We start from the raw sequence: 72,089 nt of genomic DNA, 5'->3' as shown, positions 1-72,089 counted from the left end.
GAAAGCCACGTAACTTTCTCAGACACTAATGTAAGGCCTAGGAAATTGTAAGCTAGTTGATATTATCCTTCTGCTGGGTATCCTTTTGATGACAGTATTAACTGAATGATACATGAGAAGAACAAATTGGCTTTGGTTCCAGCCTCTATTAGTTGGGTTAATGAACACAATTTCTCATGAAAAAATTAATGTAGGCATGGCATTAAAATGTTGTTGAGATGCAAATCTCAATGAGTAGAGATTACTTCTACACATCAGTGAATCACCATCTTCTAGACTACAATTTCAAAGAATTTTATACAATAGCTATTCTTTATTAACCACAAAAATTTGTATTTTTCTTTGTTCTTGTGATATAACTTACTACATCTAAAAGTGTTAACCGACCCTTTTCATATTTAAAGTAAAACTTGTGAAAGCAACAAAAATACTCTAACTGCAGCTAACTCTGTAAATATTAAACTGTACTACTTTGACCTAATAGTCTCCTGATTCTGCCAGCAACTATTACATCACAAAGCTATTTTCCTCAACTTGACACCAAGATAAAAATTTTACATCCCTTGTTCTTCCCTGTTCTGATAAAGGATTTGTATTAAGTGTGCACGAAACAGTTTCAGTACTCAAACTCAAGAAAGTAAATAACTCACTGAATTGACAAATGCAATAGATGGTTGACCAAAATAAGGTTTACAGGTGGCAAATAAACATATAGAGTGAATTTTAGGGTCACTGGTCAGTAGGGAAACATCACTTAAAAACAAATAATCTGAAATTCTAAACTTAAAATTATTGACCATTCTGAAACTCATGTATTGTTGCTTGGTAAAATAATATAAACCGTTTGTAGAAGACAATATCCTTGAAAAGGTAAAGTATTATGATTTTATTTTCAATCCTTCCTCCCCCATCAATTCTCAGAAACAAGTGAAATGTGTACATAAAGAATTGTAGAAAAATGTTCATAAGACTTTTACTTTTAATCGCTCCCAAATAAAATGTCTGCTAACCTTAAAAAATTGTGGCATATGTATACATGATATACTTCAGAGTAATAATAAAGGAAACAACTATTAATAAACAAAAATTGTTCATGAATCCCAAAACAATGCTGAGATTCAGATACAAAGGAATACACTATGAGGATTTGGGGCATATACCTAGAAACACAGCTCAAAACCTAAAAACTTGTCAAAAATAGGACATATATGTAGAGAAACATTAAATTATACATTTTAAATATGTATAGTTTACTTACATCGATTATATTTTAAGAAAGCTGTTTAAAATTTATACTTTCATTCTCCCTTATTTCCCCAAGAAAGTTATTATTTCCTCTGTATCAGATATTTTCATAGCTTAACTAAAGGTCATTTTTAAAAATACATGATCTATGTTCCTTGTGAGACTGTATTGTATCATAGGATGCTCTTGTAATACAGCTTTGTCTTCATCCACCATCTCCACCTTACCCTGATTGATGTGACATGACCTATACCACTTAATTTTCCAATTTAATCACTGAGAAATTAAACATTTTTTAAAAACTATGTTGCTCAATGAAATCATCATAATAAAGTTAACATTATCTCCGCATGGCCGCTGATAATTTAGGCTTTGGTGATGTTCCCATAAATACTCTGCTTTGAGTGAAGGACTATATCTCCTTCAATTGTTCATCTTTAAAAACCATACATTTAGTAGTGAAGACCATATGTAGTACTTTTCCTTGGATAAATAACAAAAGTGTTCTTCTTATTTTGCCATAATCATCAGCTTTCCTGTTGTTGGGTCAAAACACCTGACACAACATGAAGGAGGAGAGATTTATTTTGCCTTAACTTTTCATAGGTTTCAGTGTAAGGCTCCCAGGCAGAATCAACATGGCCACAAAGAGCCTAGAAAAAGAAAACAGCTTAACTCTTGGTGTCTGGAAGTAGAAAGAGGAGGGAAAAGTCAGAGCTACAGTTACAACCTCCAAAGTCATGCTGCCGGTAACATACCTTCTTCAACAGGACTGTGCCTCCTAACACCACATACAATGATGAACTCTTCAGTGAATTAATCCACTGATATGCCTAACATGCAAATGATCTAGTCATTTTTAAAAATTAATTTTATTGCTACAGTTTTGATATAATGATCATATTTATCATAGGAAATTTGTACTTGCACATTAAATATTTTGATTTGTCTTTTTTCCCCATTATTACTTTCACTTCGCTTAAACTGCTCTTCCCCTCTTTATTTACAGAAGCTTTGAATAAAACCTGATCTGTAAACACATGAGAGTTTCAAAATCATAAAATTCTTCCCACAGGAATTTTGTTCTGCAAATCTCATGTGCACCTTATTATGCAGAATTCATTCAGTCCCTCCCCAGGTGTCGCCAATCTAAATTATTTCAGCATTACTCAAAAGTCCAAGTACAAAATTTCTGAAATTCAAGACAAACTCTTAGCTGTGAGTTTCTACATACATAAAGTTTAAAAAGAAAGCTAAATACTTGCAACACAGAATGGAACAGGGTAAACCTTCTTATTCTAAAAGGAAAGAAGATGGGATTAGAAATGAGTAGAACAAAAGCAAAATAGAAACCCAGCATAGCAAACAGTAAATCCATTGCTCCGTATTCAGAATCTGGAGGACCTGTTGACAAGATGTGATGTTCTAAGATTGGCTAGTCTTGCCTCTTTGGTCTTCCCAGTTGCAGTTCTTGTGGCCTTTCTCTCTCCTCTTGCTGCTCTTGGCTTGCTTTAGCTGACATGCTGTGTTACTGATATATACAACATGCTGGGGTCTCCATGCACAGTTCCATGGATCAGCATCAGTTACACATGGCAGGGATGTGACCCTGCACACCATATCAGTTGTCCTCCTAGTCCTTTCCCAGAAATCTGGATGGAAGCCTCCAAGACAGTATGCCACTTAAATCTGTTCATGATCTCAGTTTTATATATATTTTCAATTTTATTCAAGTAAATATTGCAGTATTAGATTAAAAGGATAGTATAACTCTTCCATTCTACATGCCTGAAAAATCAGTGCCCTATAAATTATGCCAAGGACCAAAGCTAACATAGTAATATTCATGTCCCCTTGGGCTGCAGAGTCCTGTGGGTACCTGGATGGCTGAAGTTAGAGAAAGTCTGACCTAAATCCCCCTGAATGAGCAGAGTGCCCCGGAAGTCTTTTACAAAATCAATTTATTTGCAATACTCTTGTGCCTGCATGACTTGGGTTTGGCCTATTCTTGAGATTCACTCAAGGCATCGTTCCTATTGCTCTGGTGCAAATTACTTGGCTTCTTTTAATGTCTTTTTTTCTGTTCAGATACTATATATTCCATTATAGTACCTATTTTATATATATATTATTGTATATATGCAGAATATATATATACTATAGTATATATGTAGATATATATGTATGTGTGTATATTTCGCTCTCTCTAATATACACACACACACACACACACACACACACACACACACATACATATTATACTGTATATTCTGTGACCCCAATTTTGCATGTGTTTCCTTTCTTTTCTTTTCTTTTTTTCATGTGTTTCCTTTCTAGGGAAATTGAATATTTTCCAAATCTTTGAGCTTTGGATTTTGCTTTCAAATCTCATAAATTCATCTTAAAGAAGCCACAGCCTTAATATTGGCTTAAATTTCCTGTATCAGATTAATTCTCTTTTGAATTCAGCTTTATGAAAAGTATTATGTAATGAAGGACATGTAGACAGATTATTGTCAGTATGTTGGACAGGTGGCCTCTAGTCTGGTTCCCAATAGAGTCACCATTCTTATTCCAAACTTCATGCACCTGGCCTTTACTGTCACATTCCTATCAGCATTTGGACCATGCAACTCTGCTTACACTGTTTTCAGGTTTCTCTAGGCCATATGTCTAATTTTCCACTCCCCACCCATGCTGTGATCCAGTCTGAAAGGCTTCTGAATTATACGATCAGATAATGTTATAGTAACAACCACTTCTGTGGTAGTAATTCTCAAACACTTGAGCCTTTATGGGAACATTTCTATCCAAACCAAAACAGCTTATACAAAAATGCTTAATCTGATGATATATATGCTAGTTTTCCTAAAAATACATTGCACTTTTTTCAAAATGGACATCTAGCTGTTGTCAGTTTTCTGGAATAGCTTTATTTCTTGGAAAGTAAAGTATTTTTCTTCTTCACATATTGTCCTTTAGAAGGCCATCTGGGATTATGCTCACTAAGAAAGTACAGTTTTCAAAAACTCCAAGGCTTATCTTTGTTCATCAGGCCAGTGTTTATTTCACTATTCTATGTGTTGTTTTCTGAAGAAGCAATTATTATCTCATTAGCATTGTACACCAAATTACTCTTCATTGGTAAGCTTGCCCTTAATGGCAGAAAATTGTGTGCCTTGATCATAATGGCTTCATTGTAATTTCAAATTCTCTGCGGAAGTTCCAGAAAATCACTCAGGGCCACCCCAGTTAAGTCAATGATGTTTGACACAACTAGTTTCCATTGTAGATATGGGGAAGAAAGTGTGGGCTAACTCTATTGCAACACATCATTACCTTTGCTATTTTGTAATTCTCGTATATTTTAGTCGGATTTTTTTACCACTGAGAACATCAGAGAAACTGCCTTGTCTAAACACTAGCAGTCTACAATCAGTCAATTCAAACCTGCATTGTGCACTGGGCAGAAGGGGATGTAAAATATGGAATTGGTGGATGTCATTATCCCTCATCCATTCATTCTCATTATATAAAGAATATGGCATTTTAATGTGCCATTTTGGGCTTTTCTAAGTTTTACCAATGAATGCAATAGATGAATCCATTTCCACCAAAGGACGTTAAACAAATCGGGCAACAGATACGAATACTATTGTGATGAATAAGAATAGAGTCTGTGAGAGGGGAACGTTATTGGTATAAGGAGAGCAAGATAATCTTTTTTAAACAAATATTTTAGCAGGACAAAGATAATGGGGGAAAAGCCCAAACAGAACACCAGCATTTCAAGAGAGGGCATGAGCTTTTACAAATATCCTAGATCTGAATAAACAAAACAAAACAAAGTTCTGGATCTAGAAAGTGTGTAACCTAGTTAAAATCAACAAGATGGAGGAAAATAAAAGAAGGAAGCATGTTGGACAGGATGTTGGTGAGTTTGACTGGATTCAATTCATATAGTGCCTTGTATTTCACACTAAAATAGTTTTCTGACATGTCTGTGGAAAGACAAATTGAAAGATTGGAATTAGTTAAGTAGGCCTGGAGTGCCAGATGCTAGAGAGAGGCCTATTAGCTATGTGGCCAAAATAGAAGAGTTGGGATGAAGTGAGGAGACAGGCTGGAGTTAGGAATTTATTGCAGTAATTTTCTATTGGAGATAGGTTAAACTGAGGTGATGATATCGGTGGCATATAAAGATCATGACTAAGTTTTGGATGCTTGTAACTAAAATCAACAAAATTTGGTAATGAACTAGGATACAAAAGATATGAAAATTGGTGTCAAAGATATTTTGAAAAATCCTGCCATGTATATGGAGTAAGTATAATAGATGAGGAGAAGATGAAGATTGGTAGGAAGGATATGAGTAGAATTTTGAAAATATATCATTTATGGTTTCATTTAAAACTCACTAAGCAGAGGTCAAGTTGGCAGAATTATGTGAGTGTTTGACTTTACAAGTGATACCTACTTTGGATTTCAACTTATGAGTAATGATAGTGAAAATTATGTGCTTCAAAATGATGTAAAATATCTTATGAAACTTGTGAAATGAAATTATTCACTTCAGCAATCATATCCAACTGGAGGAAAGAGAGCCCGATAAACTAAAAGGAAAACTGGGTAAAAAGAAACACACAAAAACTTGTCAAAAATGTTATTGGTCTCAACTGAAGTATTGATGGAAATATTGTGTGTCAAATGATGGGAACTAACCCAAATTTATAGGCATTAAAAATATATGTCAGTTGGGGGTGGGTTGGTGCTCCAGCAAGATGATTTATAGTGTTCTACTTAAAAAGTGATATCTTTAACCAAAAACTGGGAGGAATTTACTAAATCATGTTTACCTGTGAGAATACTATACTAGAAAAAGAAAACTTGTTAATGTAGGAAATTGAGCAAAAAAGAAATGAGATGATTAAATCTGTGGCAGAACAAAAGATTTAGTGTGTGAAAATTAGAACAAGAAATTGTGAGAATTAAGCTGTGTTATAAATGTTAGTGGCTTAAGAGGTACCTGGGAAGTATAATGCACACATTTTGTTGCGTCTAGGTACATCATGGAGATGTGACTTTGCTGACTATAACTTGTCCCTGGCCCTTTCCTCTCTGCTGCTCATTCCTTGCTTTCTGCCATTCTGTCACCACGTAGTGGTCACTCATGCTCCATCGCCCTCTTCATGACGTTTCTGCTTCAGAATTTGAAAACCACAGACTAAACCTCTAAAAGTGGGAGTCCAGTAAACATCTTCTCCTTTAAGTTGTGGCTGTCCAGTATTATGTCCCTAGGAAAGCAAAGCTGAATAATACAAAGCTAAATACTCCTTTGCTCACAAATGGGAAAAGCATTCTCATGTGCTGACAGAAGTGGTAAAAATCTTTTTCATCTAATACAGTTTTCCTAAAATGGTGACATAGCAGAAAATTGCATATAATTTAGGATTTTAAGTAGTGTAGTTCATGTAGAACTTAGGAATCAGGGACAGAAACACAATAAAGTTTTCAAAAGATTAATATTTTTATGAAATTATACTTTGTATGCCTTATGCTATAGTTTCTGATATCTAATATAAATTTTATTAAGTTAAATAATAATTAAAATATATAAAAATAAAAGGCAAGAATTTAGAACATACATTTTGAACAGATATACAGGTAAACAGACCTTTCAAAATGCAAACAACATTTAGTAGTTTGAAAGTAACATTTATAAATATCAAATTTTCTAACACTTTCTAATAAACCTTTGATGTGAAAGTTCTATTTACTAAATGCTGAGCAATAAGTTAATTGACTAATATCTTTTCAAAGACAGATTAAACATTGGAAACATTCTGTCCTGTTAAATATATTTTAAAATTTTCAAAAATCCTTATCCATTAACACTTTCCGGAATTTAGCAGAGAAAATAAACAGGTATAATTTATGAAAGATTAAAGAAGGTTATAAAATATGCTTTAGTTTAAATAATTTATAATACATTACTAAGATGCACATAAAAATACATGTGTGTGTATTTGTGTGTGCAGATAAAAATAAACATATACTCAGACTTTGACAATAACTTGATAATTTGCATATTTGTTTACTTTTGTATATCTGCGTCTGTCAAAATATGGAATATTTTCCAAATATTTTCATAAAATTTTCAACATGGTTCCAAAGGAGGACATTGATACCTTTAAATAATATAAATATTTAATTTTCTTTAGACTAATTATATCATATTTCATTCTAGAACCAGTTTTCTTGCTCACTGGTAAACTTGTGACTAACAGAATCATGCAATGGTTAAAGATGACCATATATTTACTCAAGTTAAATCAATATCTTTAACATAAATTATAGACGGAGGTCTACATTTTTTGTAACCAGTAAATAGCTTAGCTCCTATTCAATTTTGGGTAGGAAATTAACAAAAAATCAAAAGGAGCAACAGAGCTAAAAAGTAATAATATAAGCTTTTAAATTCAATAATTTTAAGGTAAAATATTATTTTGTATAGAAATATTGTTTTTCAATGAATAAACAAACAATTTAAGAGGACCATGTAACAGATTGCTAGGTTTATGCTCTATATTTTTCTAGATAGAGAAAAGTTATGCCAAATCTTAAAAACAAAGCAAAACAATGACATAAAGTCAGCTGTGTTATCATCACTTTTATGACAAAGGTTTATATTTCAACTATGCTAACTGCGACAAATAAGATAAGGGCTTACAGTTTCATCCTTTTATTAAGAACTGTCTTTAATAATCACTGTAGAAGGGAGGGTAAACCTAGAAATACTCTCTCTCTCATAGTAAATTCGATGCTTTACCCTGGAAATTGATTTTGCACATGGCTGTTTGGCCAGAATTGTGGTGTAGTCCATCTAAGTGCAAGTGAACTGAGAAATACAGTATCCTACAGGAGTATAAGAAATCTTTTACACACAACTCATATACATGCCTAAACCATGCAGATACAGATATTTTGTGTATTCTTTCACTTTCCCTTCCCTTACCATGTTATAACAACTAGCCCATTTTTGCTTGTTTTGCTCAATGTGTTCACAGAAAAACAACACTGTGAGAATGATTAATATTATAATGTGAGTGGCTCATTATTATTCTAACACACATATTGCTTAATTGATTTAATGCTTTTATTTTGGAGTGAAATTAAATATATATTAATAACCTAGTATATATTATGATGTATTATTTTAATATATAATGTAGCTCAGGTTGGTCTCAAACTCACAGTGATCCTCCTGCTTCAGCCTCCTGAGTGCTGGGATTACAGGTGTGTGCCACCACACCTGGCTTTATATTTGCAAGAATATATTATAAATAGTTTGGTGGTGGTCATCTTTATAGCTAATTGATTGCTGATAATATTTATTTTTAAACATTATGGTATTAGTTTTCTTCAACATGTTTCTTTTTCAGTTAAATATCCAAATAAAACTCATTTAAGCCATCACTTTATATTATAGAAAGTTTATGCTCCTTGCAAAAGTATCGGTCATTTCAGACCCAAAGATTAGCTGCCTGTTATTTCACTGAAAGAATCTTCTTAACTATTCTTCTACAGGGTCCAACATAATTAGAAATCGAAGCCTGGTGTGTCTAAAAGAATAGTAAAAGTTTGTAATCATGACATGAAAAGTTTCTTTCCATTGCCTGCAGTCAAAGTTGAAATTGCATTCTTCCCATCTCTACCATTAGAAATCTTTTTGGGTACACGGACACACCATTCAGTGTTTCCTCACCAAGCACCTCGTCCCTCCAGAGCCTCACTCATTCATAGTAATTCTAGAATTTCCTTAACCATTTTCCTCTCTGTGTATCCTTCATTTTTCTTCCATTTTTTTTCTTTTTAACTCTCCTTTAGGAAGTTATATAGGAAAAACCATGGCTGTTTAAGTTGAATTACATATTGCTCAGAAATAGAGGTATTTTTTTCTTCCCTTTAAAAATTATTTGCCCTCCTTTATAAGTCAACTCTGGTAAAAACATAATTATGATTAGAAGTGATATCAGAGGATATCTTGCAGAGTTAAGATGTTTAAATTTGATCGTAAGTGAAAGGTTCTTAAAACAAAACTCTTCCATAAAACAATTTGATTCATGCTTATTACTATTATCAACATGACTATCTCCTTCACCCCTTCATGTAAACTTTTACTGTTATCCAGCCCTTTGTCACTTAAAAAAAGTTGTCAAAATAAAATAGAACTTCTTCTCAGAATGGGTTGAAATATTTATCTTTTAACTTTTTTAAATACTCAAGTTTCTTAATAATAAAGTCTGCACTACTTAATTAGTTTCTATAAATTTTACTTTAATCATTTATATTCTATGCTAATTTAAAACATATTTTCCACCACTCTTGCTGATTAATACCCTGTGGTTTCTATTATTTTGTACAAAAGAGATTATAGAAATGTCATACTTTCTGGCTCCTTGCGTGTCAATGACTGCCCTTCTCTGTCTTCTCTTGTGAAAAACAGTATGACAAATTTGTCACAAAGGACACAACCTTTTTTTCCACATAATGCAGATAATGAGCCCTTGTCTTATGATATTTAGCATTGCAGAACAGCCTAAAGCCAATCTCATTATTTCTTTCTATTGACTCTAAAGTTACTTTTTTATTCTTGATCTTTTAAAAACACAAACATACATTTACATAAATGTTTCGATTCATCAGAGTTGCCTGCAATTAATAACATTTGATTTCTGAAATAAAATATATTTCTCAAAGATATTTTTTCTTAATTTGTCCATCTGTCTTTATTTATGTGGATTATTAATTTATTTCTTCAAGTAACCTCCTTAATTTTTTTATTAATTACTCTTATTGGTACATTTAAGGTGTACAATATAATAGCATTCATCATTGGAAATTTGCGCCTTTACAAAATCCATCTTAGTTCTTATTTCTTCCCCATTCCTCTGCCCTCCCTTCAACCCCTCCACCCTTCCCTATCCACAAAGACTTTGTTTCCATTTTTTTCCTTGTCTCATGTTAATTCCACTCCCATCTTTCTTTTCCTATACCCCTCCTATTTCCCCTTACCCTTTGCACTTTTTCTTCCTGTTTCACATTATCTACTATGCCTTTTAGTCCTTATTTCACTTTCAGTTTCAGTTTCACTTTCAGAAACTATTAGGTATTTACACATATGTGCCCTATCTATACCTTAAAGAATTAAGATGGGAGTTCCTATTTGACCCTGCTATCCCCCTGCTGGGTATCTTTCCCAAATAATTAAAAAAATCATATCACAATGATATATGTGCACCCATGTTCATAGCAGCACAATCCGTGATACTTAAAACTTGGAAGCAGCCCGATTGCCTATCAACTAGACAATGGATAGAGAAAATGTGTTTTTTGTTTGCTTTTTTTTTTTTTTTTACTTTTCACATCAGGCTTTTGGCTTGTTCCACAAACACTGAAACCATACTCTTCCTTTAGAGTTTCCACATTTAAATTTCAGCTTTGTTTAGAGCACTTCTTTAGCTGATACACACTTGCCCACTCTTACTTATTGCTACCTATAAAATTATGAATTTTATTTTTGTCTGTTTTATTCAGATCACAACTAACAATAGACCAAGTTTCTTATTCTAAAGACTGGATATTTTTTACTTTCCCAGAATTTATCACTCTATCTTTAAATCTGAGTGAAGTGTCTGGAGTTATGTAAACATTCCTACATTCTAAGTATTTCATAAATTAGTACATGAATGTACAAATGATGGATTAGTAAATTACAAGAATATAAATGAATGCACGAATTATGAATTAATGAATTAACTCCTCTCTTTACACTTGATGGAAATTTTAGTACACCATTATAAGATCTCCTATTTCTTTTCTTCAAGTGTGCCAACTTTATTGTCCTATAAAAAATCACTTTTCTGGTTTTGGGGAGATACCCCCACTGTTTTTCTCATTAGTTCTGTAGTTAATAATTTGTAGTGATTAACCTTGAAGCATTTTTGTTTGGTTGTATGTTTTTATCTACAGGACCTTTTCTCTATCTAATGTTATTGATGTGTGTATCCTTTTAACCTAATAATGCAATATTTACTGGAGTAAAATTGAAAATATAAATAAACCTGAGATTACTAACAGATTTAAGTGGCAAAGTGAACTTATAAAAATGTTGAACACTTGCTTTATGGTTTTTTTTTAGTGTTTTGGAGACAACTATACTTAATTAATTAAATATCCCTTCACTTATCTTACAAGAACATTATGATTAGTAAATATTATTTACTTAGTGTATCATCAATATAGTGTTTAAAATTCACAGAGATAATAATGAAATTTCTAACTGTCTTAAACTGTAGTATCAGAAATACATTTTAAAAATGTGGAGATATCAAAAATTTCACTGCTTTATAGTAAGCAGTAATTTCCAAACTGAATTTTCTAATTATGATATAATTTTATCAAGGACTGAAAGCAGATTTGTTTTTTAGTTTGAGAAGATATATTATTAGCTTGAAATTTTCTTACTGTGATTATATCAGTTTTGTCAACTTAAACATATGCCCAAATTTAAAGTTGTGTAACAATGTAAAGTATTATACTTATGAGAAAAAATATATCATTTCGATATATCTATAATATAATAGGTCAGCTTTTAAAGTAGTGGGCAAGGATAAAATAGTAATAATTGCAATACTTATTACAGTTTTTATTATTTGTCCTTAAGTTGTGATCTATGTAATAAGAACATTACATTTACTTTCTCATTAAATTCTTATAACATTTAAGTGCAGTAGATTTTATTATCTTTATTTACAAAAGGTAATTAAGATCATGAAATATAATGGGCACCAAGTAATATTGTTAAAACTTGCAGTACCATCTGTAAATTTAGCTTTATCTCAATCTAGAGGTCATGCTTTTTTTTTACTTATTTTCCTAATTTTATCCACTATACTGGTGCATATAATCAGTCATTTCTTTTGCATAAATTGCAATTGCTTTCGTATAGAATGCATCAAATTTGTTAATTTGCTTACTAGTTTGTTTAAGAGAGAATTAAAGTTCTATAAAATAAAATTTAGGTTTGCAAACACTATGAAAGCTTATTCAATAGATAAAGACCTGGATAAGTTTTTCCTTTGACTTTCATATATAAATAATAACAAGAACAGCAACATTAATAAAACTGTTGCGTTTTTGACACTGTTATGTATCTCAATTATTCTATATGTATTATATAAAGTTCCATAAATATTTAATATACTCTTACAAGGAATATATTTGAATGGTTACATTATAGGTTAAGCAATTCACTCATAAAATAATTATGCTCGTTTGTTTACATATATATCATTGTATTTTCTGACTCAAAGAAAGGATTGAGTGGTTTTTCTATAAAATGGAATACTACTCAGCCATAAAGAATGAGAAATTGGAGTCATTCATGGAAAAATGGACACATATTGAGGATATACTCCTAAGTGAAATAAATAAGTCACACATGTGTAAATACTGAATAGTTTCTCTGGTGTGAAAAACTATAATAGTACACAAGATCCTAATGGGATAATTAAGAGTGTGAAATAGGAAGAAATAGGCTAAAGGTATAGGGAAAGGGGGAAGTGTAGGGGCAAGGAAATAAGGGAAAAGAAAAAATATGAGAAAATGAAAAAATGGAAATAGTTTGTTAATGGGAAGGGGAGGAGGGGGATGAAGGGAGGGCAGGGACAAAGGGAAAAAATGAGAACCAAGACCTGTGATGTGAAGGTACAGGATCCCACTAATGAATGTAACTGTATTGTAGACCTAGATTGTACAAATAAACTCCATTTAAAAAAATAAAATGAACATAATCGCCAAAAAATTAAAACTTATAAAATAGATGATTTCAATGACATAATTAGTGACAATATTTAGAAATATAAAACATTAAATTATTTGGTATTATAATAGGATAAAATAACTAAGAATTGTGCATACCATGTAATATGAGTAGTTTAAGATGGCTTGAAAGTTTGGAATTGGATTCAAAGAGATCTTGGCTTATTTGGAAGCTATTACCTCTTTTAATGCTCATATGAAAGCACTTAATGAGTTAGGAAAAATTTTCAACCACATTAATTATGATATAATTCAGGTAAAAAATCTTATTAACAAATATTACATGAGTTATTCATATATGTATTTCTTCTCTGTTGCTCTTACACAAATATTCACAACCTTAGTACTATAAAACAATTTGGCTTATTATTTTAATATTGTGGTAGTCAAAAGTCCAAAATACTTTTCATTGGGCTGAACTCACACTATTGGCAGGGCCACTTTTATTTTCTAGAGTTGAAGTGTGGAAGCTAATTTTTAATCTTTTCCATCTTCAAGAGATTACCTGCATTTTTTCTTTATATGGTACATTTTTATCTTCCAAGCCAGCAATAGCTGACCAACTCATTCTCACATTACATTCCTATGACAATGGCATAGATTTCCTGGCTTACCTGGCATTTATCAGGACTCTTGCGATTACTCTGGGCCTTGCAGATAATCATGGGTAAGCTCTTATAACAAAGTCAGCTGATTAAGAACCTTAATTCCATTTTCAGTTTCAGCATTTTTTTTTTATATGTGTTATAACATTTAAAAGTGAGCAGAGTCAGAGGTGCATGGACATCTTTGGGACGGCAAGTCATGTATTTCACTGAAAACAGTGAGTTTTAAAATGTTCATCCATTAGTCCTTTTCTTCCTCACATCTTAGATTAATTCTCACGATTGATTTTATTCCATAACATAGTTTAAAGAGAAAACAAAATGGCATTGTTTCTAAGTAGATTCTCATAAATAGAGCTTATTTCTACAATTTTCCACAAAGAGAATTTGAAACAACAATATTCAATGTACAGCTCATTATTTTTCTCTTGGCATGTTAAAATTTATAACATACATAAAACTATGTATATATTTTCAAAATTTTCATGAGAAAACTTTTATAATAGATTTTAATTTATGCTTAATTAAAATGTGAATGCTCGTTGTTAGGAAAGTGTCAAAATGTCACAACTTTTAAAAAATGTGATGTTTAATAATAGTGAGTTTTACAAATAAATAAATATACATATCAGGCTTGGAAATTGTGAAATTAACTATTTTACTTTTGTTTAAGAGGCATGGACTGAGGTAATAATAAATCTTCCTATATATATTGAATACACACTCAGATATATATTTTCAGGCAATATTCAACACATTTTCTATCTTAATATAGGCATCATCTGAGTTCGGAATTGTTAACATCATTGATTTTAGAAGGCCATTCCAAATTTTAGTTAAACAAAAATATGTTAAACTTTGATCTCTTCTACTCCTTGATTTAGATTTTAAACTTAGTATGTAGTTGCATGTATTTTATTTCTGCTGGAGTTATATTAGTGGCTAAGCAGATTATAATTTATTATAATAAATATAAACAAAGTTATTTAGTAATTCACAATTGCATGCTTTTATTAATTGTAATGTTAAATGACAATTTGATATTTTAAAGCTCAATATTTGAATTTTATCATAAATTCAAAAATAAAAATTATATTTATATTCATAATTTTATATATTTTCTTAAAATACATTAAAATATTTTATAATATATTTTAAATCTGTCAAAGAATAGCAAATCTGCTTTCAAGAACAATTTTTTTCATATTTCTCTGAAAGCAGCAACATATATTAAAACATAAAATGATAAATAGCTACAAACTTCAAATTATATTTATTCTTAGTAACAAAATTTTTGAATGTGATCTTATTAAGGTACTGGAAGTTATATATTGACATGTTTCTTGTTTATTTGCTTCCTTATACAGATAAAATTATGATTGTGCTTATATTTATACTGAAAAAATAATGTGTAATATGACTCAGTTTGAAATGATTTCATTTGGAAATACATTATATGCAATTATCACAAAATCTTTATAATTGTTGTTTCAGACTTATAATTATCTCTATATTACTTTCTATGTTAGCACAACTTCAAAATAACACTTTATTAATACAAATGTTAGTTTTAGGAATACCAAAGAATTGCAAACAATATTAAATGAATGATTCAATCATTAAAGGCGATTAACAGATATTAGTATTATTTCTTTGTTTGGACAATATAATTTTAAGATTAATCCCCAAGTTAAAAGCCAAAAATAAACAAACAAATATATGTACCACAAAGGTATCAAGCAAATGGACTATAAAACTTCAATTAGACAGTAATGAAAATGAATCTTAAACTAATTAAAATGACAATTCATTAAAAATTGTGTTTCAAATTTTGTAACTTTGAGAGCAGCGTGCAATTGAATAAGACAGTAATATAATAATTTAAACATATATAACACTAGAAGTTCTTGCTTTGTTAAAAATATTTCAAATCTTTTCTTGCTGGGTATATTGACTTTTAATGTGCTTATAGACCTGCTCAGTGTCCTTCGTAATAATTGCAAAAAAGTAGACAAAATTAACAATGTCAGAATTAGCTCAATATTTTAAGTGTGGATTTCCAATTTTTTTCTTTCCTTTTAAAAATTAATGTAATACCCATGCTGACAGTTTGAGAGTACATTAAAATATCAATGACAATTGTTCTCCTATATAATATTTAGGGTTACTGACAGTGATGTTAATTAAGAGGAATAAATCTCAAATTTATTAATATTGAAGTCCTTATAGAATACAGTAAATGTATTGTTAACTGCAGTCTTGGGTTCTTCAACTTTTTGAACTTACTGTTAGTATAATTCACTCCTTTGAAATATTTTGTTTAGCACTGCGCTAAATTCTAGGTATTTACCATGGAAACAAGGCAGTTTTACTAATTGGATTTGTGAGATTAAAGTATATGGAATAAGCTACATTTTCATGTCTTTTTATTGCTTACAAGGTTGTTAAAATTAAGGTCATTTAATTTTTCAATACTAAAAAATCCTCTAAACCAAACTTCTCATGAATTGCATTCAATTTAATTAATTTATAGAGTGCAGTCTTAACAAATAATTATCTTCTAAATTGAAAGATTGAGATGTATAGTCACTATATACAATAAATATACTACTGATATAAAAGGAGGTCCCATAAATAAACATAAAGAGTATAACACGGTAATGTCTTTATAATTTAGAGGAACCTGATTGTAGTAAATTGGTCATTTTCAGAATATCAAGTATTGCCCACTTTAGAGAATTGCATTTTAAAGAATCTACAGCACTTAAAATAATATAATAGAAATATCCTGAATTATTTCTACAGGATTGTTCTATCTACATGATATCTTTAGAAGGACATAAGACTGTGGACTATAATCTGCTATTTTAAGTAAACTTGAATTTTTTTCTACTACTTGTAATCCCACATGCTTTGCCTTTCATGCTGTGAAGGGACGTTTAGAGTTACAGTACTTAGGTGTGAGTCTTGGATTTCTGTGTGGATATTTTCAGTAAATAAGAGAAAAGTAAGAGATTCCTTAACATTTAAATGCATAAATACCACCAACACCAACAGTGTGAAAGATAGCAGGAAAGGGTTGGTATAGTCATTTGCAAAGGATGGTAATGATAAAATACCACATGCTGAGTGCTCCAACAACAGGAATTTATTTCCTTACAGTTCTGGAAGCTGGATCAAAGACTAAAGAGTGTCATCAAGCTTAGTGTCTGGTAAACTTTATTTCCTGGGTCATAGCCTGCTGCCTTCTTGCTGTGTCTTCACATATTTCATGTGTATGCTCATGGACAGAAAGAAGTCTCTGAGACTTCATCTTCATATAGAACAACAGGCCTGATTAAAACCCCCTTATGATCTCATTTACTTTTAACTGCTTTATTATAGACATATGCCCCAAATACAGTCAACTGGGGGTTTTGACCTCAGTATATGGATTTTGACAGGAAAACTGGAAAGTTGCAAAAAATGGACAGAACTCATCCATATAAGATATTGGGCCGGGGATTTAGCTCAGTGGTTCTGGCGCCTGCCTTGCAAGCGCAAGGACCCGAGTTCAATCCTTGGTACCAAAACAAACAAACAAACAAACAAAAAATAGATATTTTCATTGGTCAAACATAAATGTTCTGTAATTTCATGACAATTCCTACCACTGTATGCTAGACAAAACTGCATGGACTTTCTGGATGTCCTTACCTCTTTGGTGATTTCAGGTTGTAACTACAAAGTACTGAGGTTTTCCAGGCTGCTACAGCTCCCTAAAATACAAAGGTTCTTTCAATATGTGGAGATACCATAACTGAACAAGCATGCATTCATAACTTATAACTAGCTAGGAATCAGTTATGAATGCATTTGCTACATTCAGTGCCTATATTATGAACTGCAATGCTATTACTTAGAAGAAATGGAATAGGCTCTTAGATTTCAAGGTAGTAGATTAAAAAAGGCAATAAATAATTAAGAAGTAGGGTTGGGGATTTAGCTCAGTGGTTCTGCTGCCTGCCTCACAAGCACAAGGACCCGAGTTTGATCCTCGGTACCCCCCCACAATTAAGAAATAATCATAACTTTCACTCATTTTATATAGTAGATCTATGAAAACTTAGTTTCAGAATTATAGGAATTATACCTCAGCAAGGTTCAACATAAAGAAGGATGTCCAAGTATTTGATTCCATCTGTCCTCAACACCATTTATCAATACAGAAAAGCATTTTTAGACTATAGCAAAGCAGAAATATAAACACCAGGAGGATAGCAATTTGCACAGATTGACAATAATTGTCAACAGGATGTAAAAGAATTGGAACTTGTATGATATGTAAAGGTGTGAAGACAGAATAAATACTTTGAAATTCTCTCGGAGGCCTTTTATAAGTTGAAAATAAACATCTTACAGTCAACATTTTTGTTTGTTTTGTCCTTTTCTTGAAATTAAGGAAATTATGTAATGCCATATAATAATAAACTAGCAGCTCTATCCATAACAGCCAAAAACTAGGGATAACTGCATCTACTAACAAGCAGATAAGTGAACACATCACACAACAGGATATTATTCAATAATCAATACAATGACTGCTGACGCTGCATAATAGTAACAAGAAACCAGATACACATAATAAGTTGTATTAATATAAAGTTGAAATATAGGTATAAATAATCAATCACAGCTGAACTCATCTGCAATATTTGTTTCCGGGGTTTTAGCAAGGAATGACTGAAAATGTGGGGCACAATAGAACTTCCAGAGCTGATATACATGTGTTTGTGAAGAAGTTAGTAGTTATATAGCTGATGTGTCAAAATGCATCATACTGTTTGTACATTTGGATATATGCACTGTAAACTACACATATGTAGAATAATAAAATTTAGATGAAAACGTGCTTTTTACTGGTGGTTATTTTAAAATAAATGTAAAAATTGCCAGGGTATGCCTATAATAAGCAGCATAGCCCTTGATTGACTTTATAATTTATAAAATATTTAGAATCAATGTATTTCCTGTTTCCCGCTCCTTAGGTGGATCTTACCCTGGCCACTGTACTGGCCGCACTACTGTTGACTCTCCACTTTATTAAATGCTCGATAAAGATCTTGGTTGAAAAGAGTAGCCTTCACCGGCTCCTTAGGATAACGTGTTTAGTAGACATGAGGCCTAGAACTACCTTGCCATTGTGTTGCTATTAGTCAAAAGAACCACAGAGAAAAGGACCCACACCTCAGTCCATTTGTGAGTAATAATCACAGATCTCTGGATTTTCAACTGAGATCATAACAGCTGAACTAGGTTTTATTTTCTGTTATTACAGTAAAAAATTGTAAGTTCTATAAAGAGAAACAACTCTGCCTTAATTAACTTTATATTTTCAACATTTTTATATAATGTGAATTTTATTTTTTATTTACAAACAAAGTAGTTGAATATAGATATGGGGGATGTGCTTTCAAATGAATGAAGTTAATCCAGGAGTGTCCATATGTAATATGTTGAGAATTTACAATAAAAACAATGAGTTTTATTTGAATTCTGTACACCTTACTGAACTATTTTAAAGCTCTGTGTTTTTTCATCTAAAGTGTTAAACATGGTGCCAAAGTCTCAAACACAGTTATAATAGTCTGTAACTGTGCTACTTTCTGTTTTCATCCATCTAATTAAGGCTATTTTGTTGTTCTCCCCCCCGCCAAGTTTTGTTGTTTTATCATTCATAACCAACTCACTGAAGCTTTTCCTTGACCTGTGAATAACCTAGTTTGACAATGATATCTAGATTTTTATAATTCTATGATTTCTAGGTCTATGGCTAGGTCACAAGTAATAATGAACAGCTTGACCCTCATTCTTCTAGTATTCTTATCTCTGGATGATAAGACACGTTTACAAATTCAACTAAGAGTTGAAATTTCATCTCCAGTGATAACATTTCATATGTTGAGATCAACTATTAGCTTTCTGGAATTTTCACAAAAAAAGGAAAAAAAAACAAAAAACAAAAAACAGAAAAACAAACTCTCAGATCAAATGAAGACAGAGAGACTCATCAACAACATTTTTTCACTTTGAGTCCATGTATCTCATCTGTTGTTTTGCCTATGCATTGTGCATGCACTTTTCCACACTCTGAGATTCTTTACAAAGCATTACACATATCTCTTGTGGTCAAATGCTTATAAAGATGAATTAAAATACATGTATTCAATAATGTTTCATATTTTAAACATATTACTTTTTTAAAAAAAGGTTTTCTGTATTTATCCATATTTTAAGAGAACTATAAGTTCAGAATGCCTATTTTTTATTTCATGTAAAACTAAATATCATCTTTATGAACCTAATTCTATATAGCTATAAAGATTACTTAGATAATTTTAGGGAATTATTAGTTCAGCGTAATTTGTCTGAATATATTTTATATTTAAAAGTATTTGAAGTATGCATACTTATGTGTCAGTTTCATTTTTGAAATGTTCAGAAATAAATGAGATAAAATTTTTAACTATAGATGTCATGTTTCCTTCTCATTAATATCTACTACCATCTATAAGGCCTTATTATTTACTTCTGTCTCCATAGCATGATAATCTTATCAGTTGGGTTATTATATGGAAACTCAAACATTGATCATTTATTTTTGTGCCTTTTCCAATTGATGCTTGTATTTCCAGAAGCAATTCATTCTTTATAAATGACCACCTACTGCTGGACACGTAAAGCAATAATAGTATACTACTCTAGACAATTATCTCATTTATTCTTAATTAAAGTCTTCCACACTTTTTCAAGCATCTACTAAGCAATGTTCAATGCCATTCATAAGCTATTTTACTATTCACATCTACAAAATGATCATGACATGTTTTACTGAAGCTCAACATGTCTTTAAAGCAGCTATGTGCCAGCATTTTGTCATGTTCTCTAAAGGCTCTATGAAGAATAAATTGATCCAATTGTGTTTTGTTTGAAATTCCTCCAAACCATATCAGCTTCCTCACCTGATGAGTGCTCCACGCTATATTTAGCGTATAATAAAATATGTTACATTTTGTTCTTACAACATTTTCAACTTATGCACATCTTTTTGTACTTAAAAAACAACATTATCTTCCTTTCTAAAAGATAAATACTGAGAAAAAAATCACATTTAACCAACTCATAAAAATTCACTCCACTAGAACTCCTCTGTTCCTCAGAGCAAATCTTGCACAGATCAACAACTTTCTTGTCCCTAAAACAAAACAAAACAAAGTCTTAGGCCTACTGCTACTTAAACATCTTGACAAATTTTACCAAAATGATGCCTTTGAACAGGCTCTTCCATTACATGCATAAAGTAAAATAGCTTTGTACTATTTTGTTAAAGATCATTGGGGTCGGGGATTTAGCTCAGCGATTCCACCGCCAGTCTTGCCACCCCCAAAGTTCTCAAGTGCCTGATAAATTTTAATAACTCAAGATATATTTGGTAATAATATTTTTTGCTTTTGAGGTTTTGTTGGATCACAGTATTGTTAGACTGGTAATTACTTTTCGATAAGCGCAACAGAGTTGAGAAATTTGAGTGTTTACTTCAAGATATTTAGAGTTAATATACACATAGGACAAAAAATATATTAATAGAAATTACAAAGTTTGCTGGTTCTACCTAGTGGCAAGACAAAGGAATAAAAAAACACTTTATACTGAAATGATACTAAAATAATTAAGATTGTCAAAAGTTTACTTTTATAATCTTTGCCTAAAGTTATATATTAAAAAGGACATTCTGGATAATCTCATTAAATGAATTTTGAGTTTTTATGAAAACTATTTTCTGCTAAAATGAATTATTTTATTATTTCAGACAAGCTGAGAAATACAGATCTAACAAATGGCATCTTCTGGTAACACTAAACATTTATTGTCTTGTTTTTACAAGACAAATATATGTGTTCACTGTGCAGATATTAATGGTATTCTCTAAATAGCCGTAACATATTAATAAATTCTCTTAAAATGAATAAGGTAAAAAAAATGAAACTATTAGTAGAAATATATTCTTAATAGGAATTAATAGAATACTTTAAGAAAATGTTTCAGATACTCAACAATCCTAAATGCTTTCTGGACTAAATATTGTATTAATATATCCTATATTTTTTAAAAAATGTAGGTATTTGAAATGTGGTTGCAATGTTAAAGGTAGAACTATATTTTTTTACATTTAATAACTAATAATGGTCTTTCAGTTTAACCATGCTTATCATCAAAAAGATGACAGAATGATACATGAATAATTTGTTTTTCTAGTATCAATATCAGTGGAACACCTATTATTGAAAATTATTTTTGGTGCCCACGGCTGCTTAATAAGTGCAAGGTGCTCAGTTTGATCCCCAGCACCAAAAACAAAACCAAACCAAAACAGACAAACAAAAAATAATTTTTTTTTCCTTTTGCATCAATAGCATCTCTGAGGTTCTCATGAAAGCTATTTATGCTGTAAGTAACTTCAATTTATTGTTTTGCTAGTGCCTGTAAAAATGTAAAGAGCACATAGCATGTTTTATAATAAAAATGTTTTCAGGTTTAGTTAGGACACACTGAATTTTACATGTTAGCATAAGGATTGATATGTGTATAATACATTACTGAAGATAAGAACTTTTCCCCATGAGGCTGGATACTAATAATGAAAATTTCAGCTACTTTGATTTGTTTTTTGGTTTTTTGAGAGAGGGTCTCACTATGTTATTGAGACTGACCTGGAACTCACTTATATAGCCGAGGCTGGTCTCGAACTGACAGAGATACTCCTGCCTCAAACTCGCGAGTGCTTGGATTACAGGCATGCACCACCACGCCCTGCTCAAATTTCAGATATTTTAAGAAAAGTAAATAAAAGGAAACTGACAAATGAGTATTCTTCTATTCATAGAAATAATATGCTGCATTAAGCAGAAGGATAAAATTTTCACTGTGTGAACTTTCAGTTTCGCTTGTTTAATTTTAATTATATAAAGCACATGATTAAAAACATTGCACGGCAGCAAATTACTTTACCAATTGTACCTTTTCAGTTTTCTCTAGGTAAGATAGCCACATCTGTTTAGACCTGTTATGACTGTAAGAACGTAATATTGCTTTTATTGAACAGCTGAAGATAAATGAGTGAAAAGAGTATAGTATTTCCCTCATATTCTTTAATTTTATATTAAATTGCATTGAATCATAACGGATCCAAGCAAAGACAGGCAGTATGGTATGTGGACTAATAGAAACACTAATCCAATATTCTTGATAAATATATTATGAATTCCTTTCATTTCAATATAAGTGTATAATGCATATTATATTCATTTGTAAATCATATTGTATATACTTATTGGTTGATGACAAAGAAAATTCTGAATATATACACTATTATTGTAAATAATATATTTGGCAAAAGTCTTGACATAAATATTTCCCACTTTTCTACTGAAGAGAGAGGGAGAGCAGGAGCGAAAAGCAGAGAGCAAACTAAATATTATATAGTATATATAAATATATAATAATATATACTATAGTATATAATACATTATTATATACTAAATATTCAGTCTTTCATTAGTCATTAACAAACCTTAATTCATGTAAAATTTCATGTGAAGAACTTTATGCTTCAAAATACTACCCCTGAAAAAGCTATGTCTGATGATATGAGCCCCAATGCACAGATTACCCTAAATCCCCAACTGCATATATTATTAATAGAAACAAACACAGATACACAAATATACATTTACCTACACTCAAGCACAGTAATATTTTCCAATATCTTAACTTGAGATATAATACAAATATACCATATAAGTCATCATTTTACAGTGTAGAATTTAGTGAATTTCAATATCTAATTCAGGAGTTTCACCATAGCAAAAAGAAAAGCTTTGCTTTTTTTCAACCACTGACCATTCTCCTTTCTCCTAAACCCAATGACTGATTTTAGTAATTAAGAATAATTCTGCTGTGAAAACCCTTATACAATTATATGTGGATGTATTTTCAATTGTTTTAGGTATATCTTGTTCGGAGATGTCTTTATACAATACTTTCTTCATTTTAAAAATTCTATGGTTTATCTTTTTCTTGATAAGCTGTATTATGGATATTAGGCTGTTAACAAATATGGTTTCCAAATATTATTTTCTAAATGATTTTTCTTTACATTTTAATGTCATTTGAAGCATTGAATTTTAATTTTGATAACAATTATCATTGGTTTTATTTTGCTGCTTATTTTGGGGGTAATAGCTGATAAACTATTTCTTAATTCAAGATCACAAGAATTGTAAATATTTTGCTCTACAAGTTTTATAATTGCATCTTATATATTGCAGGCACTGATCTGTTTTGAGATAATTTTTTTGTATTTTGTAAGAGGTATGTTTCCAACTGAGTTGTTCTGCCTTGCTTATTCAGTTTGATCAGCACCATCTCTGCAAAGACTTAGTAATGCAATCTCTGGCTACTAAGTATAGATACATTATTTTTAAAACTAAAACATAGCAATACCAATTAAATGTGCTTAACTCTGAATAAAAAAATCCACAACTGAACACAGATAGGTGTCTTTACTGAAGCTCACTCTTTTACATTATTATCCTTACTTTCCCCTCTACCCTACTGGTTTTGCAATCTGAGAAAAGAAATAAATCACATCAATTTTTGAATTATTCATTGACCTAAAGTTTTAATAAAAAATCAAACAATATTATTTAGTCCTGTAAAATGTTAGGAAAAACAAACATCTTTTCTAATATAGGAATTACAATTAAATATGAATTTTCAGTGTTTGAAAATATATTTTAAGTGTTTTTAATCCAATAAACTGGAATAAATATAATAGTTTCTATTGCTCAATAATTTCTACTGTATTTTAAAATAATAATATAGTAGATAACTTCAGGAACTAGAAATGAGGACAAAGACATGGAAAATATGAGAAAACTGAATAAACCACAATTCTAAAAATAGAACAGTTCCTTAGAATTATCAAATAAAATTTACTTGTTATCCAAACAACCTTTTAATCTTCTAAAACATTGCAAGCATAACCCATGATATCATTATGCTAAATGTATAATTAATTTGATGAATGATCAAAAATATTTGATTAAATAGAATCTCTTATTAATTTGTTGACTTAAAAGTCTATGAAGGGAGGGCAGGGGTAAGGGAAAAAATGAGAGTCAAGACTTGTCATGTAGAAGTACAAGATCCCAACAATGAATGTAACTGTACTGTATCCCTAAAATGTACCCATAAACTCAATTAAAGCTGAAAAAATGTCTATGTAATCTAATTGTAACTTAATTTCTATTTTTTCTTTAATTTCAAAAAAGTTTGCTATATATAATTATTTGCTAGTCTTTTTATTGATTGTATTTTAAAATTTTCACTCATCTCTTATAGTCTCAGAGTTCCGTAAATCCAAGTTAAACCATACATACTTCAAAATAACTACATGTATAAAGAAGGAAGCAAGTAATTCCACATAAAATACACATAATTATTCATAAAGAGATGGCAGTAAGACGGCATAAAGAGACGGCATAAGCCTCAATCACTTATAAGAGTACAAGTGCAACTAAATTCTAGTAGTACTGCTTTGAGCTCAATTTAAAGTCTGTATTTGCAAACACTGAACAGAAATGTTTGAATGGTGGCTAGCATATGAAATTTTAAAACACACTGCATAGACTATTCAGTTCATAGACTATGACCTTTATAGTAAAATGTAACAAAATTATGAAAGTAATACTGGAGTTAGAAAAATATCTGTTTTATAATTATTATAAACATATTTATTAGTTTGTATCAATTAACACTGAAACCATTAGTTAAAATTCTAGGACTAGTAAGATATTCACATATTCGCTGGCATTTTCACTGAATGTGTCTGAATTGCCAAGGAAAAGACAATCATTTTATATTGTCTAAAACAGGTAACACCACTGTAACTTGATATAAATATCAGAAATAAACATTTGAGTCTGATTATGAGAAGCCCACATAAACCCAAAAGTCCCATGGTGAAATACTGAATTAAAAATGGTTTGAGCCAAACATGGCGGCGCAGGCCTGTAATCTTGGCACTCAGAAGTCTGAGGCAGGAGAAGGATTGCCATGAGTTCAGGCCAACCTGAAGTACATAGGAAGAGTGTTGTTTGTTTGTTTGTTTGTTTTGTTTTGAAAGGCTTAAAAGGTTCAAATTTTTATGTAATTGGTAGGACCAGAGAAAGTCTTGGCTCTCATTTTGCGGTTTTATCCTAAATTCTTTCATTGTTGATTTTCATCATGTTTTTTACATATAAATTTTTTGGGGGCAGATTTAGAAATAATAGTTTATGTTCAAGTTTGTTCTTGTATGTATATTTTTCTCTTCCTAAAGCTTTGTTATTTTTGATTTTAAAAAATTCACTGCACAAGTATTCTCTATTGAATTTTGTTTCACAGATTAGTTGTAATATATATTTATGAATTCTTATATGACCAAAACAATAAATCATAAAATGACTACCTAATAGACTTTTATTTTAAAAATTAATACTTTTTGAAAAAGAATCAAATTTTATTTTTACTTAAAGTGAACTTTAAATATGTTAATTGAAAATTGGAAGAAAAATGTTTAATGACAGCTGAACTAATGAACTACATAATTCTTTCAAATGCACACTTCTTTGTTATTAAATCAACATTGTAATAAGTAATTTTTGTTTCTTTGTAAAAAGATTTTTTAAAATATTAATTTTATTGCTACATTTTAGGTATACAATATAATGACATTCATCATTGGAAATTTGTACCTTTACATAATCTATCTTGGTTCTTATTTTTTCTTTCCAATTTCCCCATCCTCCCTTCAACCCCTCCACCCTCCCCTATTTGCAAAGAGTTTGTTTCCATTTTTTCCTTTTCTCATATTAATTCCATTCCCTTCTTTCCTTTCCTCAATCCTTCCCACTTCCCCTTCTCCTTTGGATCTTTTTTCCTATTTCACAATAATAACACATGAAAAAAAGTTACATATAATTTTACAAGGTCATATTAAATTAATTTTAAAAATCAAGATACAGCAAGTAAATTTCAAAAGTATAGCTAGAACTGTGTGGTCTTGTGTGTTTACTTCTTTGTGAAGAAAAGGATTTTTTGAAGGGAAGACTGTGAAGTTACTGATTCCTATACAACATTCCCTCAGGAAGTTTAACTCTGATGATGTAAATAAATGCTTTTCTGCACTTTTCCCAATGTGATAAACTTAAGTAATTCTGAGGATCAGTAGTCATGGACACATTCTGAGTATTCTGGCTTGTACCTAGATGTTTCCCCAAAGCTTCATGGGCCCACTGGGGGTGGGGATTCCAGAAAAGGCTGGATCATGGGTGTGTGATACTGAGATTAAGGGTGTGTAGTACTAGATTACTCCACTAATTGGTTTTGTGTGTGGATAAATAAATTTATTGAAGATAGAAGTCCCACCCTTGGTGTGGGTGGCCCTAATCAATAACTGGTTTGTATCCTAAATAAAATATAAAAGGAAAAGACAGAATACAGGCTCACTGTTTTCTTTCTTCCCTGACATGAGTGGTTTCTCCCCTGAGATGCCCCTTCGTCTTGCTACCCTGTCTTTGAGCCAGGTATGGACTGAAACCGCTACAAACTGTGAGCCAAAATAAACCTTTCCCTCTTTTATATGTGGGTGTCAGGTAGGGTTTATCAGCGATGATAATAAAATAATTAAGACACAGTTAGTATGTAATATAGGTGAGGTAAGATGTACATTGAACTCTAGAATCTCACTTGATTGTCACTATATTTCTATGAAGTAGAGAAGCTGCAAGGATATTGCCTCATACCTTTCTTTTTTTTTACTTTTACAAATGAAAAAGGTTTTGCAAAGTCATTTACAAAAATAAGCACCTACTCAAGACTAGAAAATAGTTTATCTGTCTCAAATGCTCTATTACTTAGACACACCAAACACTGCTATTATTAGACCATAATTTCTAAAATACTTTATAATAATTAATATACAGTGGGTTTGTATTCAAACATCTGAATATTTTACTGAGATCCCTAGAATAAAGATTTATATGTATGCTTACAGTTTTGATGAGTTAAGGACTTTAAAAATAAAGTGTTTGTGAATGGGGAGCAGATGAGGGGGTGAAGGCAGGGCAGGGACAAGGGGAAGCAATGAGAACCAACACCTGTCATGTAAAGGTACAAGATCCCAGTAATGAATGTAACTGTACTGTATATCTAAAATGTACCAATAAACTCAATCAAAAAAATAGAGGCAGGGGTATTCAAGGTCAAATGACAGAATCGTCAAATTTTCTGATAAGAGGCCTAGGTCTCTGTGACACTGGAAATTGAACAGAATAGCAATAACACGAAGTGACAGAGAAAGACATCTGTTAATACCAGTAATTGTCAGATCTAACCCTCTGCCAGTTGTAGTTGCTATATTTGAGAATGTGTACTATTAGTGAATTAAGGTAGTGTAGCACATTCATAAATGGAACTGTCTTTGTCAGCACTGCATGCTATATCATTGGCATATAATCCTTATAAATATTTTGTAAATTCATTATGCTTTATAAATTAGTTTTATGTGCTTATGTGTATCATCTTTCTTACATGGTCTTTTAAACTCAGAAGAAATGACTCTCAGCAGCTTTATTGAAGATAGGAACGACATGGATCGGAGTAGGAAATAGGATTGGCTATAATTTGTCTCCTTTGTTCTCAGCTTCTTTTGTTACATCTAAAAAGGGTACCATAGATTTCATGTTTGTAGTGCATGTGGAGTTTAAACTAATGCTAAGAAAATTTTAAAGGTATGTATTGAACACTTCCCATTTATTTGGATTCCTAACATAAATACATAAAAGTAGTAGCAATATTTTTCCTCTAAAGTCTTTAGAGTGTATTGGTCAAATTTCATGAAATATATAAATTTACAACCATAAAAAATTCCCCCCAGAGAGAAGATTCTCAACCCAAGAAAAAATTTGACAGTACTTGTTTATTTCTGAAATCATTTTATTTCTATATTCCAAACTGTGACTGCTATTGTGAATTCTATATTGAATCATTGTGTATTCAACTGTAACATGTTAGGGCTTTGAATGTACATTTCCATGTAAATCAATTTTGACTTCCTAAACTGTAAGCCACACTATTTTAAATATCTTCAAGACAAACATTTAAATTTATTACCATATATGTTGTATTAAATATTATATTAAAATATGTGATTGAATGTAAGACCAGATAGTCTCTAATAATATTTGATAAATTTGTCATGTTCTTCAGTGTATTTCAGAGAAAATGATACAATTTAAACTTTTCCCATAGATGTCTATAGTGATTTTCATTTCCTCAGTACCCATTTTGTTCAATAATTTTAAAGTTTTCTTAGAAAATTATTTATAGATTTTTTTGATTTATCCAAATATTATATTGTTTGTGTTGTATAACCATACCTCACTGGCTCATTTACCCAGAAAGCAGACTCAATACAAAAAGTTTACTAAGGATTGTATTTAGGATTTCTTTCTGAAAAACATGACAGAAAAATCAGGATTAGGTACAATGGGCCATAAAAATCTCCCATCAAAAGGGCTATTGGCTACACTGTGAAAACATTTACCATTTCTTCAATATATAGTGGATGTCAAGATCTTAAAGCTAAGATTTGTTTTGTGCTGGGGATTTAGCTCAGTGATTCTGCTGCCTGTCTCTTATGCACAAGGTCCCAAGTTCAATCCCTGGTACAAAAAAAAAAAAAAAAAAAAAAAAAAAATCTTTTCTTAAGTAGTTGAAAATGACAAATTTGAGAAGCCTTGTGAAAGTTTCTAGAACTGAGTAGAATTTGCAGTGAAACCTTTAATGGTAAATTGTTCTGCAAGTGCTCCACAAGATAAGCATATATTTTACTGCTGAGCTAAATCCCCGGCCCTGAGCATATATTTCTAATAAGTTTTAATTAACTTGTTAAACAAGCAATGCCTTGCAGTACAGGTACTATGTAGCATTAAATGTCACATAAGCACAACAGAGCCAATGGTTCTCTCTCTGTCCATCTCTCTCTCTCTTCTCTCTCTCTCTCTCTCTCTCTTTCTGTCTCTCTCTCTCCTGCTCTCTCCACTGAGTGATCATCTTGCAACAGCAAAAGTTTATGAAGGGGATTTGTTCTGCAGAGAAAGAGGAGGAAAACAGAGGTGAATCCCTTACTACAAATGAGATTATGAAGTATATAAAATGTGAGAAACAGTGCAAAATTCTGTAGAAAAGCACCATCCAAATAAGGCTATAGCAGTGGAGACAATGAACCTGTGTAATGACAATGCAATGTCATATTTCTGTGAAATTCTGAAGAGGAGGCAAAAGCGAGTGTCATTGGATAACTTACTTGTTAAAGTTACATGAGAAAAAGATTCAATTGAGTCAATAGATAGCAGTGATTCCATTAGTGATACTGAAAGCTGTCCTGCACAATAACCTTTCTCTGTGTCTCTCACACTAGCCACAAAGGTTTTCAAAAGTGATTGCAGTTTTTCTTTATATTTTTCATTTTCTTTATTATTTTATATTACATTACAGTATAGTAATCATTTTATATGAATATTTTTGAGTTGTGGAACAAATAAATCATCTGAGTTTTCCTTATTTCTTATGTGGAGATTTGTTTTGTTACATAAGTGCTTTGGATTACAAAAAAATTTTCCAGAATGAATTATGCTCACAAACCAAGATTTTGCTTATAAAATTGCCCTTTATTTATTTATCTATTTTTGGTACCAGGGATTGAACTTGGACCCTTGTGCTTGCAAGGCAAGCACCAGAACCACTGAGCTAAATCCCTGGCCCAAGATTGTCCTTTACAATACAACAAAATATCAGTATTTGTTTTATAACTTATAATTTCAAATGTGTACTGATTTTTCTTTCTTTCTTTTCTTTTCTTTCTTTCTTTCTTTTTTTTTTTTTGTAGCTGGGGTAGAATTTGTGACCTTATATGCATGTGAGCCAGGTGGCAGCACCACTGCACTAAATTCCCAGCCCAAATGTATACCAATTTTAATCTTGCTTTCCATGAGAAAAGAGCATTGAGAAAAATAGGTATCACATATCAAATCATTGCAAAGAAAGCTAGCTAATCAATAGGGAAGGGTGGAGGGGGTGAAGGGAGGGCAGGGGTTTGGGGAAAAATGAGAACCAAAACAAGTCATGTAAAGGTACAAGATCCCAATGATGAATGTAACTGTACTATATATACCTAAAAAGTACAAATAAACTCAATGAAAAGAAAGCTAGGTAATCATCAGGATGTAGTAAGAGGATTCATTTAAATGAATACAGAGTAGTGAACACAGTATCCCATGGAAGTGTAGGATGGCAAGTCTTCATTTTCACTCTATTAAGAGTAACTACTTGACAATTGAGAGATTTCAGTTATGGGATTATAAGAATTTATAAATAAGAAAAATACTATGTTAAAATGAGTAAAATAAAAGTTTCTCATTCGAGCTGTTGGTTCAGTGACAAAGTGAAAAGAGGTAATAGCACAAATGATGAATGACACTAGTGAAAATTATGGCAATGTTTCTCAGACACCAGGTGTGAATTCTGAAGTAAAGAGTTAATGTATATATTATGCTGATTAATTCCAGTGAGAAGGATCTAAGGAAGAAGAGAACTCAATATCAAGTTCTGTAAGAAAGATCATCAAAACTAGTAGCTAAGGAAAGTTGATCACATATCCTCACTTTAAATTGCTCTAATTTAATTGTTTTCAGATAAGACTGCAACTTTAAAAATATTTTAGTTCCTACAAGCCATTAATATGCTTAACCTGTAAGCCATTAATATGTTTAAATAGTTGAATGCTTCTAAAGATAATCCTAAGAAACCTGCTGTTTTTCAAGAATAATAAATCAATATATGTTTATTATTATTATCCTGATTTAAGAATGTTTTTAAGTAGATGACATACTCAGTGCTTATGTTGTAAAAGCCAAAATTATTAACCAAAAAGTTTATCAAACCATCAAATCAGAAAATTGGAGAAATATTTTAACACTAGGAACAGCCTCTGTTTTTAAAGAACAAAAGTCTGAAATACAGAGTTATTTGCTTTAAGAAAGGACTATTTTACAAATCTTTACTTTAACCTGTTGAGCAACAGACTTGCTTTTTTATCTTAACTTCTAGAGGAAACTGTTGAATTGAATTTAGACATGGGGAACTCTGGTGCCTACTTTTGGCTGCCTACTTCACCAAGGTCTTTCTCAGACACTAAGACATTGTTCAAACATTCCATATCAAGATACAACATGTTTTGGTATGGTAGCCAAGCATGATGGCACACATCTGTAATTTAAGATGCTGGAATGGGATGATTGAAAATTCAAATTCAGCTGGGGCAATTTAGTACAACTGTGTCATAAAGCAAAAAATAAAAGGGTTGGGATGTAGCTCAGTGGTAGAGTGCTTGCCTAGGATGTGTGTGGTGTCTCTGGTTTCAAATCCTAGCTAAATTGATACAAAAGGACATACATACTTTGATGTTCTGAAGGAAGGAAGCGTTGAGGGAATAAAAACTAAAGTTTATAAAGAAGAATTAAGTTGTTGATTATACATGGAAAGGAATTATGCCAGGACCTGCAGTGAAGATGAGAAAACTGAGATTAATACCTTTGCAGACAAGTCAAATATTTCAAGAGTAACAGAAGTTGACAAACTCCAGATTAGGAAATTCAATTAAGAGCAGGCAAAAAACAGTTTTGCAGATAAGGAAAATGAAGATAACTCATAACTTTAATCCACATTATTTATAACATACTTTTCAAAGGGATGCTACCTTTGCTCAAGAGGGAACCTAAGAATTGTCCTTTATTGTAATATATTTCTCTTCATATGATGTTATAATGCAAAATTTTACCAGCTAACAAAAACATTTTACTTGTTAGATGTACAGATAACCAGCTATGATATTAACAATGAATTCTATGCTGCAATTTTTATAATTTTACTTATGTGTATTATATGCATATTAATTTACTCAATATTTCTTTTTTGAGTTTTTATAACTTCAGAGGTACTGATAGCTATTATTATCATTTGGAGATGAAATATATTTTAGGTAGTATTTATAAAATTATAATGTGAAAATATCGGGCCAGGCATTTAGCTCAGTGCCTTCAAGTGCAAGGTCCTGAGTTTGATCCCCAGTACCAAAAAAATAAAAAATAAAATAAAAAATAATGTTAACATATGGTTAACATGTGCAAGGCCCCAGTTCAGTTCTCAGCATCAAACAAAACAAAGCAAAGCAAAGAGAAAATACAACAGAATCAAAAATTATATATTTGCCAACTATTTAATAAAAAAACCCTTTGTTAGGGCCCTGGATTTAGCTCAGTGGTGCTGCCACCTGCATCACAAGCTCAAGGTCCTGAGTTTGATCCCTGGTACAAAAACAAAACAAACAAACAAACAAACAAACAAAAACCCTTTTGTTCATAAAAGACAGAAATGTGATAACTTAGAGAACATGGTACAGTTGGTAGATGTGTCTGTACTTAAAGAAAAATATAAGTGAAAACCTGAAGAACCCAATCAAAAGGGTTTTTTTAGGGGGTTGTTTTGCTTTTAAATACTAAACTTTACTTCAAATTATTTCAATTTCTATGCTTACATACTGCATCTCAGTTTCTGTTTACAATGATAATTTAATGAAATCTGGTAGCAGAGTTTCTACCTGTTCATCAAGAAACATATTAATTCTAAGGCAAAGCATATACAGACTGAAAAAAATTGAAACTATAAGGACCTGGAGTCTACATAAGGACGAAACTATGTGAGGAGTTAAATGGCAATTCAAGTAGGGTCCTATCATAGATAGTTCCTAGATTGAAACTAAGAGAATAATGGTATTGTCTCTCCGGCAGCAAAAGTGAAGGTGAACCTTGAATCTTTCACAAAATGTACGGTTAAAGCCTAGAGGCATTTAAATTCCTGTTCCCTGTTTTCAAAAAGGTCTGACAGCAATTTCTCTCTTTTCCATTAGACTTACTCATGCATTTTCTTTATGGTTTCTTTTTAAACAAAATAATCATCTCTAAAATTAATTAATATCTGAAAATAACATGGAAATAATTTAAAAACCTAAAATGTGGAGAAATGAGTCAAATTAAGATAAAAAAATAAGTATCAGGTAACATCCAGGCTTTGGAAAATGAAAATATATTTTTGGTGTCTTGTAATTATTTCCCTTATACTAATTCTGGGTATTTGGGAGACTCAAATGTAAGAACATTAAAATAGATTTAAAATCTTTAAATGTGTGGAAAGAAAATTGACAGAAGGAAATAATATCAGTAAATATGTGATTTCATAAATGTATAATCACCTGTCCTAATGGCCAAGTATAAAAGGCTGTATCGTTATACATTTACACACACACGCACACACACACACACACACAACAGAATTGCCTAGTAATGCATCTCTTATAACTTGTCCCTATTGTTAAGCAATACAAGACTGTATATTTCTGCTTGTATTTGTTAAATTAACTCAAATGGAATTTTAGGATGTGTATTGAACACACAGTGCATTGTACATATCAGAATGGAAATATTTCAATCATTTTGAAGATAACAGGCTTCTTGTAGCTTTAGTTACTCTTTATCTATACCTAATAAGAGTATACAACATGGAAGAAATTGGTAACTATAGTTCTTAGGCCATTGAAGCTACACAATATATGTAAGACACTTTTTTCTGATTAAACATTATTATATATCTGAATATTAATAGCACAATATATTAATCTACATCACTGCTAAACTTGTCTATACAGTCTAGAATTCTCCTTTAATTTTATATAAAATATTTATTAAAGAACTGCAGATGTTTTGAATTAATTTTTAAGTGTAATTAAAAGAGATTCTTGTAAAAGTTATTTCAAAAGCCTCTCAAAGAGAAAATATTGCAGATAAGTGCATTTTCTGCTTAATTGTGATAAAAGAAAAATAAGTAACTATCATAATAAAATCTCCCCAAATAAGTAACTCAATAAGGTAGATGTGATTAAATAATGTATGAAAACACGCAAACACAAAATAGTGGCATTTATGGAATGTCACTATTATACATTAAATGTGAAAACGTCATCTTGAATTATATTCTGCAGTTTTATTTATTACTGATAAAATAACTGTATTTCTTTATATGTACATTCCATTTTGGTAATGGTTATATCATCTACTGTAGTTGACTAACATTTGTGGACAGTATCAAAGAATACTTTTGGATTCTTGCAATAGACAGATTCATATTATGTGAACAAATTATCTAGCCAAGATCTGTCATGTAAAGGTACAAGATCCTAATGATGAGTGTGGCAGTACTGTATACCTAAAACGTACTAATAAACCCAATGAAAATAATCTGAGTATGTTAGAAGATGTTTCTACAAAACATTGCATTTTATTGAGACAACAAAGATTAAATGGAAATGTTATTGTTTTGAAAAAAAATTAAAAGTATTCATCAAGTAATTTTAGTGTAAGAAAAACATATTTTTACATTTAAGAAATATTTACCCTGTGAATTTTGTAACAAAAACAAGAATTTATATTATGATTAAAGTGGATATTTTAATTGGTAAAATGATGAAAATCTAAAAATACCAATAAACTGCATAGTTACATGATACCAAAGCACTGTTCCTAAAACCATTATGTGTTTTCTTATACAAATGCTATTAAAACAAAATAGAGATAGTCGATGAAGTTCTCTTCTGTGTTACTTTCTGCATAATGCAAATAACTAGGAATTTTTTAAAAAAATACCTTAATAGCGTAAGCATATTGGTTACTTAGGTATTTTCTTACGAAGAAATCATAGCAGGAAGTGGTATTCAGGAGAATATACTGGTTAAAAAAAAAGGTAAAAATTGATGAAGTCATTAAATTTTCAAAAGTTATAAATTATCCTGTAAAGCTTCACTGGCTACAAATTAGCCTGTGCTGTAGCCCTCTGCTAACAATCTATAGATCATTTTATTATTCATGAATTTTAGTAATTTCAGGACACCACAGGTCATCTTATGCTCATTTATTTGCTAAACACCTTGTGCTAGTATGCCTATGCTGAAAAATTGCTACTATTTACTCCCTGTGAGACAAGCAAGCAACAAAGTGCCGATTTTGGCCCCAGACATCCAGTATGCCAGGCTGCACATACATCTTGCTGTCAGTGAAATAAATGAGCCTTTAAATTGTCTGCAAAGCTTTAAGAACTGAAATTTATATGTCTAGTTATCAAAGAGAAAGTTCAGAACACCTGCCAATATGAAACATAATTGTGACAAACTGTTACATTTTACCTTTAGCTTTTCAGTTTTAATACCACAGCTTCATTATAAAGTATTCCACAAAATACCCCAACTCAGTAATGCAAAGCAATTGTGACTTTGTCACTGTCTCTGTGTGTGTGTGTGCATGTGCAAGTGCGTACATGTGTGTGAGCAATGATCTACCATTTAAACATTGGGCCATCCATCAGCAGATGAATAACATGTCACAACTAGCCAGAGCATCAGAATTTTCTTTGAGCTGAAAGTCAAGTCCCAGCAGATTTGCCAACTTCAGCAGACATTATAGCTTCTCTCCAAATTTCCCTTAAAACAATAACTATATTGAGAATAAAGCACTTCTGTAATTTTTAAATTATTTATAAATTTGACAATGAAAAGATACTAAATATTATAAATCCTTGTATGTACAATTGATGGATGAAAGAACACTCTTTAAGGATTATGCGACTTTAAGAAAACAAAAAAGCCACTGGATGATGGAGGCAGATTGTAAAGGGAAGGGAAGTCCATAACTCTGATTACTAAGTGGGAAAGTAAAATATTTATATTAATAATTATAATAACAGGAGGAACCAAGGTAGACACTAAATATTTTAAATTAATTGTATGTGTGTGTTGTATTAAATTCTCAATCTGCCTTCAATTTTAGTGACAAAAACTTGAGGTACAACCAGGTTATGTGACGTGCTGAAGTCAGTCAAAAATATGCAGCATTGTGAAGCACAGTTGCAATTCCCCAAACTACCTTTATGATCCATGTACTAAACTATACACAATCTACCTCTTTTTTTCCCCTATCCCACACTTCAGTATGCACATCAAATGTGATTCTCATAGAAAGCATACTGACTTGAAAGATAATATATAGCCTCTAAGTAATACAGCTCTTTTGAGTATGTACTTTGACAAGTCCTGTTACACACTTGTGGGTCAGTTACTGTGCACAAAATGCACAAATTAAATGAAGGGCAAAGCAGGAAGTTCACACTCAGCCTGGTTACAGAGTGTGCTTTTCCTTTATACTTTGCTAACAGATACTCTGCTCTGTACAAAGCCATAGATATTATTTTTTATAATATTAAAAATAGCATTTATAATTCCAATTCCTTTTCAGGTTACCATATTCAATTTAAAATTTCCATATTATTTGAAATGTTCAAATGAAAGATTTGTAAAATAATGCCTTGGTAGTTTAAATTATCCCCCCTGTCAATGTAGCTTACAAAAGAAACAAGGATTATACCTTCACTTATGAATTCATTTTGTGTGGAATTCCCAAGGCAAAGGAGTGGCTTTAGTAATTCTGATGGAAGAACAATACCTTAAAAATGCATAGCACTTTTGCTTTTATTACATTGTTTTTATTCTCTCAGATGTTCACTTTTAGATTGGCGATATCCAATGATTTGTCCTTTTATTAGAGAGGAGTGTAATTTGCCTGCCATATATTTTGTTAACTGATTTTTTGAGTCACTGTCTTTCCTGATGTTCATCACATAAGCTGTCTTTGCAGTGATCTTAAAAAATACAAAGTTGATTATTTTACATTCCAGTTTAACTGACTTTGTTGACAATTCAACTCTACTGTATATCATCTTGAATTTTAATTGAACACTGCAACCGAAGGCGTGGATTATTTACAATATCAAGAAAACTTCCTGATTAACTGCTCAGTGTGAAATAAACTAATTCATTTCTATCCATGTACTTCTCTTTTCACTAAATTCCCCATAACTAAGAAATTTAATGTTAGTATTTTTAATAATAAATGTGATAAATATTTGCTTAATTTTTATAGGGGTGGGTTTAGGTTTATCATAAAAGACATCTCCTTAGAGAATTTAAGAAAATAATATTCTGCACTGGTAGGAAAGACATCTAGATGTAAAATCACAAGTGTTTTCACTCCAACTGTTTTCCCAACTCCAACTGCAGAGTGGAAGGAAACAGATGAGTCAAACAGGCAATTCTGTAAATTAGTCTTAGAAGCTCTAAAAATTTGATGAAAATCTAAACTTGTTTTGCCTTTAAAAATTTTTATATATGAAAAGGCCTGCTTCAAAGACACACCTGCCCCACCAAAAAACAACCCCAATATCCCTGTCAGTGACATGCTCAAGTTGAGCACCAGGTGTGGACAGTTACTTGTGTGTCATTAAACCCAGCCATGAGGCTCAGGTAACTGCTAGTGCTGTGCATTCACCTGCTAAGTGTCTTCCTGCAGAAGGGTGGGCAAGAGATTAACACACTTATGTGAGAATGAATCACCAAAAGCCACATGGCCCATGTCTACCCAAAAGGAGATGCTTGTATGTAAACCAAATGTGGCACCCAGTGATCAAAATGATTTTCTCTTTTTAGATAAAAATTAATCTACATATTCATACATGATTATCTTGTTTTACATTTAGATATACAAATACGACTCTGCTTTGTGTTATAAATGGAAGACCAAGCAATAAGACATTTTTCTTCCAAAATAGGGACATCCATGAGTTTACCTATTAGCTTTGTGTCCACAGGAGACCGTGGAGCTGGGGATCAGCACAGCAAGAGCCTAAGGAAGTGCATTCCTCCTTATTCTCTAAACCCCTCTCCTTGTCAAATTTCTGCTTATAATTTAGAAAATAGGCCTTCCCACCAAAAGAAAGATCCTCTCTTAACCCAAGTCAAGAATTTCCCCTTTTGGTTATCTTGAAGAAATAAATCCCCGCCTCCCTTGCTCTTTGGTGAACACATCTGCTCTGTCCAGATAGCAACACATACTGGACCAACACACTTGATAAAAGGAAAAGCAGCCATTTTTTTTTCCTGCCAACTTCCATGGTGGAGAATGAGGGGAGTGAGTGGGTGTGTAGACATTAAGAATTTAACTTCCTTTGTTATTGCCATGTTATTGGACATGAAGAATAAAAAAGACCATGATATTACAGCACTTGAGTCACAATGGGGACAAGTAGGATAACTCTAAGTTTGGGAAGAGCTGGAATAAGGTGAAAAAGTAGGACGGGCTCACTGGAAGTCTAATCCACTTAGTTTTTGTACTGAAAGGACTCATCACCAGTCTCACTGAGAAAACATGTACAGATGAGGTCTTTTGCCACAGCAGGACAAAGGGCAGCAGTCTTCACAGTAACACTTATCCTTCCCACATTCTGCAAAATGCACAGTGGGCTACTAGCAGAAAAGTCACTAATGTTAAAGATTTCATGGGCTGCAGTTTTGTGCCAGGCACTGTCCAGGGCCACCTTAGGATCTTAGGTATGAATGTGTTACTAGTGCTGCTTGTTTAATTCTTCATTGACCTCCTCAGCATACTTCGGGCCTTCATGCTGAAGTTGGTGTGGCAGTCTACACCATTCCGGTTTCCAGGAATGGCCTCAGGTTCAAGGTTGCTATCATTCTAAGTCACATATTCAGTACAAGATGAAATGGGCTGCCATGGAGATACTTTCACAGAGTCCTATTTGGAATTCCAGCTGGCAGGCATGACTTCAGAGTTCATCTCCTTAATCTTGACTGTTGCATACAACAGAACTTATAGTGAGCCTTTACAATATCCCTGTCATAAGCTTTGTCTTCTCCCACACCACATAAATATTTAACTTGGGCCCTAGAGAAGCTGTTGGAAAGCCAACCCAAGGACAACGCATGTTGTCCCCATGAGAGTAAACTTCTCTATTCCCAACCAGGAGTGCTGGTAGCATACTATGTCCATTATTTTTACAAATGTGTCTTAAGTCAGTTTCTGCAGGCTTCTGGTTATACTTGAAAATTTCATGGAATACCAGTTTTTTTGGGATCTTTGTGCAAGGGTGTCCCAAAACATGGCAAGAGGGCCAAGCTACATCTCACTTTTGTAGCCTTCAGACTGTAAAATGATTTATCCATCAAATTCTACTCAGATGTCTCTTCTGCACAAGGGCTCACAGTCAAGGCTGAGGGCCTTGCAGGACCTTTAATAGAGATATCCATGGCTTACTCTCAGTCACCCTGAGTCAGAGACATATTCATCTCCTCGGTGGCTTTGTTTAGATAAGAATTTGCTAAGATGAGCATGGAAGAAGATGTTCATTGTGGTGAACAGGTTAGGATCAAGGCATGAAGAATGCAGAGGCCAGTGTTCTGCTCGGATGTCATGCTCTTCTCTCATTTTTGGCTCTCCTCAGCTTTTATTAAGGGTCAAAGATATTTTGATTAAATTTTTAAGTTCATTTAACTTACTTAAAACTCAAAATAAACTTAAGGAACATCTCAAAGTGGTTAGGTAAATCGCTAAGGCTACATAATCATTAAATTTGGAGGCAGTAATAGCTGCAGGAGATGGAGAAAAGGCAGAGCGAGTGATGGCACTCTCTTCCTTGATTACTGGAATACCTGGAGCTCTTAAGACAAAGAGTTGCTCAGGCCAAAGTTTGCTAGATTGTCTGGTCTATTTAGACTTATTTGCATGATCAAAATTTTCTTTCAAAGTCATCCTTAGGCCTCCAATGACTCATCTGGGACACTTTTGGTTTTCCTGTATTGTATTTACAATTAAATTTACTAAGCTATCTTCAGTTACCAAAAAGTGTGTCCTGTATTTCTTTCTGGAAGCCCATTTACTTGGAGAAAATCATTATGATGTTACCATATTTAGAGATAATAGTAGGAATCTGAAAAACTAAGTTATTTGTTAAAATTTTATAATTTGAGGAATTTTAATTTTAAAACTACACTTCAGAATATTGTTTCTTTTGTCCAATTATACAAATAAAATTTTTAGAAAATACTTTCCTTTTTTTACATTTTCATGGAATTTGAGAAAGAAAAAGTAAAAAAAGGGAAGGAAAAAGCAAATACACCTATCTATTGATCTATCAATCTATATATTTATATTCTGCTGAATAAATCCTGAAAAAAATTGAAGCACTTTGAGGCTAACATAATAATATTTAATATGCAAATCATTTCCTTTTTTAACATGCTATTTAACTCCAGAGATATATATTCTCTTTCAGTTATCATGTGTTTTGATTGTATTTTATTGGTAATATCAAGGATCCTTTGACATGCCTTTTAAACATTTGCATATCTGTGGAATATGGTGATATCTGGTATTAAAAAGGAAGATAACCTGAAACAGAGAAAAACTACAATCAACCTTTACAACATTTTTAAGTGAAGTAAGTAAGTCACATAAGGTAAAATAATTCCTTAATCCATTTATATGAAAAATCTAATATAATCAGTCATAAAACTAGAGAATATAAAGGTAATTTCCAGTGACAAAAAAGGAGAAAGAAATGAGGATTTACTAATGAATGAGGTAAGATTTTAATAATGCAAAATCACTAAGAGATAGAGATTTGATGTATAGAATCATGCCTGTACTTAGTGATATGTTTTGTACATTTAAAAATTAAGGTAGTAGATCATATGTTGTTTGTACAACAAAACAAAATAATAATAAATTACTAGAGGAATTTCTTTTACTTTGTATCAGAATAGCAGATTCATCTTTGATTCTTTAGTACCTGAGATGTCTTATAATGATGCACTTTAGAAGATAATAAAAAGTTATGTTAGAAGCACATCACATGCACTACCTATGATTTATAGCTACATTTGCAGTATAGTGTAAGATTGTATACATGAAAAAGAAATTAAACAATTTTCTTTCAAAGTAAGATGACAATTTAAAGGTATGAATTTGGTTTTAGTGAGAGAATTATATTTATTTGGAAATACTGCATCATATTTACTTATTTTATTTCAAATCACAGAACTGGCAAAACAAACACTTTGTAATTTGAAAGTCTTTGTGCTTCCTGAGTATATACTGTCATAAAATTTATTATGAACCAATGTAATCCTTAATTTAAAAACATAGATAAATTTTTCATAAAATATTTACAAGTTGACTTAAAAACAGTACTATATTAGCAAACATTTAGCACTAATTTGCCTTCTTCTCTTTCAAGGTAAGCTTTATCTTGATCGTGATTATTCCAATAAAAATTTAATGGGGATTTAATTTATGAAACATAATGTAATTTAAAATATCATGGAAGCTACATTTTTAAAAGTTAAAAAAGTTGATATTTTATGTTATTTAAACCTATTATCCAAAATACTATCATTTCAAAGTATAAACATTAATCACATATATTACATGAGTTGAACAGTAAAATTTTAAAACTTAGTATTTTTATTAATACATATTAACTTTGAATTTATAGGAATTCAATAGCTACATGTGACTTATTTCTAGTATCTTGGCACAATTCTAAATTAGGAGAAATTGAGAGGTTAAAAATATTCTATCAAGGAAAAATAAGTAGTAAAATAATTTATTAAAGCTTACAGAATTCTAAAATGTAATAATTTAGGTTTAAATAGTATGTGAAGAAGCAGCAACAGCTGCATAATAATGGCAGTGAAGGAGTTACACTCAAGAATATTTGAGAGAAAAATATGCCACACAGAAGTAAGCCACAGGGCTAGAGCTTGAAAATAGAATTTCAGGTCCATTTTAGGAACTATAACAGAGTCATTGTTTAAAGGAGACAGGATGATGGAAAGTGTAGGAATTGAGATAGAACTAAGAAGAACTATAGTATGGTTCTACACTGTATTAGTTTTTTTACTTTGAGAATAATGTAGATGTACTGGACGATTTGGGGCATAGAAAGGGCACATTTTTGAATGTATCTTTAAATTATATCTCAGAGTTTTCTATTGAGAATATGCACATATAAGAAACAGAGGGCTGTCAGTCTGTTATTCCTAAATGAATGTGTTGTATTAATTTACTAAAGTTGCTGAAACAAACTAATACAATTTAGGAAGTTTAAAATAGAGGCTTATTTACTTAAAGTTCCACAGGCTTGGGGTTTGAAATAAAAATGTTGCCAGGGCAAACCTGATTTTGAGTGTTTGGACAAGAATTTTTTTTTTCTTCTAGCTTCTTGTAATTGTTAATGGCCTCGATATTCCTTTGCATATAGAGTCCCTGCAGTCTCTCTCTCCATCTCCAAATCATAGTGTCCTTCTATTCCTCTGTGTCTAAATTTCCTCTTTGTAAACATACCATTCATTGAATTCTGCCTTGCTATATTCCAGAATGACTTCATCTTAATTTGATGTTATCTCCCAAGATATAATGTATTTCTAAACAAGCTTATATCCTCATATCCCAAAATGAGGGCATACAACTGAATATACTTTGGATTAAAAACAGAATTTAACTACTAAAAAGAAGTCATTTTTTAAAAAGTAATCATAGAAGTAGGGAGACAACCTAAGAGGATATTTTGGTGAACTAGATAGAGATTCCTTTGATTGATCAACCAATAAGTGCTTTCAAGGCCATGGGAAAAAAGGATCCGTCTCCTCTATTGGTGGGAGTGTAATTTTGTAACACTAATATGGAAATCAGTATGGAGATTCTTTAAAAAATTAAAATCTGAGGTTCCAATTGACCCAGGTATTTCCCTTCTTAGTATCTTCTTGAAAAAGTTAAAAGTATCATACCACAGCAATATATATACACCTATGTTTATTGCAGCACAATTTGTAATAGCTAATCTTGGAAACAGCCCAGATGCCCATCAACATATGAATAGACACAGAAAATGTGTTTTTTATAATAGAGTTCTACTTTGCAATACAAAAGGATAGACGAGACATTTTTAGGTAAATGGATGCACAGATTTTGGGAAGCAGGAAGAAAATATTCAAATGAGAAGGGGAAGAGGGGAAGAGGAGAGGGAATGGAAGGAAGAGAAAAGAAAAAAGAATAGAAGGAAAAATGGAAGCAAAGATTTCATAAACAGAAGGAAAATTGAAGAGAAGAAAGGGGAATGAAAAAATAATCATATATATTATGTAAATATACAAATTCCCTAAGATAATTGTAATCATTATGTATATAAAAAAGTACCAAAAAAATTTTAAAAAAGAGATTGTTGGTTCAAAATAAAAATGCAAATAGTTGGCTCTATGCCTTCTTTATGGGAAAAATAAGTGTTTGCTGGTTTATTTTTCTTTCCAGTCATAAGTTTGTTTCCCATTCTTCAAGCATTACAGAATGCAAAATAAGATTACTGGTGAAAAATTGAAATATGACACTCTCATACTTTGAAAAGGCACAACAATGTAGCAATGACTGACAGGCAGCAGGTATTTTTATGAGAAAAAAGAAGTGAATGTGCAGAGGAAGACAATGTGCACGAGTGTGTGTGTGTGTGTGTGAACTCACAAGTTGTGTTTGCATCATGTACTATCTTTTTTGTTTGGTACAGGGGATAGAACTTGGGTCCTTGCACTTGCATGGCAGGTGCCAGAACCACTGAGCTAAATTCCCAGCCCATGTGCATCATGTGTATGTATGTGTATGTGTGTAGAAAAAGAGATGAAATAGAAAAGTTGAAAATTAAGTTGAGAAATGTAGTAAAATAGATACTTTAAAACAGTGACATTTTCTTTTTTTTCTCATTGAGCTTATTGGTACATTTTAGGCATACAGTACAGTTACACTCATCATTGGGATCTTGTACTTTTACATGACAGGTCTTGGTTCTCATTTTTTTCCCTTTATACCTATCTCACTTTACTCCATCTTCCCTTCCCTATTTACAAATACTTTATTTCCACTTTTGCATTTTCTCATGTTTTTTTTTTCCTTTTCCCTTGTCAGCTTTCCCCTACCTTTCCCATTTCACCTACACCTTTAGCCCTTTTCTTCCTATTTCACATTTTCAGTTATGTCATTAGGATCATATGTACCATTATAGATTTTAACAGCAGATAAACTATTTGGTATTTATATGTGTGTGACTTATCTATTTCACTTAGGAGTATATCCTCAATATGTATCCATTTTGCTATGAATGACTCTAATTTCTCATATTTTATGGCTGAGTAGTATTCCATTTTTTAAAAAAAACACATCTTCTTTATCCAGTCATCAAATTATGGGCATTTGGGCTGTTTCCAAGTTTTAGCTATTACAGACTCTGCCTCTATAAACATAGGTGAACATATATCACTGCAGTATGATTCTTTTAAATCTTTTGGAAAGATACTCAGTAGAGGGATGGCTGGGTCAAATGGAACCTGTAATCCTAATTCTTTGAGGTATCTCCATATTGATTTCCACAGTGGTTGCACCAGTCTGCACTCCCACCAACAAATGAGGAGAGTTCCATGTTCCCCACAACCCCACCAAAATTTATTATTGGTTAATGTCTTGATAACAGCCATTCTTTTTTGAGGTGGAATCTCTTCTGCACCTCTCGAATGATCTGATGTGGAATATTTTTTCCTATATTTATTTGCTGAGAAATGTCTGTTCATTTCAGATGCCCAATTTGAATCAGGACTTTATGTTAATGGGGCCTGTTTTTTTTTTTTGAGATCTTTATATATTCTAGATAGTAGTCCTTTGTCTGAGGAGAAGATATGAAAAATCAACAGCCAACATCACATTAAGTGGCCAAAAACTGAAAACTTTCACATTAAAACCAGGAACAACACAATGATGCTCAACCACTCCTCTTCAATATAGTTCTGGAAACATTAGCCATAGAATTAGACAAGAGAAAGAAATCGAAGCAATAAAGGAAAGAAAAAATTTAAACTATCATTATTTGATGATAATACAATACTCTGCATTGAAGACCCAAAAATTTCCACCAAAAGACTTCTAGACTTAATTGACACTTTTAGCAGATTAGCTGGATACAATGTTAACACTCAAAAATCAATTGCCTTCTTATATACAAATAACAGACTCACTGAGAAATGAGGGAAGCAATTCCTTTCACAATAACATCCCAAAAAAATGAAGTATCTAGGATTTATATAATGAAATAAGCAAAAGACCACTACACTGAAAACTACAGAACTCTGAAAAAAGAGATTGAAGAGGATATTAAAAAATGTAAAGATATCCCCTGCTTCTCTGTAGGAAGAATCAACATAGTGAAAATGGCCATACTACCAAAACTGCTATACAGATTCAATGCAATGCCAATTGAAATTCCAAGAGTATATTTCACAGAACTAGAAAAAATAATCCAAAAATTAATTTGGAACCAGAAGAGACCTAGAATAGCAAAAGCCATCTTAGGCAACAGAGACATGGCAGAGGATATAACAATTCCCAATGTGAAACTGTACTACCAAGCCATTGTGATTAAAAAAAAAGCACAGTACTGGCAAAGAAACAGTCCAGAGGATCAGTGGAACAGACAGCAAGATGGAAAAACATCTCTGGATGTCCTCAGCTACCTCATCTTTGACAACAGAGCCAAGTGTCCTCACTGGAGGCAAGATAGCCTCTTTATACTTGGTGTTGGAAAAATTGGATTTCAACCTGCCAAAGATTAAAACTGGACCTTTATCTTTTGCCATGCAATAAAATAAAATCCAAGTGGATTAAATATCTAAATTTTTAAAAAATACTCACTGTATTTCCTCTATGATAAGTTAGGCAGAACTCTTTAAGACAATGACATTTTCTTTTTTTTCTTCAGCTTTAATTGAGTTTATTGGTACATTTTAGGGATACAGTACAGTTACATTCATTGTTGGGATCTTGTACCTCTATATGACAAGTCTTGGTTCGAATTTTTCCCCTTGTCCCTGCCCTATGTTCACCCCCTCCTCCACTCCCCATCTACAAACACTTTATTTCCATCTTTTAATTATCTCACATTTGTTTATTTTCCCTTATTACCTTTCCCCTACACATCCCACCTTCCCTACACCTTTAGCTCCTTTCTTCCCATTTCTCAATGTCAGTAATCTTATTAGGATCTTCTGTATTATTGTAGATTATTCACACCAAAGAAACTATTCAGTATTTACACATGTGTGCCTTATTTGTTTCACTTAAGAGTATATCTTCAATATGTATCCATTTTCCTATGAATGAATCTATTTTCTCATTCTTTATGGCTGAGTAATATTCCATTTTATAGAAAAACCACATCTTCTTTATCCAGTTTCCAACGGATGGGGAAATGGGCTGTTTCCAAGTTTTAGCTATTACAAATTGTGCCTCTATAAACATGGGTGCACATATTTCTCTGTGATATGATTCTTTTAGTTCTTTTGGAAAGATACCCAGCAGAAGGATGGCTGGATCAAATGGCACCTACAGTCCAAGCTCTTTGAGGTATCTCCATATTGATTCCCATAGTGGTTGTACCAGTCTGCACTCCCACCAACAATGGAGAAGGGTTCCTTTCTCCCCACAACCCACCAACATTTGTTATTGTTTGATTTCTTGATAGCAGCCATTCTTTGTGGGGTGAGGTGGAATCTCAGTGTTGTTTTCATCTGCATCTCTTGAATGATCAGTGATGTGGAAAATTTTTTCATATATTTTCTTGCTGATTTTACTTCTTTGTCTGAGAAATGTCTGTTTATTTCAGATGCCCATTTTTTGAATCGGGTCTTTATATTTGAGGGGGCTGATTGTTTTCCATTCTTTATATATTCTTGATAATAGTCCTTTGTCTGAGGAGCAGCAGGTAAAAAATTTTTCCCACATTGTAGATTGTCTCTTAATTCTGCTGATGGTTTCTTTTGCACTACAGAAATATTTTAATAAGATGAGATCCCAGTTGTTGATTCTATCTGCTAGTTCCCATGCTACTGAGGATTTGTTCATAAAGTCTTTTCCTATGCCAGTGTCTTCTAGAGTTCTGCTTAACTTACCTTCCAGCAAGTTTAATATTTCTGTTTTAATATTTATATCTTTAATCTATTTGGATTTTAATTTAGTGTATGGTGAAAGATAAGAGTCTAATTTTAATCTGTGGCAGGTTGACATCCAGTTTTTCCAACACCATTTATTAAAGAGGCTATCTTTCCTCCACTGAGGTGGTCAGCTCCTTTGTCAAAGATGAGGTAGCTGAGTACATCTGGGTTTGTTTTTGTGTCTTCCAGTCTGTTCCACTGATCCTCAGGCCTGTTTCTTTGCCAGTACCATGCTTTGTTTATCCCAGTGGCTTTGTAGTATAGTTTCAAATTGGGAATTTTTATACCCGGTGCCATCTGTTTGTTGCCTAAAAGGGCTTTTGCTATCCTAGGTCTCTTTGGTTTCAAATGAATTTTTGGATTAATTTTTGTGGTGATGTGCAATGTAGTGTTGGATTTTCAATTGGCATTGCATTGAATGTATATAGAAATTTAGGTAGTATGGCCATTTTTACTATGTTGATTCTTCCTAGCCAGGAGCAGGAGATATCTTTCCATTTTTTTAATATCCTCTTCAATTTCTTTTTTCAGAGTGCTGTAGTTTTCAGTGTAGTGATCTTTTGCTTCTTTTGTTAGATTGATTTCTAGATACTTCATTTTTTTGGATGCTATTGTAAAAGGAATTTTTTCCCTTATTTCTCTCTCAGTGAGTCTGTCATTTATGTATAAGGAGGCTATTGATTTTTGGGTTTTCACCTTCTATCCAGATACTCTACTGAATCTGTCAATTAAGTCTATAAGTCTTTTGGTGGAGTTTTTTGGGTCTTCAATGTAGAGCTTTTGATCTCCAGCTTGATTGCACTATAATCTGATAATATACAGGGGATGACTTCACTTCTTTTGTATTTATTCATTCCTGTTCTGTGAGCCAATATGTGGTCTATCTTGGAAAATGATCCATGTGTAACCAAAAAAGAATGTATATTCTGATTTTGTGGGGTGAAATACTCTGTAAACATATATTAAGTCCATGTGTTCCAAAGCTTGGTTCGGTTCTATTATTTCATTGTTGATTTTCTGCCTAGATGCTTTGTCAATTTGTGATAGTGGGGTATTTAAATTCCCCACTAAAATTGTATTAGTACTTCTTTGGTTTTTCATGTTACTTAATATTTGTTTTATATAGTTGGAGGCATTTATATTTGGTGCATATATGTTTATGATTGTCATAACTTCCTCTTGAATTGTTCCCTTTACAAGAACATAGTGGCCTTCTTAGTCTCTCTTAATCAGTTTTGGTTTGAAATTTGCTTTGTCTGAGAATAAGATGGCTACCCCTGCTTTTTTCTGTGCTCCTGATGCATGGGTAATTGTTTTCCATCCTTTCACTTCCAGTCTATGGGCTTCCTTCTGCACTAGGTGTGCTTTCTGTATACAACATATTGTTGGATTTTGCTTCTTAATCCATTCTGCCAGTCTATTTCTCTTGATTGGTGAATTGAGGCCATTAACATTGATGATTATAACTGATATATTTTGACTTATTATTGTCATGTTATTGTCCTTTTGTTGACTCTTTTTACTTTTTCTCCCCTCTCCTTTTAGTTTCTTTCCTTGCCTATGTTGGGCCTCATGATATTGTGACCTTCATTGTCCTTTTCTAGGATATTGTTTAGAATTCCTTGCCATGCTGATTTGGTGTTCACGAAATTTTTCAGGTGTTCTTTGTCATGGAAGTATCTTATTTCCCCATCTATTTTGGAATAGAGTTTTGCAGGATATGTAAGTCTAGGTTGGAGGTTATTTTCTTTTAGAACTTGGAATACCTCACTCCAGGCTCTCCTTGACCTAAGGGTTCATGTTGAAAAGTCTGCTATGATTCTAATGGGCTTTCCTTTGTGTGTGTTTTGTTTCTTTTATCTTACCTGTTTGTAGTATTTTGTTTTTCTTTTGGATTTCTGGGATCTTGATTATTATATGTCTAGGTGTAGATTTTTTTTTTTTGATTGTGGCTAGTTGGAGTTCTATATGCCTCACTTATCTGTATGTCCAATTCTTCCCTTCTGTTTGGGAAGTTTTCTGTCATTAATTCTGTGAAGAGCTTTTTTAGATAATTTGAGTTTTCTCCTGCTTTTTTAGATCATTTGCGTTTTCTCCAGCTTTTTTTTATGTTAGTTTTCTTTGCATCGTCTATAAGTTGTTGGATTGATTTCTCATGATCCCTAATGTTTTTGAGAGACCTCTTCTTTCAAGGTCACTGACTGTGATCCTATCTTCTATATCTGAAATTCTATCTTTGCAATCTTTTATTCTATTGCGTACACTTTCAATAGAGTATTTAATCTCCTGGATATCTGTTTGAATCTGTTTTATGCTTTCCATTTCTTTCCTCTGTTGGGCATTCATTGTTTCCATTTCTCTCTTATGCTGAGACTTCATGGCTTCTATCATGGTCTTGAGCTCATCTATTTTTTTTTTTTTTTTGTCAGTTTCTGTTCTAGAGTCTCGGATCATGATTTCTATTTTTCTCATCATCTCTATGGTTAACTGGGAAAATATTTCTGATTTGAATTTTCTAGAGCCTGATTGATCTGTTTTGTTACCTCCTGTGCTATGGGTCCAGGGTGTCCTGCTGATTCACTAGTAGAGTTTTCATCCTCATGTTTCCTACTGTTTGCCATTGGTGAACTGTAAATCTGTCTTTGTATCTTGCTTAAGTGTTTTTAAGTGTTTTCTCATTTTTTGTTGATGTTGTTGTTGTTGGGTTGTCCTTCTTTATTTTCTGGGTATTACTTAAATCTTCCTGATATATTTGTGTTTTAGCTTTTGAGTTTCTAATGGCTCATAGACATCCTCATTTTCATAATATCAGAGAAAACAACTGATTAAATCAATCACAATCCTTTATCCCAATTGATACAATCAGCAACACATTAAGATCAAGCACAACTTGCATACTGACCACTTGTGGTAGTCATTAATCTATCACCTTTAAACCATGTGAATTAAATTAATATCAAGAAGCAGCCCAAAATATGTTTGCAGTGAATATACTTTTCAATATAGCATCTTTACCATTTAGGATGGGGGATTAGACTGAGTTAGGATGAGAGGAGTAGATAAGTAAAAGAACTGGAGCAGGTTTGAATTGAAACCAGAGGATGTAGAATTACTTTACTATTTTTACGAAGCTATTAACTTGTGGGGATGGACAGAATGCAGGAATAATACAAGAATATATCCCCTTAACAGTAACAGGTGCTTGCCTTCCCTTGATGCTATGAGGCCATAAGTGAGGTAAAATGACTGGAGAAAAGAACATAAAGAAAACAAAAACAAAAACAAAACAACACCCCCCAATAAAGGAAAAATAATAAAAGAAGAAGTCTGAGTTAGGGCAGAAGCAGGAATAAAAAGGGATATGAGGGATAATATGGTGGAGCAAGAGACTGAGTTGGAGAGAGAGGACAGAAAAAAGAAAGAAATTTTAGGGTGGAATGAGGAAAAGAAAAAAAAAAGAATTTGAAGGGCCTCTTTCAGACTATGTCTCTGTTGTCATATTATACTCCATATCTAGTCATAGGCAGAACTGAATCCCCTGGTCTTGGCTAGCCAATGGCAGGTCCCCACGACTGAGACTGACCTCATTCCACAAGGACTAACTTGAGTTTCCCAACTCATAGGATTCAACTCCACTCAGTGCTATTACAGGTTTCCCCTGCCCTTTCTTTAAAGATGTTCAAAGTTGGGAGCTCAGAAAACTACACTTCATGAGAACCTATGCCTCTGCAGAGTTGGTCCAAGGACTGGCCCAATCAGGAGGTTTGAGAACGGGTAGGGGGGCAGGTCCTGGGGGCATACCTTCCTTACTGGATCTGGTGGCGTGCAGTCTGGCAGGTCGCGCACCTGCCGGGTGGTCCCAGGCAGGCACCTAGAGAGACCTTCTCCAGGGTTCTTGGGTCCTTACTGACAGCACTGACATTTTCTACAGGAATCTTTTAGTGATTAAATTTTCCCTTCAAACATAGAAATAGACTATCAGCTGCTTTTCTGAATTAAAACAACGAAATTCATCTAAAAGTAAAGTTATTACTATTACTAATCTCTCAACAATTATTGTGATTATTAGAGAATATATTTAACTATACTTCTGGTAATCATTAAGTATAATTTAAGTTGGGAGATAGAAAAGTATAGTAATTTAAAATGCTGTCAGAAAAAAAATAGTGCTGCAATTTTTTATCTTTTTTGAGCTCAAAGTTTAAACAGATTTTAAAACTATGATCTTGATGGAACTTAAGCCTGAAAGAACATTATATTTAATGACCTCTTTCTTAGAAGGTAAATATAGCAGTTATTTATTCATTTGAACATCTTTGCATCATCCTTATTTATCATGTCCATTTTTTAAAAACATTCAGGTTCAGGAAAGATCAACTGACTAATATAAGTGTATGATATTCACTACCAACTTTTAAAAGTGCTACTGTATTTAAAATGGATTTTATATTTTATATTCATAACTGTCACTTCTACTTGGGCCAATTTACTCTCAAAATGAATTTAGCAGAACTTATTTCAGTGATGGATAACAACTGATTCAGTACCAATTTCAGGTAACTAAGTGATATGAAAGAGAGAAATATATGAATCAGCAATCAAAATTTAATGCATAATAATGACATTTAAATTTTATGGATTGTTGAATTTATTCTTCACATGACAGCTTCAAAATCCATAGGTATGCAATTTAAATCAATATTTATGTATTACAAAAACTATATATTTTGAAAGCAAGATTAGTAAGCTGAAAAACAAAAATTATGTATAAGCAATGAGTATAACATTTAATAATTTTTAATAGAAATTCAAAGTTTTTTATGCTTTTTAAAATTTTCAATGGTGATTAAAACATAAAAATTTAACTCTAGTTTCAGTATCCTAATTTTGTCCAATGTAAATATTACTGCATGGGATGGGGATTTAGCTCAGCGGTTCAGTGGCCTGCCTCACCAGTGCAAGGACCAGAGTTCGATCCCCACTATCAAAACAAAATAAAAAACAACAAAAAAGAATTTATTAAAAATATTATTGCATGATTGCTAGAGTTCTTTTAATTCCCTAGCTTGCAAATTTGACAATGCAACACCCTTAAATACCCAATTAAGACTTTGGAATTTGTATTATTCACTTTCTGGACTACAAATCTTCAAAACTTAATTGTTTTAGAATCAGAAATTATATTGTGCACAAAATTACCATTAATTTAAATTATAATATGTTTAAATGAATTCCAGATTTTAACTACACTATTCCTAAACTATTTTTGCTAGTTACTTAAATTTTAATTGTATTACAATTTCAATTAAATCACAGTATAGCCCTGAAAATATGCTTATTATGACAATATACATTAATTATAATGTATCCTTGAAAGAACACCTAAATATTTAATATTAATGAAAGTAGTATAAATTTACTTTACCTACTTTATTAAGAATTTTATGCAAATTAATATCTGATTGCAGTCCTGATTCTTATTTCTTTTACTTTTTTTTTTTTTGTACCACAGAGTGAACTTGGGTCCTTGTGCTTGTGAAGCAGGAGGCATAATCATTGAGCTAAATCCCTATGCATTCTTGATCCTTCTATGTACATCAACTAGTTTTAACACTTAAATTGTTTTAGGAAATACTGTGGGAAACATGCTAATTTTTTGTGAGGACATTTACATACTTTATATCCTTCACCTAAGGTTTTAGTGTTCTACTTTGTTTAGTTATGGAGTTGTGCAGTTTTCTTTATATTTATTGAAAATATTTACTGTTCTCTACTCACTGGTCTTCTCATCAAATTTTCTTCCTCATTGTTGCAGGTAATGGTAACCAAATAGAAAGATCCTTTCTATTCTTATATTTATATTGCTAAAAACAAGTACATATATACTTTACGCATAATTTTATTTATATATAAGCAGTAAGTGTGGAGATAGGTGTTTTATGTTTAATGCAATAATTTACTGTGTGCATCATAGCTTTTGTGTGATGCAAATATAAAACTGTGTTATATATTCTCTCATTGAATGGTATTCTGTGGAATTCTACTTTAAGTCATTTACTGATGATTACTTGGTATCTCATATCCAGAGAAATTAAAGTGGCAAAGTGGGCACTGATTTTTGTTGGTGACTTTACTGTAGCAAATATAACTCACAATGTTATAGCTCTAGATGGTATAACAGAGTCAGGCCTAGAAGAATTGAGAACATACTATGGAAATTTGAGGCAGGTTTATTTCACTAGTGGACTGATTGTGGACTTCTCCACAAAGCAATCAGTTCAGTCTTGGTGGTGATCAGGGTTTATATAGATTTGAGGAAGAATGGATAAAGATATAGTAGCAAGACACTCAACATTAGTTCATTGGCTGAAGTGGATACATTCAGCTTATACAACTGGGTAGAAAGGTAACTTAGGTTCACCTTATTTACATATGGCAGGAAGCAGGGGTCATAGAAACTCTGTTGATCAAAAGTGAATGTAAATAAGCAATAATTTCTAAGTTATGAATTGCTGAATTTGTTCACCATAAAACAGGCAGAAATTGTTCTTAGCTTTCATGAAGACAGTTGTTTGTTAATGAAAATGAAAAGAAAATGATATGAAGTAAAAGAAAATGAAGCAGATATTTTAAGTTCATTTATAAGAAAACTTGTTCAGACAAATGAAATATTTGTCCAATTAGTGAAATCAGGATTTAGTAAAAAAGGTCTTTTTTTTTCTCCTTGGGTAATCCCCCTAAATTTGAAACTTTTATTTTTTTCCATAAATGTTGTTTTAAATTGGGCCTTCATTTTATCTATATGAATATATATTAACCAGTTTAAAGATTTTATATTTTCAATATATAGCTTGTTCATAATTGTTTACTGTCTTTCCAACTTACTGTTTTAGTCTTTTTGCTATTAAATTCAACAATTTCTATATTATATATATACTTTCACCTATTGCTCCTTTAAACCTTCTTAAATATATTTTTATGACTGCTAGCAATGAAAGATAATATACACTGTAGAAATGATGGAAGGAAAAAGAAGAGAGGAATTCAGCAGATATTAGATATGACTTTAAATATTCAGCCAACATCTTCATATTTGTACTTTTCTTAATATCAACTTATAAAAATATTATTATTTAGTACAGATATCAACAATGTACAGGCATGGTTCAAAACTAGCATACCACCTGCTTTTCTATCTAGTATTTTATTGAAACACAGTCAGACCCATTTAATTGCCTTTTGCTTATGACTGATTTCTTGTTATACAGTGTTAAATTGTTCCAAGAGATACTGAGTGTACCACAAAGACTAAGATATTTCTTTGACCCTTTTTTTTTTGCTAATATCCAATATAAATGCTGCTGCCAAATTTTAAAAATTTGAATAGGTACTAAAAATCAAAGTTTTATGTCATTTATTATTTAGTTTGATAAGTACAATACCATCAAGCACTCCTATTCTCTCCTGCATTTAATGCTTTGGGAAATTTTATGTTGAGAAAATCCCCAAGGCTTAAATCTTGGAAGCCAATTTCACCTCTATTCCAGACTTTTATTAATTTTACTTCATAGGACATTATCATTTTTTTACTGTTAATACAGTATTCATATAAGGCACTGAGTAATCCAAATAAGGGAAAATTAAAACTCCCAACCTGCTAGATGTCTGAAATATGAGTTTGTGTTCTCTAAAAGTGAAAAATTAATTCTAGGAACAATGGAGATTAAGAGGAGGAAGAATTTATTGAGAAAAAGTGCCTAAGAGAGAGAAGGGATACTAGCAAGTGGGTTGCTGGTCCACCCTGCTTCTCAGAGGTATTTGAGGTAAAACCTTGAGGTAAGGCAGGTACAAAACCATAAGATCCAATGGAAAATCACAAGGTGGGCTGAGGTGGGATAAAACCATGATAACCCAATAGGTTTACAAGTACAGTCACCCAGGTACTATTGATTAAATGGAGAACAAAAGGGGAAGCTAGTCAAGTACATGGATTTCCCAGAAGCAACAGACTAGCTAATGAGGTTTTGGTCCCAAATTAAAGTGATGGATGTCTTTTTAGAATGCTAATCACTGTTATTCATCCTGAGTGGAAGTAGGTGGGTGTAGTAGTTCCTTTTTATGTTAACCTTCAGTCAATGTACCTAAATTGTTTTCTATGTTGAGGTCTTAACCTTGTCAAAATTATTTGTAATTCTTAACTAACTTAGCCATCTGCAATAGTATTACTGAAGAAATGGTCTCCTGAAATCTTTATGTAAATTAAGTACATGTTGACTCTAATTTTATATATTTTATTTTTGTGGTGTGGAGAAAGAAATATTTTTCCTTAAAGAAGACAGGAAAGTATAATATTCATGTATTTCATGTAGATTGAAAGGAATTTTAGGTGATGAAGAGAAATAGTCTTTGCTTTTAAATTATCAAATAAATTTCTAGACACTTTGCATATTCAAAAGAAGATTAGCATCACTCAATTCCTTTAAAGTCTTTGACACTAAAAACACCACATCATGTACTTACACTAAATGCAAGCCCACTAGATTTTTCTGGACTTAGAAAGATTTTCTGCAACCCCTCAAAATGATGAAATCAGTGTAGTTGGCAGGCAAAACAGAGAGTGCTCTATGAGTGAAAATGCTGTTCAGCAAAATGGACAGCTGGTCAAAAATGATTCTATGCGGCAAAGATCAGATTCTGTCCCAAGAAAAAAAATTTCAAGGTTCCAGACATCGATCTCTGCACCGGAGTACACACTTGTGTTGCATGGTGGGGCTGCTAATCCTCATCATGACAACATCAGGTATGACATTTCAAATATAGATCTAACAGTTGAAGGAGTGGCAGATGACTTCAATGTTGTTGATGCAGCTTCATTAAGAAGACAGATAATCAAAGTAAATAGACGTATACAACTTCTAGAAGAGGAAACCAAAGAAGTGCTAAAACAGAAATGGTCATCTATTCAATTACTGTTGCCGTCTGGCTGCTTAATAGCTGGCTCTGCTTTCGCCACTAGAGGTAACCTCAGCACTCAAGCATATTCTCACCTGCTGGAAATATAAAGGATTTACAAACTTCTTTATTTTTATCTTTGCATTGTATGCCATTTTATAGCCCATGCCCAAACCAATGTGTTTCTTCCAGAAAGTAGGGGAATGGGTCTATATTTATAGAAGTAAAGGTATATTTTGTCTTTTACCTGTGGTCCCTTTAGGCTAGTTTTGTAGTAAAATTATTTTCCATGTTTGTAAATAGGCTCTGTTTTTTTTTAAAGAAATTGATTTTCACCTCATCCATCTGCACAAGTGATTCTCTAAAGGGGAGAGAAAATGCTTCCATAATGGATTTACAAAGTTATCTGTAAAAGAAAAAGTTTCTCAACACTATTAAGCAGTTTTGTTAATAGACATTTTTTCACTACCTTTCAACATTAGCACTTTTGAAGTTATGGTCTGCTACCAGATTAAAAAAAAATCAAACCATCTAATATTTCATGATCACCTGTACAAATTAAATTAATTCATCAGTTTATCTGTGTGTGGTACTTGCATTATGTTCATTTTAGTTTTGCTGAGAGTTTTCTATAAAGTGCATTTTTACTAAGTCCATGTGTGAATAATTTAAAAAGCCTACTAAATAAGGTACAAATGTAGTGTATTTAATAAACTGCCAACCAAAGCAGTACTTCTCTGAGGAAAAAGTCAATGACCATATTGTGCGTTAACCTCCCTGTCATGCTGTGTTGTGTACTTGGGGACTTGAAGGTATCAGGAACCCCCTTTCATGTCTTCATCCTGGTGGCACTGGTTGTAAGTGTTATTCTAATTTGTTATGTCTATAGAGTAGTTCAGATTAAAATACCTTGAGTTGTGTGAAAAAAATAGATTCCCAAAACAATACTCTTACAGTCAAGCCAGGGAATTTCTAGGATATCTCACAAAATATGTTACATATTTATTTATAGTTGTATTGGATAAATGAAGTTTTAAATGAGGAAAACAGCAATAATAATACATCTATGTAAGGTTAACAATTATGAATTAAGTGACTTTTCCTAGTGGGATCATACAGTGGTTTCTAATATGTCACTATAACAATACAAGTCTGTTTTTACAGCTTTTTTATTATCACAAGTATATATGCATTTTAGGTAGTAGGTTGTATACGTTTACTTAACATATTTAATTCTTTTACCAGTCCTCCTCCTCTATTCATCCATCTCTAGACCCCCCTTCGATTTGCATAAGATCTGTCTCCATGTTCTCTATAGACTTTTATTTTGCTTTTAAAAGTATGTATATAATAGTTTCTCGGGTGTGAATAAACTATAATAGTACACAAGATCCTGATGATATAATAGACAATGTGAAATAGGAAGAAAGGGGCTAAAGGTGTAGGGAAAGTGGGAAGAGTAGGGTAAAAGGAATAAGGGAAAAGAAAAAACATATGAGAAAATGAAAAAATGGAAATGAAGTGTTTGTAAATAGGGAGGGGAAGAGGGGTGAAGGGAGAGCAGGGACAAAGGGAAAATAATGAGAACCAAGACCTGTCTTGTAAAGGTACAAGATCCCAGTAATGAATGTAACTGTACTGTATACCTAAAATGTACCAATAAACTCAATGAGGAAAAAAATTATTTATATGTTGGAGTTGTCCCCAACTTATTTTCTTTACTTTCTGTCTACCTAACATCAATGAATATTATAGATATCTCTTTCAAACCTACTTTCTAGCAAACATTTATCCATTTACATTTTCTAACCACTGTAAATTTTTAAGGAAATTTATTGTGCTAACTACCTAAGCAAAAGGAACAGATTCCCAAAAGCACTATGATGTTTGTGAATGAAAGACAAGTATTGTGTAATTTTGTTTCTTAAATAATTGAATTGTTTTTGTTATAGCTGTCTCAGCAAAACTGTTGTGCCATGAAAATAGCCAAGTTAAAAGGGTCCTTTCATAGCTGGCTGCCAATGATGAGCACAGGCTCTCATCTGCCTTAACACTTATCAAGCAGGGAAGCCCATTTTTTGAAGGGAAAAACCACAAAACAAAATGTCATTATCTCATCTTTGATCAAGCATAGGGATACAGTAGCAAATTGCAAGCTAGATTAAAATCCAATTTTGGGGATCTAGTAGGAAATTCCTATCTTTATAGTTAGAACAGCAGTATAATATGTTCTGTCTTTTGTTCTTAACCACAAGACATGTCATGTCCTTTGTTTTTAACCATAAGGTAAGCTATGTGCTGGCTAACATAATTTTAAACTAACAATCTGGGGAGGAAAAAGGGTAAAGTTTTGACAAAGGCTATTGAGGGGGTTTCTGGTTAACTTGCATACTTTAATTTTCAGTATTGTTTATTTCTATGGTGGTTTCCAGTGAATTCCAAATTTTATTATCTTTGCATAAATTTGTTTCAACAGTCAAATAAACAATAAGTTTGCAGTCATTCTGTTCTAATTCAAGTGGACTTATAAAAGTAAGTTGTCACTGAATGAATATCACATAGCTCAAATTAATGTGGAGTCCGAATTAGTACTTTTCCCAAAACAATGTTCGGTTACAATAGATTTCAGTCTGATGCCTTTCATAGCTTGATCTCCCACTTCAGGAATAACAGAGGCTGGCATCCATCTCTCAGTAAATTAATTGGATGTTCTTATACTCATAAATGCTGAATATGGTATAAAATACATAAACAGATTACAAAACCACTTTTCTCTGAAGAATGTATGATATGAGATATAAAAAAGTCCTTGGATATAGCAAGAAGGAAGAATTATAGAAACAGAAAGTAGAGAGATAGGGAGAAGTAGAATCAAAAAGATCAGAAATATAAAGTAGTTAACATGCATTAATGGAAAACTGAAGAGGAGATTCAGGAATTTCACCTTGATTTCCTGATCATAAATTTGACTCAGATCTTGAATGATTTTTCTGATTTTAATATTAATATGATATCTGTAGAAAATTTCCTGCAATGCTAATTATTGGTATAAATACAAAATAAAAAATAAAAAAACAATCCCACCAATTCTTTAACAAGGCTCAGTGGTTCTATGCCTTTTAATGACAGGATTCAAAAATAGATATGATAAGGCCATTGTAGAAATGAATCACAAGTGTTCCACTGATACTCTTAATTTGGTGTCCATTGTAGGTTGTCAGTCTATTGAGACAAAACTTGTATGTATGCAGGTAATGTGTTTTTAGGGGGAAGAGCCATATTTTTTATTTACATAACAGATGTATCAGTGACTAATATAAGCAACATATTATCTGAAATCTATACAGTTCCCTGACATATTGTCTCAAATTGTATACCGTGAGTATATTATTCCAGTGTCACCTGGATGGCTTGTTTAAAATATAGTATGTATTGTATTTATAATATATTACATATTATATAAACATACATACATTGTATAATGACAAACATTGTTTTTCTTATTTTGATTATATATACAGATTTAAGCAGCAGTTATAAAATTAATTGATTTCTTAGCATTCTGGTATCTTTTATTTCATTCTCTAAAGTACAAAAGAAATATTAAACAACTATTATTTTTTTCTTAATAAAGCATAACCTCATTCTATGCAAAAGTTATGCTGATGATGAAATTCAAGTTAATGCTTATAAATTGCATGAAAGGCAAAATTAAAATCACCTTAATGACTGTGCATTTCAGTATAAAAGTTATTCTAAAAATTATAATCTAAATTTAAAATTTTCTGACTCACTTTCAGATATACAGGCTTGAGCCAGGGATTTGGCTCAGTGGTTCCACCTGCCTCGCAAAAGCAAGGGCCTGAGTTCAATCCCTGGTACAAAAAAAAAAAAAAAAAAAAAAAAAAAAAAAAAAAAAAAAAAAAAAAAAAAAAAAAAAAAAAAAAAAAAAAAAAAAGCAAAAAAAAGAAAAAAAAAAGAAAGACAAAATAAAGAAAGAAAAATCAGATATACAGGCTCAAGGCAAAATCTATGAATCTGTTTTACTAACATGCTCACAAGTGCTGCAAAGGCTGCTGTGCTGGGGAACATACTGAAAATCACTGGTTTAAAACTGTAAGCATTCTTTTAAGATATTGAGCAGGATTTTAAAAGGAAATGGGGATTGAAAAAAAAACATTATTTAACTGTCTCCTTTTCAAATTAAAAGCAAATAAAAGGTATTATTTTTGATAAACTGAAATAGAAAATCTAATTCAAAGTTACTAAGAAAAGAATGAGCTACACTTATATTTCAATATCAGCTTTACCTATAATTTAGTTTGTAGCTTGAATTAAATTACTAAAATTATATGACTTAATATCTTCTTATTATAAAGTATGGCTAACAATATCCCTACTTAAAACTTACAATTTTGTGAAGTAAAGCTAATAGCTCTTTGGGAAATCAATTCAACTAAAATTAATTACAGATATATGATTCCACAAAGATATAATTTTGTAAAAAGAAAAACTGTCCAAAAATCATATATTATAAAATATTTTGAAAAGTTTTAGGTGTGTAACCATGTATATTTACTCACCAGTAGTATTAAAATATGTGGAGGGAAGTGGAAAAAAGCCCACATTTCTAGATGCATAATTTATTTGCTATAAAATACCTCTCAGTTTTACTCTATTTCTTTCACTTACAATTTAATAATTGAAATAATGTGTTAATTTGTTTTCTTCTAAATGAGACAAAAACATTATTAGTCTCATCTCATCTTATTAACTTATTATCTTTTGACATATTTTATTTCAAATTTGAAAGTGTGTGTGACAAATGTGGGGTATATTCTTAGGAAACAATATGAAAGAATTCTGGAAACTTTTTTTCAGGTTAAAAACACCTTTAATAAAAGATTCAATTGCTAAACAATACAGAGTGAGACATTTATTCCTTTTATTTTTAAAATATTTGTATTCATTACCACATGTTTTCAGTATGTAATGATTACATTCCTTTTGGGGAGTTTGTATGTGTACATAACACGTCATAATTTTTTTATCCCTTTTCCATTCCCTTCCTCTGCCCTCCCTATTCTCTCTTTCCATTTAGCAAAAGATTTATCTCTTTATTTTCTGTTATCCATGCTTTATTTTTCTCTTTAGTTATACTTTGGATTTTTTGTATACAAGAAATGATGTGATATTTAACCTTCTGTGTCCATAGCACAATTTATAATAGCTAAATCCTAGGAGTGGCCTTGTATTTTCATCAAATGATGAATGAATAATTAAAAGTTGGCATTTATATACAAATGAGTATTACTCTATTTAGCATTCCTGAAAAAGGATGCATTTGAGTCATTTGGAGAAAAATGAATGCACCTTGTCACCATTATATTAAGGGCAATAAATTCTGCACTCCTCTTGAAGATAGAAATAAGTACTGTGATGCTTGAAGATGATAGAGTCCTCTTATGAACAGGACAAAAGCTTTCTTTCTTTAGATATTTTGCATGTGAGATAATAAAATATCCGAAGTGTGTGAGCCATTATAAGTCCAATAGTTTATTTGCTAGCAAAACTTTGCAATTAATGAAAAGTATTAATTTAATTTTTGAACTTCACTCAATATTCACTTTTGTGTGTCTACAATAGTATCTTTGAGTTTATTCTGTGTTGTAGAATATGTCAAAATACCTTTTCACTTTCTTTCTAAATTTTTTATTAGTATAAACTGGTAATACATAATGAAAATATGCATCACGGAAATTGACACATATACACATTGCATCTTGATCATTTTTACTTTCCATTTTTATCCTCTAACTTATTTTTAAAGCTAAATAGTGTTCCACTCTAAGTATATACTATGTTTGCTTCTTTATTCAACTATTCATAAATACCCCAGTTACTTCAACATCTTAGCTATTATGACTAAGTCTACTCAGCTTTCATTTTCTCTGGATTTTAATTTTTTTAAAGAAATCACCATAATATTTTCCACAGTGTTTATCATTTTACTTTCCTACTGATATTACAAAAGGATATTCTGGTTTTTCATGCTCATTGATACTAGTTAATTTTTCATCTACAAATTTCACAAACCTTTAACCAGATTAAAAAGAGAAAAAGAAGGGGTTGCACTGTGCCTGACTTGCAAATACAAGGTCACGAGGTTTCAAGTTTGATCCCTGGCAGCAAAATACAAAGAAACAGACCCAAGGATCAGCGGAAAAGATTAGAAGACGCAGAAAAACTCCAGACATACTCAACTACCTCATCATTGACAAGGGAGGCAACCATTCTCACTTGAGGAAAGATAGCCTCTTTTAATAAATGGTGTTAGAGAAACTGGAATTTAACTTGCCAAAGATTAAAACTAGACCTACATCTTTCACCACACACTAAACTAAAATCAAAGTAGATTAAAGATCTAAATATTACAACAGAAACACTAAACTTGTTGGAAGATAAGCTAGATAGAACTCTTGAAGATGTTAGCATAGGGAAAAGATTTTACGAACAAATTCTCAGTAGCATGGGAATTAGCGCAAAGAATCTACAATTGGCATCTCATCTTTTAAAAAGCTTCTGCACTTCAAGACAACCGACAGAGCTAAGAGAAAAACTACAATGTGGGGAAAAGTTTTAACAGTTGTTCCTCAGACAAAGGTCTACTATCTAGAATATATAAAGAACTAAAAAAAAATATGGTCCCCCAAATATAAAGAACCAATTCAAAAATGGGCATCTGAAATTTTCAGACATTACTCAGACAAAGAAGTAAAAGCAACAAATAAATATATGAAAAAATGTTCAACATCACTGGTCATTTGAGAGATGCAGATGACAACAACACAGAGATTTCACCTCATCCAGAAATAATGGCTGCTATCAAGAAATCAACCAATAAAAAATGCTGGCAGAAGTTTGGGAAGAAAGGAACCCTTCTCCATCATTGGTGGGAGTGCAGATTGGTGCAACCACTGTGGAAATCAATATGGAGATACCTCAAGGAATTAGGATTACAGGTTCCATTTGACCCAGCCATCCCTCTACTGGGTATCTTTCCAAAAAAATTAAAAGAATCAGATGACAGTGATATATGCTCACCCATGTTTATAGCAGCACAGTTTGCCATAGTTAAAATTTGGAAACAACCCAATTGCCCATCAACTGGAGACTGGATAAAGATGTGGATTTTAATAAAATAGAGTACTGCTCATCCATAAAGAATAAGAAACTAGACATTTATAGCAAAGTGGATACACAACTCTTAAGAGAAAGTAATGAGCAACACATGTGTAAATACCATATAGTTTCTCTGGTGTAATAAACTAAAAATGCAAATAAGGGTCAAATTTATATTATTGATATTTTGTAATAAGAAGAAAAGGTCTAAAGGTTTTGTCAAATGGAAGGAGTAGTGGAAAAGTAAAAAGGAAAGAGAAAAAAATTAGAGAAAAGTAAAAAATGGAATCAAAATCTTTATAAATAGAGAAGGGTGGAGGTGGGAAAGGGAGTCTGGGAATGGACATTAAAAACATTCACTTTTGAATAATCATTGCATCAATAAAGAAATCGGTAAGAAATTTAAAAATCCCAGATTGATATGCCTAGTAAATGTCAACTCAGTGAAGAGAGGAGGAAGATTTCTCAGAATCAAGAAAGAAGCATTAAGAAAACTAGAAATCAGAGAGAAACTGAAAGCCACTTCAGAGAAAGGAATAAAGTAGTTTAGAATTCTAGAAAAGGCTTCCAGAGAGGGAGTACTTCCTCCAAAATTTTGGAGAGTGCCAACAGCCCCAGGGGAAAAAATAGCCTGGCAGTGTTCTGCAAAATCTGTCTTCAAAATTGACAGAGAAGTAGAAATGTTCCATGACAAGGAAATAGAAAATAAATGCATGGCCACTAAATCATCATTACTAAATCCAAGAGACAAAAAGGCTCCAAGTACCAAATAATTCAAAGGTAAATATACATTTTTACTGGAAGAAGATGCTAACAAAAGGAAATAAAAAGGAACCAGCCAAAGTGGAAAAATATGCCATGATATTAAGTCATATTAAGTGTCAACCTCAATGGTCTTAACTCCCCAATCAAATGACACATACTGTTGAATGGGATCAAACAAACAAACAAGCAAAATGACACTGTATTGTTTACAGGCACACATATTCCAATAGGAGGCTCAAAGACTGAAAGTAAGGATTGAAAAATAATATACCATGCAATTGGAAAAAAAGGAAGGAATATCTTTCTTACTTTCTAAGTGAACTTCAAGCCACAAATGATCTAAAGATTAGAAGAAATGGCCACTACATACTAATAAATGGAATAATTCAACAGGGTGAGACAACAATAGTAAATATTTGTGCAGAAAATGTTGGCGTGTCCAATTTCATGAAGCAAAAGCTGTTGAAATAAATGAAAGATAAACAACAATGCCATCAAGGCAAGCATCTTCAACATACCTTTCTCACAATTAGGTCAATCAGGCAAAAAGCTAACAAAGAAATATCGGAGTTAAACCAGAGCATTAAACAAATGAACTTAATGAATAATTACAGTGTTTCATCTAATAACAGCAGAATATGCATTTTTTTATCAGCAACACATAGAATGTTTTGCAAAACAGACACTATTGTAGGCTAAAAAAGTTCTTAAAGAAATAAAAAAAATTGAAAGTTCATCCTCTATCCTATCATAACAGAATGAAACTACAAATCATCAAAAGAAAATATTAAACTGAATAAACACATAAATATTCAACAACACATTATATAATAGTCAATCTATCAAAGAAGATAAAAAGGAAGACTTTTAAAAAGTTTACAGGGTCAAATGACAATAAATGCGTAACATTCAAAAACCTATGGGACACAGTGAAAGGTGCTCTACGAGAAGAATTTATAGCTGTGAATACACACATAAAAATAATTGAGCAAAACCAAATAAACTACTTAATGATGCAGCTCAATGTCCAAGAAAAAGAAGAGCAATCAAATCTGAAAATAATATACAGCAATAAATTTAAAAGATCAGAACAAAACTAAATGAAATTGAGTCTGATAATACATACATAGAATTAATAAATCAAATAGTTGGATATGTTAAAGATAAAATTGATAAATTCTTTGCCAGATTTACCAAAAAAGAAAAACTCATTTCAATGCAATTATAAATGAAAACGGTGAAACCATTACTGATACTGCCCAAATATATAGAATTATAAAGAGAGAGAAAAAAAAAACTACTTCAAAAGCATATTCCAAATGTTTACAGAACATAGAAGATGTAGGGGAAATTCCAAGACACATATAAATTTGAAAACATTGAATGAGCCATATATAAACTATGAATAAAGCAAAACCAGTCAATGAAATAGAAGAATTAATAAAATATCTGCAGGGAAAGATAAGCACAGGACCCAATTAATTCAATGCAAAATTTTGCTGAAACTACAGGGAAGATCTAACATCAAAACTTCTAAAACTCCTCAATGCGATTGATGGAAAGAAGTACTGTCAAGATTATTCCTAGAAGGTATTTTTGATATGAGAACTCAACAAAAAGAGAAATCTACAGGCCAATCTCCTTAATGAACATTGGTGTAAATATCAACAAGATACTGACAAAGAGATGCAGCAGGGATGGGGATTTATCTAAGAAGTGCTATGCCTTCCTGGCAAGCGCAAGGTCCCGCGTTCAATCTCCAGTACCAAAAACAAAAAACAAAAAATAAACAGATGCAACAAGTTATTAAAATAATCATACATCGTGCCCATTTTGGCTTCATCTCAGGATGCAAAGATGATAAAAAATTTGCAAATCTGTAAATAAACACTATGTGAAGAGAAGCAAGGACAAAAATGACATGATAATCTAAATAGAAACCCTTTCACAAAATCCAAATTCCATTTATTGTAAAAGCCCTGGGGGTGGGGAAGTAGAAAAGGTCCTTATCTCAAATTTATAAAGCCAATTGTGACAAATCCACTACCATCACACAAAATTGAAAAAAAAAAACAACTGAAAGCTTAACTTTTTAAAATCAGGAACAAGACAAGGGTATTAACTCTCACCACTCTTGTGCAATATTCTACTTAAACTTTAGCAAGAGCAATCAGGCAAGACAAAGAAGGGAGTTATTATATACAAAAGGAAGAAATCAAGCTACCTTAATTCAGATGATGTGATCTTTTACATAAAGCACTGACAATTGCAACAAAAAGTTTCTAGAAATAATAAACAGATTCAGCAATGTATCAGTATACAAAGTAGTAGAGAAACAAACATCAATATTTCTTTTAAATCAACAAAGAACCCACTTTGACAAAACAATCCACTTCAAAATTACTTCAACATATTACTAAGGGATTCATTTAATCAATGAAATGAAAGACCTATATGATGAAATTATTGTTATCTGTTAAAAGAGATTAAAAAATCAGAAAATGCAGAGGCATCCCCTGTTCTTGGGAAAGCAGAAGCAATATTGTCAAAAATGAAAATATTGCCAAAATTTTATTTAGATTTAACACAATCACAATCTAAAATATCAATAACAGTGCTCACAGAATTAAAGAAAGATTTCCTAAAACTCACAGAGAATCAGAGGATATTCAGAATATTAAAAGAAATCATGGGCAACAGGAGAAAAACAGAAGACATTACAGTCCCAAATTTCAAGTTTTATTATAAAATTATAATGAAGAAATCAACCAACAAACAACAAAAACATACTATTCAAACAAATACACATGTGTGGTTCAATGGAACAGAAGAGTGCATGTAGAAACAACTCTAAGGCATATTCAACTACGTGATCTTTGACAAGAGACCAAAAGCGTACACTAGAGGAAAGATAACCTCTAAAAAATGGCATTGGGAAACTCACTACAGCAATGCAAATGTTTATTGCCAGATCCATGTCTCTTACCATTTACTAAACTTACATCAAAATGGAACTAAAATTTTCATATTAAAACAGGAAAATCTCCTGGGAGATGAAATAGGTGAAATTCTTGAATACATAAGCAAAGACAAGTATTTTCTGAATGGAACCCCAATTGCACAAGAAATAGCCTAAAAATCAATACATCAGGTTATATCACATCAAAATGCTACACATCAAAAATATTAAGACTCAACATAGAGATTTGGTAATGAAAGAGTTTGGTAGCTAACCCTCAAACTGGAGGCTGATATATAAAATAAAATTTAAAAAATCTCAAAATGATACCAAAAGTAAAATATATGATTAAAATATGGATGAATGAAGAGACACTCTCATAAAAACTATTAATGACCAATAAGTATATGAAAACTGTTCAGCTGTTTTGGCTATTAGAGAAATTCAAACCAAAACAATACTGACATTTCATCTGACTCCAGAAAGAATGGTTATCATAAAAATCTCAAAGAACATCAAATATTGGTGAGATTGTGGGAGAAAAAGGAACTTCTACATTGTTAATGGTGATATAATTTAAAAAAACTGGCATGGAAATCAATATGGAGAGTCGTCAAAAACTAATTATAGAAATTCCACTTAATCAAACTATACCACTTCTTGATATTGTCTTCAGAGTGTCAATGGAATTATATTACAGTTATACATTCATATTTATGCTTATAGCAGACAATTCACAGAAGTTAAACATTGAAAGTGGCCTATAGACCTGTTATCAGATAAGTGGATATAGAAAATATGTAATATATAGACAATGAAGTGCTAACAGATTATAAAGAGGAGAAATTTGAGTCTTTTGTAGGATAATGGTCACATGTCATTATGAGTATGCTAAGTGAAATAAATTTTACACAGAGGTTAAAAATGTATGGCTTGTCTTATACAATAATCCTAAAGTATAAATAAGTTTAAGATCAAAATAAAAGATTAGTGATAATAAAAATGGAAGTAGAATTTATGTAAATGTGGAAGATCTTAATGATGAAAGGAGAAGTAAGGTGCAGGATGGAGCCTTTAAATTCAAGTTAAACTAGAAGTAAAAGATAGCATAATATCTGGATATAGCGAAGGTGTTCTAAGTGTGAATTTTGTAGCTTTGACTGCCTGTATTAAAACTAAGGAAATTCACATAAATATTCTAAAGGTACATTTCAAGGTTTTACAAAATTAAGGACGATCCCAAACTCAACAGAAGGAAGGAGGTAATAAAGATCAGAGCTGAAATTAATGACATCAACACGAAAAGAACAATATATAGAATCAATGAGAATTCTTTGATACGATTAAAAGACTGATAAACTCTTATTCTAGCTAATAAAAAGAATGAGACACATGATTTAAATTAAAAGTAAAAATATGTTACAACAGACACTACTGACATCTAGAGGATTATTGAGGACTACATTAAAAGAATCGATATTCTAATATATTGAAAAGTGTAAAAGAAAGGAATAAGTTTCTAGAAAGAAAATCATCAAAATTGAGCAAAAAAAGGATATATACAACAAAATCAGAGCAATGACAAGTAATGAGATTTAAACAGTAATATAAAGATTCCCAAAAAGAAAAGTCCAGGACTATATGGATTCAATGTTTAGTTTCATCATATGTTAAAGAAGATCTAAAATAAATGCTACCAAAATATTAATACATAGAAAGTGAAAGAATTTTTAGTAATAATTTTAAAGAATTCAACATTATCTTAATACAAATACCAGATACAAGAGAAAAAGAAAACTACAGAATCTGAAGAACATGGGTGCAAAAATCTTTAATAAAATGCTCTAAAGCCAAATTTCACAAGTTAAAAATAAAATAAAGTGTTTGTAGATGGGGAGGGGAGGAGGGGGTGAAGGGAGGGCAGAGGTAAGGGGAAAAAAATGAGAATCAAGACTTGCCATGTAAAGGTACATGATCCCAACAATGAATGTAACTGTACTGTATCCCTAAATGTACCAATAAACTCAATAAAAAAAAAATAAATAAATAAAATGACCAGGTACAATGATGTGTTTCATTGCAGAGTCATGTAGGGGCATGTAAACATATGCTAATAAATAAACAATACACCTCATAAATATAATAAATTATAAAAATCATATATTCTTCTTAAATATATAGAAAATTCAACATCACTTAAAAATATCTCACAGAAAATAGGTCCTCAAAGGTCATGCCTCATTATTGTTAAGGCCATAAATTACACATCCACCCACAACAATGTTTTAAAAGGAAAAAACTAAAAGCATTTTCTCTAAAATCAGGAATGAATCAAGGATGTCCTCTCTCACCATTTCTATACCTAGAAGATTATAAAGAGCACTCAGAAGGCTGAGCAGGGGGATTGACAGTTCTAGAGGTCAGTATGGGCTACTTAGTGATGCACTGTCTTGAAAAAATATATAGAAATATCAGCTTAAAATGAGCATCATTATTAGATTGTCTAAATCATTATTTCTTCAAGGTAAGTTCTTTATATCCACATTCTTTCAGCCTAGTAAAATATTCTAGTGATCCTCTAGTCTTTAGAGAACAGTCAAAACTATATATGGACCATTCTACTTGAAAATTGTTTAAAAAATATCTCTAATAATGAAGCATAAATTTTGCTTTGTACCAGCTTCAACTGGAGAGGTTTTCTCTTTTTTTTTTTTTATTGTACAAATGTATGCATCTCATTTATATCTACTGAATCCTGGGTGCTCTTCCTGAATAATTCATTGGATATACATGATGTACAAATGCATACAAATCATATTCTAATAAGATACAGAAACTAACCAATCAGACTAGGTAGAATAATTCAAAACCCATCCACCTGGACTTTCTGAAGTGGTAACAGTGGAAGTAACAAAGGAGATACATGAGCTCTAGGAAAAGTGAAGGTGGAAATAGTTCCTCACATAAATAAAGAGATAGTGATCATAATGTAAGACATGGTTACTGACTCTAGAGCAGATATGGATTTTTAAAAAGGTAGTTTACAAAAATGATGGAAACCATAAACTCCCAACATAGGAAAGAAATGGAATCCATGAAAAAGATTCAAATAGGTATTCAGATGATTAAATTTTCATTGGAAGTATACATAGCAGAATGAGACAATGTGAGGACAAAATATCAGATACAGAAGACAAGATCACTATTAGTGACTATGACAAAAATAGATTTCTTAAAAATAGGAAGGGAACATGAAAAATCAATCTAACAGCTGTGATGCAAAGAAGAATAGCATATGGTTGATCAAAATCAATAGAAAAGCAAGAGATAGTGCAAATGACATTAAAAACAAACCAACAAACAAACAAAAAAACAACAATCCTGTTCAAAGAAGTAATGACAGCAAACTTTCCAAGCAAGGGGAAAGTTGACATACATATAAATGAGAAATATAGAACTTCAATTATATATGATAAAAAAACCTACACCAAGACACACAACAGTAAAGATTCTAGAAATTCAACACAAGAACAGAATATTAAAAGCTGTTAGAGAAAAGAAATAAACCACCTACAAAGGAAAGCCCTTCACAGTCACAAACTTCTCAACATAAACTCTAAAACCAAGGAAACCTTAAAATGAAATATTTAAAGCCCTAAAATTAAACAACCTTCAACATTAGTTGATGTACCCCCCAAAACTATCTTTCAAAATTTATAGAAAAATAAGATACTTTAATGGCAAGGAACACCTGAAATAATTCATGACCATCAAATCATCATTCCAAAATGTTTTGAAGGACATTCTAAGAAGAGATATTGAGGACTACATCTCCATGAACCCAAACAGAATGAATCCTCCAGGCAAAGCAAGTGATTAAATAGAGAGGGAAAAAGGAAACCAACAACAAGAAAATAACATGACAAAGATAAATCAATACATATGAGTTATAATCGTCAATGTGAATGGACTCAATTTAGCAATCAAAATAAATATAGTGGGGCTGGGGATTTAGCTCAGTGGTTTGCAACTTGCCTCACAAGCACAAGTTCCTGAGTTCAATCTCTGGTACCAAAACAAACAAACAACAAAAAACAAAAAAACCCAAACAATCAAATACAAAAAAAACAAAAAAAGAAAAAAGGAAAAAAAAGAAAAGAAACATATTGGAAGAATGAATCAAGATGCAAGATACAAAAATACACAAGAAATACATTTATGCATTTAATTCAAAAAATAAGGGGCTGGGGATTTAGCTCAGGGTTAGGTGGCCAGCCTTGCAAGTGTAAGGACCCGAGTTCAATCTCCCATACCAAAAAAA

The 72,089-nt window shown here is 31.8% G+C and overlaps 1 pseudogene; it reads left to right on the top strand.

The window, feature by feature from the left end:
* The first annotated feature begins 40,210 nt into the window (after positions 1–40,210).
* LOC104851578 lies at positions 40,211–56,926 on the top strand (annotated as a pseudogene).
* Positions 56,927–72,089: the final 15,163 nt, after the last annotated feature.

Source organism: Fukomys damarensis, unplaced genomic scaffold (genome assembly GCF_012274545.1).
Source record: "Fukomys damarensis isolate Sample0158 unplaced genomic scaffold, DMR_v1.0_HiC HiC_scaffold_6, whole genome shotgun sequence".
Taxonomy (NCBI): domain Eukaryota; kingdom Metazoa; phylum Chordata; class Mammalia; order Rodentia; family Bathyergidae; genus Fukomys; species Fukomys damarensis.
Note: the sequence above shows the minus strand (reverse complement) of the source record. Positions and strands in the feature narration are given on the sequence as shown.